The sequence below is a fragment of the Gymnoscopelus braueri genome, assembly GCF_963280865.1.
Source record: "Gymnoscopelus braueri genome assembly, chromosome: 7".
Lineage (NCBI taxonomy): Eukaryota > Metazoa > Chordata > Actinopteri > Myctophiformes > Myctophidae > Gymnoscopelus > Gymnoscopelus braueri.
The window spans coordinates 7,677,647-7,749,735 of record NC_137608.1 but is presented as its reverse complement, the minus strand read 5'-3'; the positions used below and the strand labels follow the sequence as shown (position 1 = coordinate 7,749,735).

General features: G+C 41.8%; 1 protein-coding gene across 2 annotated transcripts; it reads left to right on the top strand.

Annotated features, from left to right (window-relative positions):
• The first annotated feature begins 26,911 nt into the window (after positions 1 to 26,911).
• Positions 26,912 to 56,755, top strand: LOC308089431 (uncharacterized protein). 2 transcript variants are annotated; one of them, XM_080434144.1, is made up of 9 exons: positions 26,912 to 27,029; positions 39,648 to 39,784; positions 40,165 to 40,350; positions 41,268 to 41,439; positions 42,817 to 42,996; positions 44,003 to 44,125; positions 44,848 to 44,978; positions 45,072 to 45,102; positions 45,193 to 56,755. In XM_080434144.1, exons 2-9 carry the CDS (start codon positions 39,650 to 39,652, stop codon positions 55,845 to 55,847), a joined length of 11,613 nt encoding a protein of 3,870 aa, XP_080290270.1. In that variant the 5' UTR covers positions 26,912 to 27,029; positions 39,648 to 39,649; the 3' UTR covers positions 55,848 to 56,755. The 2 variants fall into 2 exon arrangements, with proteins under 2 accessions (XP_080290270.1, XP_080290269.1); XM_080434143.1 differs by having other exon boundaries at positions 44,845 to 44,978.
• Positions 56,756 to 72,089: the final 15,334 nt, after the last annotated feature.

Genomic DNA, 72,089 nt, shown 5'->3' with positions numbered 1-72,089 from the left:
CATCTACAAATGCACAATGCATCATTTCACGACGCTTGTTGTTATGATTATACAGTAACTTTAGAACTTGTCTTGTGATACTGCCTGGTGTGATCTTGTTGTCCGAGCTCGCCACTCAAATGAACCATCACTCACCGCCCTTAATTAGAGGTAGACTCTGATTTTCACAACACTTGTAGAACGGCTATTTCTGCTATGAATACAGATGTGACTTAAGATTTTGACTTGCTCATTGGTGCGCCTTGGACGGGAATAGTTTGAAACCCACTGCGGGGAACAAACACTCCCAATCCGAACGCTCCAAAAAAGACTCTCTCTTGACAAAGTGGATTTGCCCGGACAAATTAGATACAGACCTCTCTGTTCCCTTGGTTGTGGCATTGCTGCCGCGTGACATAATGTGATCTCTGAGGGCCGCGGTCAGGCCAGATTTTATTCTTCAGACATGTTCTCCCCTGTTTGGTGCCTGGCTTTTAAACGGAGACACGTACATTCCAGATGGAGGTGGCAGCTTCCAGAATAACACTTGTGGTGTGCCTGTAAACTTTGACATGGACCCATGTTCCAAATTAGTGCCTGCGCTAGAGAATGCTGAGGGAACCTGTAACACACGGACTGGAGACATTATTGCTTGTTCTCAGTGCTCTCAGGGTGTAGGCTACAGTAAAATTACAAGGTACAAAGAACACTGGAAAAGGGGATTGAGATGTGTGTTGAAAATTTGTGAAATTCTCCCATACAATCCTCTTATACAGTTGCCCTGTACGGAGCCAAAGTGCAATAACTAAGCAAAGAATTGAACTAATAAAATTAGCTTTAAAGTGTTTTAATTGACCAGTCAAATCGGTTATCAGTATACAAGTGATATTGGAGTAGCTGTATATCTGTTCTTGAGGTAATTGTTTATCCCTCAAAATCATGAGGGCTAATTTGACCTTTGAGACCTTTCAGGCTTAAGTGTGCGGTCACACCAAACGTTATTCTGCCCATGAGGGCGGATTCTGCCAATGCTTTTCAATGGGAACAGTGTTTCTTTTTTGTTGCAGAAATCCGCAAATGGCAACAAACCGCTCCGTTCCCATTGAAAAGCATTGACAGAATCCCTTCGGGCACGGTCACACCACACTTTTATTTTACCTATGGGGCGGAATCTGCCAATGCTTTTCAATGCAAATGCGTGGATTCGAGTGAAAGATGCGCAAGACCATGAATCCACGCATTTGCATTGACGAAGCATTGGCTGATCCCGCCCCATAGGTAAAATAAAAGTGCGGTGTGATCGTGCCCTTACCCAGTAAACAACCATCGGATTTAAAATGACCTAGCCTTAATAATCCCCTCATGAGGACTGAGGTGTCTTTCAAAAAATATTGCTAAAAGATTCACATTAACAGGACCATACTGTACAAAGTGTCATATTTGAATTTTTAAAACAGCAAAAAGTTAATCTATTTGTGTACTGTGAATCTGTAGCGTTCAGGTTTAATCTAGTAGCTTTCAGGCTTTATGTGTACTACAAACCTACAGTATTTCAACCTATAACTTTCAACCTGGCGTCCCTGTTTTGACCATGTCATATCCTAGGTGTCATGTTCAAAGAAATCTGATTTGCAAAACTAAATTCAACCAGCGTGAAAATCTGTGCACGTACACAGAGATGGCCATGAATCGCTTGAATTTAGCTCATGCAAGTCTGCTCTGGGAGTCTCATACATACACAGCTAGCAGCCAGTGGCCAGTAGGCCAGCACTCTATTCCAGGCAGTTTAGTGGACTGTTGGTGAGGTGTTGGTTGGAACCAGTGGCTGTCTGTAGCAACACAAGGCCTCCATTATGCCTGAGCGGAGAGCAGCGGCTCCACTCCGCTCCGCAGCGGAGCCCCACTCATCACTTATAAAAGCTGTCGCTTTGGAAACCTTGTAAGTCCAAAACTGTTACTTTTCAGGAAATGGGGGGAGAAAAAAAGAAAACCTCCAGTGTTCGAATGGATCCAATGTGGCAATGGTGTTGTTATTTAGTCACAAGCTCGTGTTAATTTGTTAATGTCAATTTTAATTGGTTGAATATTTATTAAAAACCGACAGATTGATTTTAATTGGATCAATTTTAATTGGTTGAATATTTATTAAAAACCGACAGGTTGAATATTTATTAAAAACCGACAGATTAACTATCACCTTCTAAAATGTTCAAAAATAGCCGATCTACAAGATCGTAGATTGGCTATTTTGTATTGTATGACGTATTGTATTGTACAAAAAAAAACATTGATTATCAAATTAACTGTCATTGTCTTTTCTTGTTTTATATTTTATAGTTGTGTATACTCTGATGTGATTATCATGGTACTAAAAATTCCAATTAAAAAACTATAAAAAATGAAATAAAATAAAATAAACATTGAAAAGTTGAAACATGGAGATACGAGCTTTCTGCCCCGTTCGTCACTTATAAAGCTGGCTTTTCACGCCACTGAAATCATGACGTCATGCCCTCGCTCTGGGACCCAACTGGGCATTGAGTCTAGGAAAATGCAGGCAGAGGAAAATCTTTGCCATGCAGAGTGTGAGAGAAGTCCACGCTTATCTAGACTGAAAAGAATGCTTAGCCCACTTAAAGTCCTACTGGGTGACTTTTTCAATGTTATTTTTGTAAATATAATCTTTCACTGGTTTATTTATTTTTTTGGAATAGCTATTCCACATAAAATACAACTTCTCTAAACACCATTTTTTTGTCATGAGTGTCAACACTCTAGGCCTCACAGTGGGGTCCTTGAGGAGTGGGTTCCAGGGGGTCCCCAGCAAAATGTGTTATTATAACATAAGAATCTGTTTAACCACTTTAACCCTGTATACGTTGGCTACGTATTTGAAAATAGCTGATCTACAAGCTCTCAACGTGTCATATCACGACGCAGCTTATAGATCTGATATATATATTTTTTTAATCTTGAAAAGATTTGAACAATTTTGAATACTTTTCCTTGGCACAAAAGTCCTTGACATGAAAAAGTTTGAGAACCACTGACGTATAGGCAACGGGAATTCATTTATTGGTTTATAGCAGGACAAGGAGTAGTAATCAACAATGCCCTCCTCATCTCTCACACGCCTAACCCTAGAATAGAGTTCCCTCAGTTTACGGCTTAGGGTTAGGATTCTAGGGTTAGAGCAGGGGTAGGCAACCTAGCTGCTGCTCTAGAGCCACATGTGGCTCTTAGGCACTCTCCCGTGGCTCCCAGTTACTTGGGCAAAGAAGTAGGCTATGTAAATGTTTTTACATTTTAATAATAATTTATTATTGTAGTAGGCATAAAGTTATTCTTACATTCCTCTATTGTAAAGAAAAAATCACACCCTGTGTGAAGTGGGCGGTGTCTTGCTAGCTAATCACAATACTGAATGGAGTCAACCAATCATGTACAAAAAATAAATACATTTATTGAAACACTCTTTATGATGGAAGAAACCATAAAAACCAATTCAAGTTATGGTTTCTTATATAGGGCTATGCACATGTGTCATGTGACACTGGCCAATCACAGTCCTGAATAGACTGTGATTGGCCAATCACGGTGCATTGTGCAAATTGTACAAATAAAATTGTACAAAATTGTACAAATATCCAAACCTCACTTATAGGGGCGGTTTCACCGCCCAAAAAGTGTCGCCTATTACACCAGATAAAAATAAGAAACAAATTATTGAAGGAAAATAAATAATTTATTAATGCTTGTTTAAAGTTTGTTTGCTTTCACCACCAACGCTGCTGGCTTATTGGTATTCCTTTGCCTACACATACGTCATGTCCTAGTATGAGCGAATAGGGGAAGGGAGTCAATGTCACGTGATGCCTTTGTTTGGCCTGGCAAAAACTCGGATGTGTCTCCAAAGAATATGATTATTGGCAGAATCGCGGAACGTTTACAATATTTCACGGTCCCATTTTCATTTTCGACAAGATCGGTAGTTGTTGCAATGAACTGCACTACAATACTTCCAGGACGAAATAAACCCACTTAATGTAACAACATGTATGTTCCGCAGTGCAATTCCAATGGTGAAAGCTGAGTTGTTTCACCCGAAAAAATATTCGGATTCGGCCACGCCCCGAAATACTAATATGTTTCTCAAAGAATACATGATCTGCTTTGAGAAATTAGCAAACAAAAGAAAAGTTATATTGAAAGACCAGAAAACACACAAATAAATAAATAAAGCAAACATATATTATTTTGCGGCTCCAGACAGATTGAAAATAATTGTGCTTTTGATTATAACTTAATAACCTACCCCTGGGTTAGAGTTAAGCTTGGGTTTAGGGGTTATAGCGTTAGTATTGAGGGAACATCGGGCTGAGGGTTGGGGTTCTAGGGTCAGGGTTATAGGCTTGGGGTTAGAAGGGGATAGCGTTAGTATTGAGGGAGGGCTGAGGGAACATACTGTAGGTACACACTCTCCCATAAATCAATAAACGTTAGCAGATATTCCGGCTTCGCGAGATAACGAGGCCCAGGACAAACACGTTCTTATCTCGCTCTTATCTCTATGGGCTGACCTTCGATCGATCAGGAACCGTTGGGAGTCGGCTTTTCCGGGCCTCAGCCGTGTGTTCTGAACTCCAGTGGTTCTCAACCTCTCGAGCGTTCGCGGCCCACCCATCTGACCACTGTTAAGTGGTCACATGGGTGGGCCGTGTGCAGTGGTGTAAAAAGTAACTAAGTACATTTACTCAAGTACTGTACTTAAGTACAATTTTGAGGTACTTTTACTTTACTGGAGTATTTCCAATTGTCTATACTTTTACTTCTACTCCACTACATCTCGAAGGCAAATATTGTTATTTTACTCCACTACAATTATTTGAAAACTTTAGCTACTAGTTACTTTGCAGTTATAAATTATTCCATTATAAAACATACATTAACCACTTTAGCCTCTTTTTATACATAGGACACTATTTTCAAACATTTTAGTACTTTTACTTTTGGTACTTTGAGTACATTTTGATACCAATACTTTTGTACTTTTACTCAAGTACATTTTTAATTCCGGACTTTTACTTGTAACAGCTGAGTACTTCTACATTGCAGTATCGATACTTTTACTTAAGTAAAACATTTGAGTACTCTTTCCACCACTGGCCGTGTGCCTTTTTTTTCACAATCAATTGTGTTCCTGCTTGGATCAATATACATGAAGTTCCTATTTGGATCAAGGTTTTAAATCAATGTTCTATTATCAATCAAATCTTAAGCGTTTTGCCAATTATATTTTGGGGCCCCACTTGTAATATCCTCAAGGCCCACTGGTGGGCCCCGGCCCACAGGTTGAGAACCACTGATCCAAACACTGATCCATGCTGTGTCTGTTTAGCGCTCTGTTCTGCAGGGGCCACCAAGTCCTTAGGGAGAGGCTGGACGGCTTATAAGGTGCCGGGACACAGAGAGACAGAGAGAGAGAGAGACAGAGACAGAGAGACGGAGAGAGAGAGAGAGGCGGGGGGGGGGGAGCGAAAGACAGGGGGGTTAGAGAGAGAGAGAGAGAGAGAGAGAGAGAGAGAGAGAGAGAGAGAGAGAGAGAGAGAGAGAGAGAGAGAGAGAGAGAGTTAGTTCTAGGTCCAGGGAGTGTAGTTGAAGAAAGGCTCTTTGTTTAGTCCGCGAGGTCCTCCTGGTTCGTCCTGGCACTGCTCGTCTGGGGGGGGGCACTCTGGATGGGACTTGGTCACCCCCCCCCACACCCCTCACCCCCCCCACACCCCTCACCCCCCCCTCCCCCATCCATGAAACCTGGCAGTGATGGTGACAGCAGTCGGTCAGGTGGAGCCAGGTCTGGAATGGAATTAGATGCAAGCTCTGTCCTTGACTCAGCTTCAGCTCTGTCACGGCGGAGGGTGTGTGTGTGTGTGTGTGTGTGTGTGTGTGTGTGTGTGTGTGTGTGTGTGTGTGTGTGTGTGTGTGTGTGTGTGTGTGTGTGTGTGTGTGTGTGTGTGTGTGTGTGTGTGTGTGTGTGTTTGTGTGTGTGTGTGTGTGTGTTTGTGTGTGTGTGTGTGTGTGTGTGTGTGTGTGTGTGTGTGTGTGTGTGTGTGTGTGTGTGTGTGTGTGTGTGTGTGTGTAGTAGAGTATAGTAGAATGTGAGAAATAGATTTGGAAGGTTAGGCCTATAATTAGGAAAAGATTACGGTTAGGATTATGTCTTTAGAGGTCAGGTTTAGGGGTTACGGTTGGAGTTATGCCTGATTTATACTTAGTTGCGCGCTGGTGTCGGACACAGCTTACAACGCATCTCAGTGCGGAAATAGCTGATCTACAAGCTCACAACCTGATGCATCTGGACGCGTTGTGCGCGTGTAGATCAGCTATTACGCTACGTTAGTTTGTCAAAGTTTGTAGCAGCTCTGTTTACTCATTGTCCTTTGTTGGATTAGCACTGGGACGATATTGGAGGACAGTAATGAAGTACATTTAACTGCTGTACTTAAGTAACTGTTTTGAGCATCTGTACTTTACTTGAGTAGGGTATTTGTATTGGATACCCCACTGCCATATGACTGACAATGTACAGGAAAAAAACAACAACAACATTACAAGTTCAAATACGGAGATAAGGTTTCTCCCCGACGATACATTACAAGGTCATGGTTCAAGGTTATTTAATTTTGTCTCTGGGACAACACAACACACCACACCACACCACACCACACCACACCACACCACACCACACCACAATACAATACAATACAATACAATACAATACAATACAATACAATACAATACAATACAATACAACACAACACAACACAACACAACACAACACAATACAATACAATATAATAACCTACAATACAAAACCAATAAAACACACAGTGACACAATATACAACACCTCACATTCATTTCGGCCTACCCTACAACATAATGTATCACCAAGGCCATAATGTATTCCTCATTACTGAAGGTGAATGATGGAGTTGTACAGTGCGGCCTTTGGTGTGGCCTTTGGCAGTGCTCTTCGCATTAGTGGCAGATTAGAGCTAGTTTTATATTGTCCAGAGGCTGCCATTGGACAAACTTCAGCTATTTGCTCTTATCCGTGAATTCGAACAGTGCTTTTGTTTGTTCCCCACCTGTGTAGTGCCCATGCAGGCTAACAGCTCTCCCACCCGGGTGTCCATTAGTTGTCTAGCACAGGTGATTTTTGGGGCTCTGAGGATTAGACCTTTTCTATTGACACCAGTGTTTTCACTTGGTAAGAGCCAGTGGTTCTCAAAGTGTGGTCCAGGGACCCCCATGGGTCCTTCAGGGGGTTCCAGGGGGTAAACGATTGATAGAACTGAATTGACAATTATGCGAGTGTGCAAGTTAGCAGGGACAAAGGACTTGAATACACGGGGGATTAGGAATTGGCATTACGACTAAAGGGGAGAAGAGAAAAAAAAGGAAACACGTGTTGTCAAAAAAGAGTATCTGCTTTAGTTGTAGTTTTAGCTGAAGTAGTAACCTAGTGGTATCTAAGCTTGGATAACCAATCTTTTTTTGATGACATACTTTAGTCCTGGGAGTGAATTGGCGCCCTTTGCCCCTTGCTAGCAATCTAATCTAATGCTCCTCCTCACCATGCTTCAGGTGAATGTATAGCAGCTCTGTTTACTCATTGTCCTTTGTTGGATTAGCACTGGGACGATATTGGAGGACAGTAATGAAGTACATTTAACTACTGTACTTAAGAAACTTTTTTGAGCATCTGTACTTTACTTGAGTATGGTATTTGTATTGGATACTCCACTGCATTTCTAAGACAAATATTGTACTTTTGACTCCACCACATTTCTAGGAAGTGAAAAAGTATGTTGTGAATTGACCACTTGAGCCCTATTTCAAATATAGTGAACATAGCTGATCTACAAGCTCACAACGCGTCACATTGCAACACGCTGTGAGCTTGTAGATAGGCTTTTTTTTCCCTGGGTGTCCCTTCCTAGAAATGTAGTGGAGTGAAATTCATAGACTTAAAAAAATAGATAAAAATAAAGTACAGATACTCCATTTGCTTAAATTAAAACCGGGAAAGCATCTGTGTCATTTTAGATTTTAGCGTTGGCTATAAAAAAAAATGCAGATATACAAGCTCACAGTGCGTCACTTTGTGCCAAGCTTGTACATCTGCTATTTTTGAAAAAAAATAAAGGCAAAATCTTGAAAGCGTTGAATAATTTTGAATTACAAAATAGTTTGAGAACTAACTGACGTAGAAGCCATTTGTAGAATCAGCCTCGGGTCTTAATGGGTTATGTTTGGTACTCGAGTAAATGCACTTAGTTACATGTCCACCGCTGACCACAACAGCAGCTGTCTGTCCATGCACACATATCGTGTTTCGGGCCATGTGCCGTCGCCGTGTGCGCTCAGCCCTGCATGCACGTCGTTAACGACCAGGATAATTAAGTAATTATTGTGATAACTTAACCGCCTGAATGCTGGGCAGTGTGCAGGGGCCTCAGCTTAATTATTAATGGTTAGATATCATGTGTCCCCAGTTATCCTCTGTTTGTCCCACCCACTGGTGGACAAAGTACTCAACCGCCAAGTATTCGAGTCAAAGTATAGATACCGCTGGTCACGTGTTACTCAACTACAAGTGAATGCTGCTCTGTCATTTGTACTTGATATGTACTTGATATCAATGCATTGCTGTATTAGACATAGAGCACCGAAGTCTGACGTAATTTACGCATAGTACCTGGGTCGCGTTTTTCCCCCCATTCTGAATTCCCATAGACATGTTTAATATCGCGTCACATAAGAACTGTGTTCCAAAAATAAACAAATGATCCCGGAGGTTTGACTTATATATATGAAAAATCAATTGACGGTGAGAAAACGCTAATGTTACTTCCGCCGAATTAATTACATTTTCGCCAGAAACAGACTGTATCAAATATGAGTGACTGACTATCATAAACGACACAGAGCCACCTCCCTGACAGTTTGTTTATTTTTGGACCATGATTCTACTATGAGACGACTCTAAGATGACCCAATGTTATTTTCCATAGAGAAATTACTTCCACGACCCAGGGGATGTCCTGAAAAACTAAATCAATAATTGTGAAAATTTACATGCGCACACCACTCACATTGTGTTGCATCACGAGTCACGACGCGTTGTGAGCTGGCAGATCTGCTATTCTTGACCTGATGAAGATGTATTGACATTGAAACGTTGTCACGTTATTTGCCTGCACCCTGTAAATAAAAAAGGCTTTAATTGTCCGAGTTTGCTCCAGTGCTCCTTCTTCTACTCAAGTAAAGTATGTACTTAAAGGGACACTTCACCCCAAAAAAACTTTGTTTCAATGGATTAGTCACCCCATGGAGACTTGAATTCATGGATATTTTTTAGTTTTTGTCTCATTCCTAAGACAATAATTTGATGACCAGCGGACCGGTAGGCATCGGTTCCGGTAGGAGACACAACGAGTCGTTGTGTCTCAAATTATTGTCTTAGGAATGAGACAAAAAAATATATATATATATCCATGAATAAAGGAGTACTGGTAGTTCACCCAAGAAATGACTTATTTTTTATCAATTACCAATGCCATGTAGCCTTGAATTCATGGATTTGTTTTTGTTTTTGTCGCATTCTTAAGCCAATAATTTGATGACAGCGTTTATTTCCGGTAGGAGACATAAAGAGTTCTACATTTCAGTATCGATACTTTTACTTAAGTAAAAACATTTAGTACTTTTTCCACCACTGTGGGTCTGTAACTCTGAGAGTATACAGATGGAACCAAAGGGGTCTGCAAAGGCCAATTACATGCATTGTCCTTCTGACGTCGGGAAAAAACAACAACTTCCTGTTCGGACAGGATTTCCGAACTATAGTTTGGGAGAGTCGGGACATCTGGGAGGTGCACTAGGGGGGTTGGCATGTCTTCACGGGGGTCCTGCATTCCAAGGAGCTCCCTCCCCGGTCAGACCCCCCCTCATGCTATCAACTGCACTCTGTGGCTCTGACCTGGTCCATTCATAGGCCTGCTCTCCCCACAGCCTGGCTGTCACTGGATACCCCACACACACACACACACACACACACACACACACACACACACACACACACACACACACACACACACACACACACACACACACACACACACACACACACACACACACACACACACACACACACACACACACACACACAGAGAGAGAGAGAGAGAGAGAGAGAGAGAGAGAGAGAGAGAGAGAGAGAGAGAGAGAGAGAGAGAGAGAGAGAGAGAGAGAGAGAGAGAGAGAGAGAGAGGGGGGGGGGGGTCTGTTTGGTCAAGTGGTGAGTACTCAGAGCAGTGTTTGGCCAGGTATGTGTATACAGTACAGGTATAGTAGTATGTGTGTGTAGGTATGTGTAAGTGTGTACATGTGTTTATATAGATGTGTGTGTATGAGTATAAATATATCCTTTTTTTTTTTTCAATTACTTTTCGTTTTTGATGAAAACATGCGCGTAAATAAGATGCAATGGTTAAATAAAATACATGTAAAACGTTATTGAAAAAACTATTTGAAGGACAATAGCAGTCTCCACAGCCAGGCACATGTGTTTTCAATGAGTCTAACAAGGTTAAAATGGCATTTGAAGTTGTAGGAAGGAGGCGTGTCTGATAAAATGAATATAAATATACTTAAATATTGAATCAAGCAACTTAAAAACTGTCTGGGGTGCACACTAAAGTCAGAGTAGACATCAAAACGACCCCACAAGTCATTTAAGGTGGAACTTTAACACTTATTTTAACAAAATAAAATCACTTTAATGTATAATGTTAATATATACTCCATATGACGGTGTCGCATACTGAAAATAGACCATATACAAGCAACAGTCTTGTTGCAAGCCGATATCTTACTACGACCAAGCATAAATCAGGCATCTTTGAAGTCGTGTGTGCATAGGCTACCTCCTCAATTCAAATCAAGTCACTTATCATAATGGGCACATCAGGAAAATATCTTATCTGGTGTCACGGGGTTAAATTTACCTCATGACGTGTGTCACATGTCCTGATCTCTCTCTACAGTAACTGTACTGTCTGGCTCCACTGCCCAGTAGTCCAGTCAAACACAAATGACACCAGTGTTGCCAGATGGGACATTTTAAATGATCCTATACCAGAGGCTTAAAATTATTGTATTTGAAAGAGGGGGTATTTGAAAGAAAACTATCGTATACACAGCGAAAAAAGATAAATCACAGGTGTATGTAAATATGTAATTTCACCAAAGAAAATAGCGTATTTACTGTAAGAAACAACCTTGTTTGAGCATCACATATGTTACGTGGAATCGGACAACTTCCTGGACCTTACACAAATAAAAGCATGAAACTGGACTGGAAAGACACGCCCAGTGTTTTTAATGCCTCCAGGTACATGATCCAGGGTCAGCTTTACTAGATTTACTGACTTATTTTGAGTAGCCAAACCGGATCCTGAATCAGCAGTCAAGGAATTGTGTAAATTCACACACTTTTTTGTGACATGAATGCATCGCTTTCCGCGATGCATTGTGAGCTTGTACATCTGCGGTGAAGAGATTTGGTGTAGAGGGAAAGGGGGGGAGGGGGTTCCAGATCCCTGGGAGACCCCGTTCAACGAAGTATATAGGGCATAGCAGATATCATCACTCATACTGTGCATAGGCTACACATAATGCTTTATAACAATAATCATAACACATCATAAAGCATTTTAAATTACATATAAGGTTAAGTGTAAATGCATTATAACCTGCTTATAACACTAATTACAGTTATACAGTTATAAGTACTCATACTGCTTAATGACAATAATCATACTACAATATCAGCATTAATGAAGTAGGCCTATTATGATCCTTGACCTGCACACTAAACAGGAAGGTTGTTGGAAGCCAACACCTGTTGGTGTATTTTGATGTCTCTAGCCTAGGGGTCTTCAACAGGGGGTCCGGGACCCCTAGGGGGTCCTCAGAAATACTGCATTTTCTTTGTGTGATAGGGACTTTATTTTTGAATTTTTACATTACATTAACCACTTGAACCCTCGCGTCCCTATTCTGGGGGGAACATTAGCCGAAAATAGCAGACATGCAAGCTCACAACACGTCGGCAAAGAGGTTGGGTGTACAGGGAAAAAAGAGCAGACCAAGAACCGAGCCAAAGGTCAAGTTTACAAAGTATTGAGGGTTTAAGTCGTAAAATGTCTGAAAATACACTTTTAACATCAATCCAACATGTAATGGGGGTCCTTGCTTAATCTCTCTCTCAGCTAACTGAGCTAAGGGGTCCTTAGCCTGAAAAACGTTGAAGACCCCTGCTCTAGCCCATTTTTTACTTATCAAACCTACCCTGAGTGCCTGGTACTGGATTTCTTGTGTCCTTTGGGTCATAATTCTTCTTTTCTCCTGTATAAATAGGCTAGCTCAAACTGACCAGTGTCTGATTGATTGATTGATTGATGTACTTTATTTAGTAAGACATGAGAACAACAGTACATGGAAGTACAAATTCACAACACAAGGTCTACCAAACTGGAAGACTCATTAAGCACTGAGCTTGTTTAAGATGAGATCCCCCATGCACACAAATCATGATGACATATAAGAGACAGACAGATATACACACTACTATACTATGTCTAGAAAGCGGACACTGACACCTGGTGGCTAAAGTGTGTACATTTTCTTTATCACTTTAAAAACACAATAAAGTTAGTGGGACATGGCGATCTGGGAACCCATTCAGTGAAAAAACACATATGGGAGGATCTGTCTTGAGAGACTAGAGATCTCGGTTCTGTTGTGACACAAGTAGAGATGGCAAGTGCATTTGCATTTACTTTATCGTGAGCTTGTAGATCTGCTATTTATGAAAGATTGACACATTTTGAACACTTTGGAAAAATACAATAAACTTTACTCACAGGTACAGGCAGCATATTGGTGGTACATGTTCCACAAAGACTGTGTTAACACAACAATACAATACAATATAGCAACAGGATGATGATGAGCATGATAATGATAATAATACAGCATGTGAAAAAAAGAAGTGAAAAAAAGAAATACAATTTTTTTGTATGTATATCTGTCTGATTGTGGTGTTTTTGTTTGTCATGTTGTTTAGTGTTTTTTGCAAAGATTGGAAACAAGCCCTCTGGCTTAATTGTGTTTCTATCCTTGGTGATGCTGTATGTCGGAAAGTGTTATTGTGTTGTTTTTATGTGATATAACCAAATAAAATCAATCGATCAATCCACACACCCAATTTGTGATTTCATCAGTTCTGTTTGTCGCAGACACAGTGAATTACACACAACCACAGCCACAAAAAGACTCACAAGTAATAGAGGCAGCTAGTGTGTGTGTGTGTGTGTGTGTGTGTGTGTGTGTGTGTGTGTGTGTGTGTGTGTGTGTGTGTGTGTGTGTGCGCGCGTGCGTGTGCGTGTGCATGTGTGTGACCTGTACACATCAAACCCTGACCTGAATAAATGTTTTTGTAAAATCATTGATCCCTGATAGATAAAACAATTTCCTTAAGACAAAATTATGTCCTTGATAGATACAAACATTTCCTTGATAGATAAGCTCTTAAATGACCTTGCTCCCAGGCTATAAGCTTGGTCTATAATTGTAGATGCCATTAATTCCTCCTCTCACTGTGTTGACTACAAGACCAGAAAGATGAAGAACGGCCCCGATTCATAAAGAGGGTTGTAAATATGGGGTAAATGAAGTTCGTAAAGGAGGTCGTATTTTTGGTACTCACAAACTGACATGCAATTCTCAAAGGGGTTCGTATATCCCTGAGACGTGCTTATGACCAGTGCGTATGCCAGGTGTGATGATTACTCTGGAAGGCTGCATCCAACAGCATCCAACTTCAACGTCACCGTGCTGAACCGTGCTAAACAGTGTTGCCATGTCCGCTTATTATAAGCGACTTTGGGCTTATTTTTCTGTAAAGTTGCTTGTAAATATTGGTAGCTGTGGGGTGCGGTTTTTTGGGCTTGTTTCTAAAGTGTAGTTGGTTATTTGGGCTTGCTTCACAATTGTTCAATTGTTTTAACCGGTGGTTCTCAAATATTTTTATGTCATGGACCCCCAAGTTAATATGTATGCTAATTTATCCCTATAAGCCCCATCTGAAAATGTTTTGTGCCAGCTGGAGGCAGATTTGTGTTGTTAGAATGTTTAAAAAATCTTCCAAATATTCCACATTTTATTACAAGATTTTTTTTTTAAATAGCAGATCTACAAGCTCATAACGGTTTAATTAAAGTGCTTATAATGGCCTAAGTGCCAGTTGCTTCTTTTGGGCTTGTTTTCCTAGACCTGGTTGCTTATTTCGCTCACAACATCTGGCAACGCTGATGAAAGTTTGAAGTTCAACTCCGCCTCGTCTAAAGATAACAGATGCAGTGTCGCATCGCCTTGACAACTTACTGTTCTGTCTGGAAGCGGATCACGTAATAAATGCTCTCATGTGTAATGAGAATAAAGAAGTTTACAAGATTTAACCCCATTACCAAATAAAAGGCTAATGGAAAGGATATTATATAAGCAAGCCTTTTCTAATGAACATTGCGCACCTTTACCGAGGTAAAAAGATGATGTTGAAAATAAATCCAGGGCATACAAGTGGAACGCTTCTATCCGATTATGGACCAGAGCTTATTGATTAAATTAGTTAATTTTGGATATCACTGTCCTACGTCGGAATGGGGAATGGATCTTCTGGACACAGCTTTCATCCACTTTAGTTTCCTCATCAGATGGTAATATTTATTAGGCTGTTGTGTGTGGCGTTCATGTGATCAATATACAGTAGCCTACAGTAGGCTTTACAAATTAATACCGCGGCACGGACACTGATGCAAGTCAGTCCCTCCACAGTTTCATTAAGGCATCATAGCCTATTTTCATTATTACGTGACACTTTGGCTGAGATGGCCCGCTGGCAAACACACTGAGGGACCTAATAATTCAGCTCTAAATGCGTCTCGATCATAGCCTAGAAAATAAATAAAAAGCGGTGGAATCTACATCATGTCTATAGGCCTATTATGCATAGTATTATGCATTATGCATTGCTACAAGCAATACATCGTTTGACATTTATTTTAAATTTGTTATATATATGTGTTGACAAATGTTGGCCACATATATATTTTATTTGAGGTTTGCCACTTTTGTAATTGATTTTGGCATGAAGAATAAAGCATTCTAAAGACATACGCACATTTCAGCCCTGGTAAGACAGCCTCGGGGCTGACCTGAGAACGTGCGCACCTGATGCACAAAACACAGACCAAAAAACTTTTATGAATCCGACTGCAGGTGTAGGAGTTGTCCTAAATGCCGGTACGTACAAAATATGGTCGTAAATCCCTTTATGAATCCGGGCCAATTGTTCTATCTTGTGTCTTTGTTCATGTGTGGGACTGCCCTACGGGAAGGTAAATGATGCCTCTGCATGGAATGAAAGAAATACATTGTTGACAGTTCTCTCTCATGATGATTATGACTAAGAATAAGAATATATTAATGTAGCCTAATTGTAATTTACTGCCTGTGTTTTGTCTTGACAGATCTGAGTGGGAGAATGTTTACGTTCCCTCGTCAGAGTGCGGACTCCTACGTCAGACTTTACCCTCAGCAGGAAAATATATTCTTCTCTGCCTCCGTCTGTTTTCGGTTCTTTGTGGATCATCTCCCACAAGATATGTTCTCTCTGTCCTGTCCCAGTTATGACAATGGCTTCCTATTATCTCTCTATGTAGATAAAACAGAACTCTGGGTTGGAAATAGCAATGTGGCTTTCAATGGGATAAAAGCAGAATTAAACGAGTGGAACTCGCTGTGTGCCACATGGGACTCTGGCACAGGACTGGTTCAGGTGTGGCTAAATGGCAAAGCAAGTGTTAGGAAGTCTCTGCATACAGGTGGATCTCTCCCTACTCCCATCATCATCCTAGGACAGGAGCAAGACTCCTTTGGTGGAGGATTTGATGCCTCTCAATCAAACCTCGGAATGATGACAGATGTGCACATGTGGGACTATGTCCTCTCTCCTGATGAGATCCACTCCTACATGCAGGTTTGATGGCTTTTTTTTGGGGTGAAGATATTTAAACATGAAACAATTGATGAGTTTGAATTGCCTGCACTTTAATGAAAGGTGATTAATGTAGTTGTTCATTCTCTCAGTCAGGTCATTTCAGGCCAGGCAACGCGCTGAACTGGGTCAGGATGGACTACGACAGACATGGTTGTGTGGTCCTGGAGAACCTGCTAACACACAACACCAGCATGGCCTCATAAAACAACCACCTTGTTCCAGAACCAACAGAGGATTCCCACCAGAATTCCACCAGGCACATGGCTGATCCATAAGGTAGTGGCTGTAACTACAGCAAAGATGTCAGTTTTAATATAATCATTTTGAAGTGCTCTCAGCAGACATGTTCTAAAAAATATTTTGATTCATGATAATATTGTTTGAAGCATCTAATCTAAAATTAATCATATTCCTCCATACATGCACGCTTTCAGAATTTGTGTATCAGTTTATATTCAAAACACAATTACTATCACACCATTCCACTGTTAATAAAATACCATGACATTTAATGACTATAAAATAATTCAAATAATTGAACAAGACTGTGTAAAACATTTGTTTTAGTTTTTTATACATTTTTGAAGTACAAATATGATTTCTAGATATGTTTGTATAAGTTTATTGTACACAAAGCTTAAAAATATGATTATTTATATGATGTGATTTTCCAAAAATCTTTTGATTTGTGCACAGCTGAGGAGTCCGATCCCTGGCTCCTCCTGGTTACGTGTCGAAGTGTCCTATCATATCATAAAAGAGCACCTGTCTGCAATCTGCAACTGGACATAGAAAAGTCTTCTAGCTAACCAAAAGAAATGACCCCCCCCCCCCCACACAGTTTTTCTGTAAATATACTTTTACTGCTCCTAGTATTGATGACTTATATGGTATGGTATGGTATGTCTTTATATGTCTTGTGATGAATTGAATGGTAGTAATCCTTTTAACATGATTGTATAACTGTACCTCAGAACTTTTGGCAAACTGTTAATAAAGTATTCAATCAATCAATCCTTGAGCAAGACACTTAACCCTAACCCTGTGTGAATAGGTGAATGTGAAATACATTGTGAAGCGCTTTTTGAGAATATAGGCTATATAATTCAGATATATACAGTCCATTAACCATCAAGAAAAAAAAACATTGAACAATTTCAGAAGTTCTGGAACGGTTTTTAATTAGTTTTGATATGATCTTGAACGGTTTTTAATTAGTTTTGATATGATCTCCTAATCTATCATGAAAAATATCCGTTCATCCATGGCACGTTTTCAGAGCCATGAATGGGGTAGTGGTGTGTGACTCTGCTGTAGGTGGAGCTGGAGGGAGAGTGTCTTCCAGTTGTCTACTCAGGTTCTTTGTATTTAGTAGTGATGGACTTGGGTTCGAGGCTGACACACACAGACACTGCTGAGAGCTGGAGATGTAACCTTCAGATTGAAGAGGAAGCATGACAGGCAACGGACCCACCACAGCTTGGCTGTAGCCTATATAGAGGCTCACTTTTGGTTTTCCAAAGAATGGTTTTTAAAGATATTTCTGCAAACGGTTATTTTCTGTGTCTTTTGGGGAGAAACTAAACTGACTCACATCTTACACTCTTTCAATGAGTTAAGTCCAGAAAGAGGCAATAATACATTGCATTTCTGCATGATCAAGGATTTACACGCAACCTTCCCGGTTATCATGGAAAAGTGCTTTAAATATGAAGTCTACTAAATGTATTATTAAACTCACGATTCCACCGGAGCAAACTGAAGATGATGGGAAATGTTGATGATAATTGAAAAATAAAAGATAAAATAAAATATAACATCATAATGTTATTGTGATCCAAATATTGTGTATTGTATCGTTTTATTTTATTTTTACTAAATACATAGATTGTTGACTTTGCTATATTATATTAATTGTATATTACATTATATATTGTAATAGTATTCATACTTATTGTATTGTGTGTGATGACTGAATGAAATAGTACTACTACTAGGACCACAATGGAAACAAGTCCCCAGGACTTTTTTGTGTTATCCTTTTTAGCTTTAATGTCTTACTGTACCACGTGCTGTTTACATTTCCGACTAATAAAGTATTCAATCAATCAATACTACTAGCCTACTAGGCTACTACTACTACTACTACTACTGTTCCCCTATAGGCTTACATTACTATCTTTTAAACCATAACGGTAGGTGACGGTCTACGTCTCCAATATTCTGATTTGCATGGTTTTCCACCAAGTGTCTAAGTAACCAAAGTGACAAAAAGCCAAAGAGAATCTTCAGACAAAATCAGAAATGGGTTATAACCAATTGTGTTCAAAGGTTGCTTGATTTAGCCGACATAGTAATTTCCCCCTCTGATTTGCTATGGGTTCTAATCACATTATGACTTGATATCCTCTAAAATAGTACTTCCTCAAGCATTTCCTCACAAATTGACGAAAGTCTAATAATGCAAGTTTTTTTAGTAGTATGTGCCTATTTACCACACACGAGAGAACACGGGGACACAATACAAAATGTATTCTGGAATAAATATGACTGAATTTGGTGTAAAGTAACTAAGTACATTTACTCAAGTACTGTACTTAAGTACAATTTTGAGGTGTTTTTACTTTACTGGAGTATTTCACATTTTTGTACTTTTACTGCTACTCCACTAGCCTACATCTCAGAGGCAAATATTGGACTTATGGAATGGGATATTCTGCATAATGAGTACTTTTACTGTTAGTACTTTAAGCATATTTTGATGCCAATACGTTTGTATGTTTGACTCAAGTAACATGTTTAATCGGTAACAGAGTATATTGTGGTATAGGTACTTTTACTTAAGTAGCTTCCTCCACCAATGGCCTTTGAACGGTTGATTATAGCTTCTTCACTGACTGTCTTGTGTACTGTGCACTGTTGGAGAAAGCTCTCCTCAGTGCAGTACATGCTGCTTTGCTGCCATCTTGTGGCACAATTGCACTGAAACACTTTCTGTTTAAAACTTCTACTTAAGGAGATAGTTAGGGAAAGTTAGATTTGTGACCAATCTGCAAAATAAATGCTTACTAACTTCACTAGCTTCACAAATGTGTTCATAAAGGTGTCTACTAACACCTCTCAATTTGTTCCAACCTAACTCCCTTGGGAAACTTTGCGGGAGCCAAACAATGTTGGGGTACCCGGATGGCCCGGCCAATAGGAACTTGTGGAATGTCTAATTATGGGTTTTTGGGGGGTCCTGAATCCATTCCAACCATCCGTTTTTAGTATAAAATGACTCCTGGCGATAAACCATAATATGCATACATCATGCAAAAATAAAATTAAGGAATCAAGAAAGTGCAGATTTTTTTTTTACTTTTTCAACTTAGAGAGAGGATCTCATAGACTAAGTATATGTTTATTGTGTGCATATCCAGAAATGATTATCTTGACATATAACTAAATCATGCATCCATTTGTCATTAGCATAAACAATGTAATAATTTTTCTGAAACCAGGAAATAGATGTATTTTTGCTAATAATTGAGATAGGTGATCTGAGAGTCTGTCTGTTTGGATGTTCATAAAATAATCTCTTCCAATAACTAAGTTATGCAACTTTTCTTTATTAGTATAATTTGCATACATTATGGGAAAAATATATTATCATGTAAAAAATATATAAAGAATTGTCACAAAATAATTGCTATGTTAATAGCAAAAACTGCATACACACATAAAATATATGAAAACAAGCATCCAGGCTGTGCAGGTCAGGAATATCCAGCCTCTTGGTGCGAGCTACCAGCACAGTAGGCTTGTGGTTAGAGTGTCCGCCCTGAGATTGGGAGGTCAGGGTTCAATCCCCTGACCAAAGACTATAAAATGGGACCAAATGCCTCCCTGCTTAGCACTCAGCTATTGCCCTATGGGCCACATGGCTCGGCAAGGCGTACTACTACTTGTGCGAGCTATGGAGATTTTGTGTATCCAAATAGTTTGAGTGGATATCCTGCCTTGAAGTGACTATGAAAACTTTGGGTTTCCCTTGAAAGAGTTGGAGGGCTTTCTTGGCGAGACATCTTTGATGCTGTTTGACAGGAACTGTGTCGCTGAAACTTTCCCCTAGGTGTGTCTTTTTCCACATGATAATTAGTTGGAGGCTTGCCACCCTGGAATCTCTTCCGTGTGGCTCCATAGCGAGAAAAACAGTCAGCTTTGATGCTGTTTGACAGGAACAGTTTTTCTGAAACTTTTCCCAATTGTGTGTCGTCTTCCACATGGTAAGTACATGGTTGGAGGCTTGCCACCCTGGAATCTCTTCTGTGTGGCCTCCTTCAGTAAAGATGCGAGATTGTAGTGGTCATATACACTATACTCTTTGGACTTGCTGTCCAGTGTGGCTGTGAAGTGGTCAGCCTACTGGGCACATGATCCATGATAGCTTTCCAATTCCCTGTACCACTGCCATTCCTTCCATGAGAGTTGCCTTCTTGGTTTACAGGGGATATCCATCACTGGTAGCATTTTGTGGTTGCTGATCAGCATCGTCAAAGTCATCACTAGTCCTCTCCTGGTTGGGCAGTTCGTTGGTTCCTTGAGGTCATGGAGCCTATTCCACTTGCTTGAAGCTGCACGCACGCCCGCACATGCACCATTCGCAGTTTTCACACCTCACTTACTAGTGATGACCCCTTGCCCGCAGGTCCCGTGGGTTGAATCGCGGAACTTCCCCTAACTAAGAGCTTTGTAAGTTGTTTGATATTACAATATTTGATATTGATTAAGTCAGACACGCCCCTGTCCTATACTATAAGCCCAGTCAACTCCAAAACGTTAAAATGTCCCCAGACAAGTTTAAACTGAAATACCCCTTTAATAACAACTGTTTAGAAAGGCAGCCATATGTGTGTGCTTATCTCTCAGTAAACACCTGCTAGCTCTGCTGACAATGGGGACATCATTGTGTGTCTGGTGTCTATGTACAGCAGCCATATTGGAAAGAAATTGGGCCTATTCCTTACTTCCTTCACAGGTGTTACCAATTATACAAATTAAGGCTCTGTTCCACTTAAATAGCACAGTGGTTCTCAAACATTTAAATTTCAAGGATCCAATGAACAACATGGAACTAAATGGATTTGCACACTCTCAGAGTTACACACCCCTAAAGGGCCATTTGGAACCCCCTCAAGGAACCATGAGGGTCCCTGGACCCCACTTTGAGACCCACTGGTGTAGCAGAGTGTTTCCAGTGAGCCAACATGCACAATATCAGCACCCTGACTCTGTTTGACCAGAATTGAACAGAGCCTTCATTGGTATCATTGGTAACACCTGTGAAGTAAGGAAGGAAGAGGACACATTTATTTCCAATATGGCTGCTGTTCATAGAAACCAGTGGTAGAACAAGTACTCAGATGTTTTGCTTAAGTAACCGTTTCAAGTAAAAGTCCTGTTTTAAAATGTTTACTTCAGTGAAAGTACAAGAGTATTGGCATCGTAATTTACTTAAAGTCCAAAAAGTACTCATTCTGCAGAATCTCCCATTTCACTAGTATTTTCAAACGTTCAGAATCTTAGAATCAGTTCAAAACGTGTCAGTTTGCAATAGGCTACAGTACGTCTTGAGCTTGTAGATCTGCTATTTTCAAATAGCCAAAGTAAAAACTAAGGATTGAGTGCAAAGCTACACTTTGTAACTTTCCTCTTCTACCCCGGATTTGAACCCGGTTTCCTGTGCAAGTGCTGACATTTTTACCATTGAGCTAATAAAGCCTGCCTGCTTGCTCAGGGGATAAATTGAATCTTGATCATCAGGTCAAACTTCGTGTCAGATCCTGCGTCTAGGTGAGACATGACATTTGACACGATTTAAATGCCTCAATAGAAGAGCAGGGAGACAAAATACAACCACCCCAACTGTATAAGTTATATTGTATTTACACACTCTACCATACAAATTGGACAAACTTCCATTTTATTAATTAAAAAAAAGTTACATAGTGCCGCTTTAATGTATGTTTTGTAAAATTCTAAATCTGCAAACTAACTTGGAACTGATGGTGTCGAATAAAATTGTAGTGACTTAAGCCCTGTTTCAAATATAATGACAATTATAAAATTCAATAATTACACCTGTTCCTGTGGGGGGATTTCAGTTTTCAGCTTCACCCAGCTGATTGCTGCTCACAGGGGAGGGGTGTATTGCTCGGGGACACCTTGACACATTGCCGGGGCCGGGAATCGAACCTGGGAGCTTCTGCTTCCCATGTGGTCTCTCTACCACTCAGACAAGTTTGTTGTGGCAGCCCAAAAACATCCCTGTCTACCAAAACAGTGAAAACACCAAAATAAAGCAGAGACAATGTGTTTCTGCAGGTAAACGCCATCACACACTACTTCAGTGGCTGATGACTTCTGGGGAAGAGGGGAAATGATTGGAAAACAAATGTATTTTTTGTTTTGTTTAATATGTAAACACTGCCTTTAAGTAGCCTACAGTACTTGAGTAAATGTACTGTACTTGGTCAGCTGTTGAATTCAAACATCACAGCTGGGCCTATGTCAAAGTGCACTTATAGTGTTAGATTTTGAATAAAATTTTCCCCCCCAAACGTTGCTTGGATGACCAAACCAACACAGTCTAATCTCCGCTCCAAATACAGCAACTTCGCCAAAAGGCCAGAGGCGTCGCTTTCGGTGCCCTCCTCTCTTTCGTTCCATTATTTCCCTGACATGCCAAACAGGTTTGCCTTTGAAGCAATGTCATTATGTAAATGTTATTCCATTGTCAATGTACTGGCACCGAGGAGCAGGAGCAGCGACTGCATCACAGTCTCAAACAAACACTCATTTTGACCCATTAAATTCCCACAGTCTCAATTAACACAAACAGTTACCGCTGGGAACCCCAGCCATACGTTTGTACTTTTACTCAAGTCAAATTTTAGATATAGGACTTTTACTTTAAATCAATTTGGTAACACTTCCTCCCATCTATAATGCTTTATAAACATAGTTATAATGCATTATAATGTGATAACAACACTTTATACTTATAGTTATAAGAACTCATAAATACTCATGCTTTATAACAGTAATCATAACACATTATAAAGTATTTTATAATGACTTATAAGGTCAAGTAAGTAACACTTAATAATTGCTGGATACTCACAGACGTTGTTTTGGCAAGGATCACACTGTATTATAATTATAGTTGTAGTACTTGCTAAGGTAGTTTTTTATGATAACTGTTATAATGCATTATAGAGTGATTAGAAGTCACTAGGTGGTCAATGGGTACTTTGAGCAAAGTAATTACATTCCTGAAAGTGTAGGCAGAAACATTTTGTTTGTTGTTGATGTTTAAAGCACCCAATGGCCACTTATAGTGACTTACTGTCAGGGGTTATCACTATGGCAACTTGTGATGGACATTTTCATTACTATTTCATTTTTGCCACAGACATGCAAAATCATCATCTTACCAAAAACACAGTGGCCTAGCCCTATAAATGTAGACTAATGTGTCATAGGGTCTATTCTAATGTGCTGCACATTTTAAAACAATAGTATGTGTGCATTAACTACTGAGCCACTTAAGGACCCCGGGGGAAAAAAACTACCATTATTTTGGATAATAATAATTGAGTCTCTTCAGTAGCCTACAGACAGTGCTTCCATTGCAAAAGGGCCACTTAGCTGCAAAGGTGCGTATTATACATCATATGACTAATATAAAGATGCTGTGTGTTTGCTGTGATAACTGTGTCTGTCTGTAGTGTTACTTGAGGACAGAAGGAGATCAAGTTCTACCAGCTAAAGTTTAACCATTGGTTTGGTTTGGCAAGGTATGGTAGCTAGTTGTGGTTGTGGATTCCATTAAGGTGATCGAGTATTCTCTGTTGATGAGAAAGTCCAAGGCATGCAAATGTAACAATGGAAAAAAGACACACACTACAAGCTACTTTTGATTTGATTTATTAGACGTAATAATTACATGTTAAATGCTTCTCACAGAAACGTCAAGGATAAAATGCCAAAGGAACACTGTAACAAGGAAACTTGAGAGACACGATGAGTGATTAATGATAGGGCATGCCAGGATTTTAATTGAATGCAGTGTCACAATAGTTTAATGCGAAGGCACCTAACTTTGATCAGAGGTGAGCTAACTTTTAGGTTGGAGGAGGTCCTAGGCTGTGGATGGAGGGTTACCATGGATTATGATTGTGGAGTGTTGTTATAGTTGTTGTTATTGTAATTATTGGACACTTTGAAACACTGTCTCTCAACTAACGACAACCAGCTTACTTTACTTGTCCAGTTCAGCCCTCCTTTGCCTTGGTAGCAAATAGCTCCTTCTGAACAGATCTGTTTTTGATCTTTTCCTACAGTTTAATTGTCTGACCACACCACATGAATCCATTGTCTTAAAAATAAAAGGTTTCTCCAACAAAGGATTAAACACACATTTTGCTATTTTCAGGGAACTAAGGTAGCTATCAAACAATGCTAAATCTTAACATATTAATGAGCATGTCATCCCGACACTTTATGAGTCACCAAAATTATTCAAACCAATTTGAATTCAAAGATTAGATTGTGAATATTTAGTATGTTTTTACTTTATCATGAAAAAAATATAACAATATATATATTTTTTTCAAAAGAAATAAAATAAACAAAAATGGGCCACGGACATATACAAGTCTTGCCGCGGACACGTTTGTCCGTGTACGGACATGTTGATGACCGCTGCTTACTGTATAATCACACTATAATGCATTATAACATTACTATAACGTATGACAATCGTGAGAATTATAACACACTATGAGTCTGGCCAAAACCAAAAAGTCTGTGAGTGTCCAGTAACTGTGAAATATTATGATACTTGACCTTATATATCATTACAAATTTACAATTATCAGAACATATAATACAAATATAATGTGGTTGCAAAGAGTGTCAGGCAGGCGGGTCCTATACGGAGAGTTGCACCATAATCCAAGGAATCCAGGGAAAGGGAACATTTTGATTGTACGGCGTACAGTTCAAAAGGTATAGGCCGAAATGTGAAGCATTTTGTTTTTGGACAAAATCTGCAGGAGTAGCAAAAAGTGTGTTTTGAAGAAAGGGAAAAATGGCGGAAACCGTGTCAAGCGGAAATGGGCGGGGTCTATATGACAAGTTGCTTCGTGAGCCAAGGAATCCATAGAGCCCTGCGTGGGAGTGTTTTCTTAATCCCACTCCCGTTGGATTTCTGACTATACCCGCCCTCCCCCACAAATACTGTTTAGTCCCACGGCGCATAGTACCGCGGGAGTCCTGCTGCTTATATATTTTCATTGAGATCCAAAAACATTACAAAACAGAATGAGATAGTGAGTGAAAAAAACAGACAAGTGGGCCCTGGAGAGAAGTGGGCCCAGGGTTGCCATGTCCGCTTATTATAAGAGACTTTGGGCTTGTTTTTCTGTAAAGTTGCTTGTAAAAAAATTGGTCTTGTTTCCCAATGTTCTGTGGGTGTGTTCCGGTTGGCGTTCCCCCCCTGTTTTTGTTCCCCCTAATGCGAATCAATTAGTCTCGCTAGTCGCACTCAAGGGGCCAGCCTGACATATTTACAATGAGGCCGATACGGAAGAGAGACAGTTCATATGAATAGCCTGTATGGCGCTGTTTTACCCCTGCAGGTGTCATAAGGAATATTCTCTCAATGTAAGCGGATGGGTTTTTGACGAACTTTAGACTAGATTTTCTTACCTTAATAAAAATTGTCATAAATACTATACGCTTCCAGTCGCTAGTTTAAAGTCTCCTTTCAATCATCATGAAATGAGTTTTGCTAAATTATGGTCCCATTTATTCTAAAATTGACGATAAAGTAGGCTATGCTCCAGGAGGACAACCTACACAACCAATAGCATTCATTCCCTGCCCGCGCTCTTGATTGACAAGCTACCCAACCAACAGCATTCTTTGGGGATTGTTTTCCGGTTCCCTGGTCACATGTCTGGTCTCAAGCAATAGCGTTTGAGTTCCGATGTGCCCAATGGTATATATTAAAGATGGCGGATTGCACGTTCCTGAACAATCGGCTTCATTTACGGTCTGTAGAAACCAATGGCGTTACAGTCTATGGTCGCACTACTTGTTAAAATACAAGATGGACATTCCAAATTATTACAAAAGAAAAAAAGAAACGATTATATCAAACTAAACACATTATAACAAGAGGAATCATCTTGGAAGTTTAGAGGTTCCGGTCGTGTGTTCCGGCCACCTGATAAATTTATTTCCGCTCCAGACCGGATTAGAAACCCGAAAATGATCCCACTTATCCCAGGCTACTGGCAGTGTGTGGGCAAATTTTCTCAATTGGTCCATGACACAGAGGTGCCTGAGATTATAGCTGTTCACAGACACACAGACAGACAGACTGACAGAGAAAACATAATCTCCGCCTCCTGGCCGTTCCGACCTGGCGGATTTAAACATGATCAGGACCACAATGGAAACAAGCTCTTTTTGTGTTATCCTTTTAACAATCATTGTAAAAATAAAAAATAAATAAAACTGTTAATACAGTAGGCTATTCAATCAATCAGAAAACATTAAAAAAAAACCTGGGGGGCGTGGTGGGGGTCCTTGCATTTCAAAAGGTTGACAATCTGTGGGTTTGGTTATATAACAACAACACAGCTGGATTGGTCCATGAGCCTCTCTACGCGGTTAAGCGGAGCATGCGCGCTGCAGCAGACTCAGCACAAAGCAACACATAACACCATGAGATATATGTTTACTCATTTTAATTAGTAAAACGACAGTGGTTTTCTATTTAGGCTAAGGGGGAATACATTCGCCATAAAAAGGTGAGTTTTTCTTTATTTCTGGTTATTTTCCACGATCCGTGGTTTATTTCTAAGCGTGGATCAGGTTGGGTTTGTTTTCATTTGCGCCTTCTGGAGATCCCAAGCAGAAAGAGTTAAGGACGCATAACACAAGGAGAAAGTACACACCGACGCGCGGATTACAGATCAGGATGAACCAATGACTATTCTTATCATTTATTGAGGTTTATTTTGAACAACAGCCTCATAAAAGCGTCCGTCCACGACGTATTGGGACGTTTGCGAGCAAATCTATAATGTTTCATATGCCTGGAACAAAATGTTCTTAACTAGTCCCGACGTTGGAACCTGGTACTTTAGTGGCTCATGTTTTGCGCGCCCATACAAAGTTCCATTATATTAATAATAATAATAAACTTTATTTGCATTGCACCAAGTGCTTTACATTAAAAAAGATATCAACAAAAGAAAAATAACACAATGTTAAGCTAGATTAAAAACAATAAGATCAAAAACATGATCAAGAACAAATTAAAAGGCACATGCCTATGGGGCATTTAAAATGCAGCATATCCAACGTTTTATAAAAGCAGAGCAATGGAATAATTATTCACTATTTTGTTCATGTTTCGCACGTTAGCTGATTGAGTAAAACTAATTCCGATCTTATAAGTGTGGCACCCAGAAAGATGTTCAATAGTCAAATAAATAAATAAAAACAATATGCATTATTTAGTAGGGATTTTGCATAATATAGCCTCCTTTGTCTACTCACGTATTGCCTTTATTGTGCATATTTTCTCTCAGTTTTGTGATATATATATAGCCTACAAGCTGAATTACATAATTGAAAACAAATCACAGCTTTAAAAGAGGTCGTGTTTTTCATTCTCATCTCATGTCACTAAACAAAAGGATGCTTTTTGCAGTCTTTTAGCAGCCTTAAGATGCCTTCAGAAGAAAAGGTGAAATTGTTGTCCTGTTATTGTGCGCTACGAGGGGCCCACTTCTCTCCAAGGCCCACTTATCTGTTTTGGTTGTGTTGTAGCCAGTGTTGCCAGTTTGTGTGAGAAAAATAAGCAACCAGGTCTAGGAAAACAAGCCCAAAAGCAGCAACTTGGGGTCTTGGGCCACATGAGCACTTTTAAACCTATGCATCGGCTATTTGAAAATGCGACGCGTTGTGAGCTTGTCGATCGGCTATTTACAAAGAAAAGTCTTGGGGGGAAAAATGAAAATTTAGGAATATATTTTCAAATCCACAAAGTCTTTTATGGTTGGGTCTTCAAATATATATTCATTTGTGGGCTTTCCTTGACATGAAAATGTTTAAGAAACACTGGTTTAAACAACATAAGGAAACAAGACCAATTTTATTTACAAGCAACTTAACAGAAAAACAAGCCCAAAGTCACTTATAATAAGCGAACATGGCAACCCTGGGGCCCACCTCTCTCCAGGGCCCACTTGATTGTTTTGGTTGTATTGTAGTGCGCGTGGATTCATCATCTCCTTGGCTTGCCTAATATAATGTATCGATCAAATCACAGATAATCCCGTTGATCCACGTTAATTGTCCCTTGCCGACGAAATTGCGATCGTGATTGTCGGCCGACAACAATTGTCGTCAAGCGACAGCATCATTGTTGCGATATATCTGTCATGTTGATATTTATTTTCTGCATTCTTCTTGGCTGCTCTCCCGCTCGCTCCCCCTTTGTGCGAGAGCGTCTACACACACGCACGCACGCGCGCACACACACACACACACACACACACACACACACACACACACACGCACACACGCACACACACACACACACACACACACACACACACACACACACACACACACACACACACACACACACACATGCACGCACGAGCATGCACAAGCGGCCCATCCCCCTTCACACACAAGGCTGACCCCCCCCCCTCTCTCCCAGGCGCTTTCCTCGAATTGAGAACTTTTTGTACCCGAGCACAAAAAGTAGCGCCAGTTTTGAGAACTTGACTTTAGAGCGGAATCACAATGATGGGGTCAGTAGTAGGCGTCGTTCAGACGTCAGTTGGACTCATCTGAGAGTTGTAAACATTAGGAGAAGAACGCGCTTGTTGCCCGCAGAGATCAATGGCATAAATGCGCACTCAGCACTTTTCTGCAGCAACCGTAGTAGATAGATTTATTCTGGGGGGAACATTCGATTAAAATGACTTTTAATTAAATTAAAAGCACTTTAAAAAAAAACTTTGTTTGGATAAGTGCTCTAGGTCTATAAATAAAGATGACCCTAACCTAAGATTATAATTATTATCAATATTATTATTTTTTAGATTTATTGAATACTTTATTAACAGTTTGCACATAGTACAGTGGTATGATTATGCAATGGTGCTAAAAGGATAACACAAAAAGCCCTGAGGGCTTGTTTCCATTGTGGTCCGATTTTTATCCACTTAACCACTTAGCTGTTGACCAATAGCCAAGGCCCCCTTATTCCCTCTACACTAAATGAGATCTACAAACTCATAACACCCCGCAAGGGTGTAAGCTTGTAGATCTGCTATATTTGCCGAATGTTAGCCCCACAATAGGGATGCTATAGGAATAGGGATTCTATAGAGTTCAAGTGGTCTATAATAATAATAATTGTATTATATTATTATTATTATTCGGCTATTATACTTATTATTGTAGGCTACTGGGTCATATGCCTTCCAGCAGTCTTTCATGCTCTGTGACTATGAGTTATGTGTAGAATGCATATAGTCAACAGTGGTGGAAAGTAACATTTAAAAGTAAATTTACTCAAGTACTGTAGTTTTTTTTTTTTAGTATGTGAGTATGTACATTTCTCAATACTTTATACTTTCACTCCACTACATCCCAGAGGCAATTATTTAACTTTTTCACTCCACTACAGTTAATTGACAGATTATTAATACTAAACACACGTGATCCACTTATAAGCTCTATTTCATAGGCTACTTCAGCTATTTGAAAATAACAATCTACCGAAGTCCACAACTCGTTGCGACACGTTGTGAGCTCGAAGACCTGCTGTTTTCAAAAATGTCTGAAAAACTTGAGTACTTTTACTTATGCACTGTAAGTATATTCTGATGCCAGTACTTTTGTACTTTTACTCAAGTAGAGTTTTAAATACAACCTTTTTGTTGTTACTGTCATGGTATAATTGCTCCTTTTACTCCTTTCCTACTCAGAGGTGTAAAGTAACTAAGTACATTTACTTAAGTACTGTACTTAAGTACAATTTTGAGGTACTTTTACTTTACTGGAGTATTTCCAATTGTCTATACTCTTACTTCTACTCCACTACATCTCAGAGGCAAATATTGTACTTTTACTCCACTACAATTATTTGAAAACTTTAGTGACTAGTTACTTTGCAGATATACATTATTACATTATAAAACATACATTAACCACTTTAGCTCTGTTTTATACCTAGGCTATTTGAAAATAGCAGATCTATAAGCTCACAACGCGTCGCATCGTGACGGGTTGTGAGCTTGTAGATCTGCTATTGTAATAGATCTGCTATTGTAACGGAGTACTTCTACATTGCAGTATTGATACTTTTACTTAAAGGGGAAATCCACCCATTTTCAATATTTAACTATGTCATTAATATAGCATAAAGGAGTTGTGTGGAAATAAGAAAAAATTTAAAAAAAAAATAACATTGCAAAAAAATTTAACATTGCAAAAAAATTAACATTGCAAATTACACCATGATGAGTCATCACAGTGTAATTTGCAATGTTAATTTTTTTGCAATGTTAATTTTTTTTGCAATGTTAAATTTTTTTTTAATTTTTTCTTATTTCCACACAACTCCTTTATGCTATATTAATGACATAGTTAAATATTGAAAATGGGTGGATTTCCCCTTTAAGTAACACATTTGAGTACTTTTCCCACCACTGAACCTACTTCTTCCAACCACTAACAGTCGACAGACTGAGTTTCCATGTCATGCTGTGTTGTGTCACATGCAAGTCGCATGTGCACATGCGACCACATGCATGTGCTGTGTGTGCACCGTTCAGAGCGGCCTGTAAACCTATACGTTCCTGTTGTCTAAATGTGTCAACCGCCGCGAGCTATTTCTGGATAGAAAGCCTGGTGTTTTTTTTTTCTTTTTGGGGGGAACATATAATTTGAACCAGTTTACAGACACACGCGTGGAGGAAAACCATTATACGTCCCTGGAATACATAATCCCTGACTGTGGGCATTCTTACTCTGTTATTCATTAGCCATTGTTCTACTACACTACACTCTCAAAGTCTGGCTCGGGGGCCGTCCGGGATCCAAATAGACCCTTACGGGTCTGTGACTCTGAGAGAGTACAAATGTCGGGTCCATTTGGTTACATTTGTACGCTCTCAGGGTTAAATTCACACTGAGGATTCGATTATTAGGGTCCCAGAGAACACGTACCAAACTGGGAGTCCTTGAAATTAATAGAATATAGAATTCTCACAATTCTTCCTTTTGGAGTTACAGACCCGCAAAAGGGTCCATTTTGACCCCCTGGCATCCCCGGACCGGACGTTGAGAACCGAACCAGCGTTTCATTGTAGGAGAAGAGGCCGCCACCCACTGCGAGAGAGAGACGCTAATGTCTTCATGCCTGTAATCTCATCTAAACCTGACGTGTCATCGAGTTCACACAGGGGATGACCACATCAAAAATAGAGCCGTAATCTGGTGGGATTAACCACTTTAACCCTGGCAGTGTCCCAATTTTGGGGAAGTCACTATAGGCAGTCACTACTTAGCTGAGTGGGACACGGAAGGTCCCCGGTTCACTTCCCGAACTCCGGCTTTTGTGTCCCTGAGCAAGGCATTTAACCCCTAACTGCTCCCGCCCTCCCAAGCACTCATCATATAGCCATCTGAGCAGCCATCAGCTGACTGAGGCTGAAACTGAATTTCCCCAGTGGCACTAACAAAGGCTTTTCCCTTTCCCTTAAATATTTAGAAAAATAGTGAAAATAGCAGATGTATAAGCACAACGAGTCGTGATCTTGTAGATCGGCTATGTTCAAATAGTTGAGGCATATAGGGCTTAATTGGTTAATGCATGTTTTGTATTTATAATCTAGATCTGCAAAGTAACTAAGCTGTCACATAGTTGTAGTGGAGTTCAAAGTACAATGTGCCTCTGAGATGTAGTGAAGTAGAACTTTGAAATATCACAAAGTAAAAATAAATGCACTCCAAAATTGTACTTAAATACAGCACTTGAGTAAATGTACTTTGTTACTTTCCACGGGGGTTAAATAGCTGCAGTTTGCTATCTCCCAGTAGTAGTTGCAGTCTAGCAGTGTGTTTCGCAACCATGCTTTCACAATGACACCTTCACTCTGTGCAAACACACCGTCTGTTTGTCTGCGACTTCGTCACGTGAGCCACTCACGCACTTCTGGGGGCCCCCGTGCCGCAGGTTGACAAACAGCGTAGTAGCTGCTGAAAGTAGGTTTGGTAAATAGGGCAGTGAGTGTATAGATGTGTGGTATTCACTACTCCCTGCCCTGGGGTTGTGCTGAGAAAAAAAAACAGAAGTTGTTTTCAAAAGAGCTCTGCACATGCATGTGCGCAAAATAAGTACACAGTGCAGTGAGTGCACGCATGTACGCACACACACAGATGCATGCACAATGTGCGTACATGCACATGCGCGTGTACACGCACGCACGCACCCACACACACACACCCACACACGCACACGCACACGCACACGCACACGCACACGCACACGCACACGCACACGCACACGCACACACTCACACACGCACACGCACACACACACACACACACACACACACACACACAGAACTGTCCCGTTCTTATTAATCCAGAGAGGTTTTTGAAAATTCATCTCCTTTTACATATTCTCTCATACACTCCCCCCCTCTCCCTCTCTCTCTACCCCCTCCTCTCTCTCTCACTCATACATAAAACAAACAGAAACCAGACACTGTGCATGGCTGCTGATGCTCAGTGACAGAGGTGTGTGTGTGTGTGTGTGTGTGTGTGTGTGTGTGTGTGTGTGTGTGTGTGTGTGTGTGTGTGTGTGTGTGTGTGTGTGTGTGTGTGTGTGTGTGTGTGTCTGTGTGCGCGCTCATGCATGCCTGCTTGCTCGCTTGCTTGCTTGCGTGTGTGCATGCTTGCATGCGTGTGAATGCAAGGCAGAGGGACACGATGGCGTGATAGGAGATGATGTTCCAGTACAGAAGTGGTCTGCATTTTATCTGGTGGCGTTATCTGATGTGTACAACGTACATACTGTATGCACTCACATTATGGACACGCATGGCCGCCGGCATATTACGCAGTGGCGGGACAGCCATGCGGGGCACCACCCTGCTAGCCGGGAGCAGTTAGAGGGGTCCAGGGGCTTGTGCAAGAGATAACAGATTGGGATCTGATGACAGTTCTAGCAGCTGCACCCTAAACAGTTGTCAACTCCGATGTATGGCAACGTATGGGGCCATGCACACACACCATGCACGCACGCACACACACATGCACCAACGCACACACCCAATACGGTTCGAGAAGTTTGCACGGTTCAAAAAAGGTTGCAGCTGCCTCAAGCAGCCACACTTAACCTTTTTCATGGATACGTAGATAGATAGATAATAGCTTGTATACGGTTTTCTTTCTTTTACAGTCTGTTGCTAAAAGTGTGAGCTCATTTGATCGCTGCTTGATGAGCTACTGTATGGCCTCACTTAGGTTCAGAATGATAATCCATAAAACAGTCCATTTGGTTCCATTCGTACCCTCTCTAAGAGTTCAATGAACACTGATGGTTTTAGAGTGCAGGTAATAGGGGTTTCCAGTGAGGAAACCAGTCCGTCAGGTCGTTGGGAGTAGGGGGAAGGGCGAGGAACTCATGGAATCTGTACCACACCAACGTGTGTGTTGGCCTCAGAATGTGTCCAGTGTCTACTACGTGTAGTAGAGTGTTAAACTAACTCTGAGAGCGTAAACTGAACATTTACTGTACGGGTTCACTTGGTTCCACACGTCACGCGTCAAACGGGTGACGAGTTGGAGACAGGATCTGACCAGGTGGGACCGTTTGACGCAAATGGGGCTACCCCTGCGTCAGACGTTGAGACGACAGGACCTGTCTTGTAGCGTTGCGTGTTGATGAGAACGGATGAATGATGATTCTCTGCCTGTCGGTATATGCAACTCGAACGGTGCTGAGTCGACTGAAGCGGATACCGCACCGCACCGCTCTGCGTGGCCACTCGCCTGGGGGGGGGGGGGGGGTGATGACTCACTCGGCTCAAGTTGCTTTTAGATGTTTTTAGCGGAAGCAACAACCTGTTACATTCTAGTGAGTGCAGGACGACCGGGAGCATTGAAAAATTTGGTGTGAGAATAAAGTTGTAGACCTTTATTAATTCTGTGATTTAAGTGTCTTAGGGACACTTTGGCACGTATGTTGGGTGAGCTGGGAGGCAAACCGGTGACATTGGCTACGACCACCCAATGTTGGTATGTGGGTGCATGTGAATGTACATTCACATGCACCCACACGTACGAGGGTATGAGTATACACATTACAGAGTACTGTAAGTACTCTGTAATGTATGTGGATGTATACAGTATGTGCAATTGTGCATACATACATGTATGTATGTATGTATGTATACATACATACATATATGTATATGTGTATAAAGGGTAACTGTGCTGACAACTGACACTGTGCGCTGGGAACAATTGTCAATGGATTCATGTGTCAGGGAGCGCAGGGGAGGGAAGAGTCATGTGTGTGTGTGTGTGTGTGTGTCCAAACACACGTGTCCTGGGCCCTCTGGGGCCCCTCCCCCCCTGGCTCAATTCGATTCAATTCAATTCAAATAAAAAGGAGCTCTATTGGCATGAGAAAACATTATGTTTGCATTGCAAATGTACAGTGTTTGTAATCTGTTGGAAGTATACTGCATGTGTCTCTGATGTCTTGGTACAGTGGGCAGGTGGTTAGAAAGTGTGGCTCGGTTTCCACCACATTGTGTGTGCAGCGGGTGCACAAGTCTAGCTCTTGGGAACCAGGTCTGCCTGTTGTGGGCCTTTCTCTGTTGCAAGGCTGTGTTCACCGAGTCTGTGCCTATATAGTCAAAGCTTTCCTTAGTTTTGGATCAGTCACCGTGCTCAGGTACTATTCTGCCACTGTGTACTCTCTATTTGGGGCCAAATAGCATTCCAGTTTGCTCTGGTTTTGGGTTGACTTTCAAAATGTCAGATAGATTTGTGTTTTGTTTTCTTATCTGCTTTAGTCCAGTGGTTTTCTTTGTGCTCGTGATTGTGCATAGAGTCCCCGAACCAGCTGGCTGAGGCCGGGGGCAACCCTGTAGGTTTTCACTGTAAGTGACGGCTGTGTTATGGAGCGTGTCTGGGTCGCTTTCTTTTATAACATTTAAATGCTTTCTTCTTCATTTTGATAATGAGTGGGTATCGTCCTAATTCTGCTCTGCATGCAGCGTTTGTTATTTTCCGTTGGGTGCGGAGAATGAATTTGCAGAGTTCTGCATGCAGAGTTTTGGTGTTTGTCCCATTTTTCTAAGTTCTTGGTTGGCAAGGGGACCCCAGACTTCGCAACCATATAGAGCCTCACAGACCTAGGGGCCCCATGGGGTCCCAGGGGCCAGAGCCAGGGGGAGGTGGTGGTTCATGGTTTACTAGATCTGGGCAGATTGACTCCTGTGGGCTTCCTGTCAGTGCTACTTGTACAGAGACTTACAGACTGCACTTATTATGTAACTCTGCCTTGCCAAGCAGGGTTTAGAAAGCTTGTTAGGGGGGTTTTACGGTTGGCTCCAACGAGGGTAGAGGCAATATTTAGCCCGCCTGTGGGGCTAGTTTGGATTTGCAGTGCTGGAAGAAGGGGGGGAAAAAACGAATTACTTAGGTAAAAGTAGCATTAACACAAATGTATAAATGGTACTCATTGTGCAGAATGTCCCATTTCACAATTTGTTTTTCAAAAGTTGACAATTCGTCGAAATAATTTAAAAATAGCAGATCAAAGCAAATATTTGCACAACCTTTCATGATTTTACAAAAATAGCAGATCTACAAGCTCATAGCGCGGCACTCGGTGCCGCGCTATGAGCTTGTATATCTGCTATTTTTTAATAGCCCAACGAAATCTAAAAGTGACACACAGATGCGTTCCCGTTCTTAAAGAGTTAAAAACAAAAGGCAAGCAGAGAATAGTTACAAATGTTGTTTACGTGTTCATGCATGGCTCCAATCAAGGTAGATGCAATATATAGCCTGCCAATGTGCCAAACACACCACCACCCCGAAAAAACACACGAAACCAAACCACAAGCTGAAGCTGGCCATGCATACCAGACAATTTGGAATACTGCGGGGAAAAATTAAAAATGGAGCAGGGTGACTCGAGTGCAGTACTTGAGTAAATGTACTTTGTTGTACTTTGTTACTTGCCACCAGTGCTGCCCGCATGTCACACCCTCACGCCGCAATGTGCTAAACAAACCAACCACCCATAAAACCCATGCAGTGAGCCAAGTCACACACATCATGCATACCAGACAATGAAGACACACCCCCTCAGGGACACACCCCCTACTTATTAGTTATTAGTATGCCATTTAAAGATTATGTATGTATATATACACACACACACACACACACACACACACACACACACACACACACACACACACACACACACACACACACACACACACACACACACACACACACACACACACACACACACAGGAAACCCTGAGTCGTCAAAATATGACTATCATAATGACTTCCACTTACAGAAATGACAGTAGAGATATCTAATGCATGTGACATCTTGTTTTAAAGGAGGGAACCATTGTGGTTTGCACACAACCTGTTGCACAAGAACACACATTCAGCGAGATCTACAAGCTAACAATGTGTCACAACACATTCTTAGCTTGTAGATCAGTTCCTTTTTGGAAAGCGACATCTTTGTACGGCGGAGTATATAAGGTCTTAACTGATAACAGATTTAGCAGTGAGAGCCTCAGCATGGGGCTGCTGACTCACTGCTTTCACTCTCTTGGCAGAACTCAGAGCAGTTTGGGGAAAGGCTGATTTTAACTTAACCACTTAAACCCCAGCACCCGTATTTTGGGGAAAGCTTTCGCAGAAAAAAACGACCGTAACGTCATTTTCAACGAAAGCTTTCCCGACAATAACAGAAAACAGAAAAGACACAGAAAATACACTAGTATCTGTCCCTGAGGGACTCCGGTCAAACATATAGGGTTTAAGTGGTGGGGTGGTTGTGGGGTGGGGTGGTTGTATTTCGTCTCCCTGCTCTTCTATTGAGACATTTAGATAGTGTCAAAGGTCATGTCGCACCTAGACACAGGGTCTGACACGAATTTTGACCTGAAGGTCAAGATTCAATGTATCCCCGGAGCAAGCAGGCAGGCTCTATTAGCTCAATGGTAAAAATGTCAGCACTTGCTTTGGAAACTGGGTTCAAATCCGGGGTAGAAGAGGAAAGTACCATAGTGCAGCTTTAAGTACAGGACTTAAATGTACTTGTACCACCAGGGACGCCGATAGGGGGGGGGCTTCGGGGCCAGCGCCCCCACGCTCAATTGGTTAATCTCAGATGTCAGGCTCAAACTTACAGTACCATTACCATTACCATTACTATAGCGGGGCGCAGATAGGTGTTAACGCGTCGTTGACACCTAGAACAATAGCCCAGACAGAGAAACAGACTTTTTTTCGGTCGCGGCTGAGGGGGCGGGGGGTCGGGGCTATTGCGGTTCGAGTTGAGCCCCCACGGCCGCGCACATAAATCGGCGTGCCTGTGTACCACCACTAGTACTTACATACTCCCAGTCAATGGCATACATGAGCTTTCACATCATGTTAGCTGCAATTTTACAGCCTCAGGTGTTTGTGTGTTAATGTCACCATGAAGTCATATTCTGGGCATAACGTGGTAGCTTAAAGATGAAGCTTGAGGGCTCAAATACATATCAGAACATATTCATGTGTCTCACACCATGTGACTGTGGCGTTCCAACAGGAGATACAGTAGATAATTTAAAAACCAGTGCTCTTCTGCCGGCTGTCTAAGCTTTTGTTGAATGAAAACACGTTGTTTTCATTCAGGTTAAAAAGTGCGCACCTCGGAGCTAGCTAGCTGTTCACAGACAGACAGACGGACAAACAGAAAGGCAGTCTGACAGGAGCGAAAACATAATCCCTCGCCTTCAGCCGTTCTGGCCTGGCGGGGATAACCTTCAAATTCAGAACCTTCAGAGTTCAAACATGGCAGGCTAGTAAGCAGCAACACGGCAACAGCTAATCAAATTAATAATAGGTGTGTTAGATTTCGAAGTGTCAGTGAGCAAGCATAGTAGTCAACAGTATTGTTTACATTCATTAATTCATTCATTCATACACACATAGGCCGACAAGTTGATGCCTTTATTTGCAGAAGCTCAGAAAACCGTAAAACAGTATTTTGGGGCAAATTCAAAACATGCAGTATTTGGTATTAGGTATTAGGTGATAAGACTTCAAATCTATATCACGATTGTTTCAAACTGCAATGCGACGCGCAAGTTTGTAGATTGGTTATTTTCACTTTGCGCCACCATTGTACTACAAAGTATAATACAAGTTGTGAAAAAAAAAACTATTATTTTCGTTGTGTTGATTCGTTGATATAACCAAATACAAATTCAAAACATTGCTCCGCGATTTCAATGTACAGTATTTCGGGTGAATCACCCAGCCCTAACCCAGTCCTAGAGAGTCAGTGGGATTAAGGGATGAAGGACAGAGAGGTGGAACACCATCTGTATATGTGCTAGCTGCCTGCCTGTTGTTCATTGACTTGTCATGTTCAATCTCTTCATCCGCCAGTGACCTACATGCAGCATTTTGTTTGCCTCTGTGAAGCTATTCTCTGCAGCAGTGCTTCCCAAACTTTTTTTTGGTTTGAGATGTGGTTCCCAACATTTTTTCATTGGAGAAAAAATGAGCGGACAAAAGCTGGGACACCCCCACATGCCGCATACACACGCTACAAGCTCACAACTCATTGCGTTGCGACGCGTTGTGAGCTTGTAGATTGGCTATTTTTCCACAAACAGACTTGATGTACATGGAAATAAGTGGTCCAACTAAGTGCAGTTTTAATGTGTCCGTTTACTAAGAATAGAGGGGTTTAAAGTAAATAATTATTGGACTATAAATCCTCCCCCTGTGATCTTTGGTGCACCCCCAAGGGGGGCCCGGACCACATGTTGGGAAACACTGCTATTTACTAAGTTTGTGCCACAACTCACCCTTTACAAAAATCTACTTTTATAACTCACCTGACATGATATGACCACTTTTTCAGAGAGTTGAGGGTTACTGAACACATTTAGTACACTGTACTGTGTGCGTGCGTGCATGCATGCGTGCGTTTGTGTTGCTAGGTTCTTGTTTCACCTGTGATCCTAGTTTACTTAGGCACTACACTGTCTCTCTGCATTTGATGTATCGCTCTGGATAAAATGCCTAAATTGTAAATTGTGTCTCCCATTTTGTTTTCGTAGGGATGGAGTTCCCTGTGGACCTTCTGGCTGACTATAGCCAGGGGGAGCAGGAGCGCTTGTCCGAGGAGTACATGAAAAGTATCCTCTGCACCAACCCAGACGCACTGCAGAAAGTCACCCTGGCTAACAGAACACAGGTACAAATTACAATTTATTGTAGAACCCATGGTAGATTTTTGCGTCCGACGCCGATCCTGATTTTGGAGAGGCTTAGACCTTTGGTTCTCAACCTGTGGGCCGGGAGGATATTTCAAGTGGACCCCCAAAAGAATTGGCAAATTAATTTTTATTCATGAAATACTGAAATGTTGGAATTGTTTTGAATTGATGAAAAGTTGTGATTTCTCAGTTTAAACCTTTTAAAATCTTTTGAAATAATATATACTGTATATACATTTTAAAATGTATTGGTCCGCGACACAAACATGGGTCCCGAACCCACTGTTTGGGACACATAGATGACAAAAAAAAAGAATCTTCATTAACGTTTTTGGGTTGTCCCCTTCCCGTCACCCAGGTGTCCATAGGTATTACCAATGTGGGTTTTGTCCCTCTTTACGGGACCAATGACAAGCAGAAGGTCCTGGCCCTCTTCTGCCCATCGGACCAGCTCACGGCGGTGGCTCTCTACCTGAGGAACCGATGGTGGACCATCGACGAAATTCTCAAGACGGGGGACACTACCAGAGACGGAATTCTGCAGGTATGGCGAGACGCTTCACCAACTTGGTGTTCCGTTTAACCCATTAAAATCCGGAAAGCGTCCGTGTCATTTTGGATTTCCGCATTGGCCATTCAAAAATAGCAGATATACAAGCTCACAGCGCGTCACTTCGTGCCGCACTGCGAGCTTGTATATTGCTATTTTCGAAAATGTCTGAAAAGTCTTGAAAGTGCGAGAACTACTGATTTAGAAGGCATTTGTAGAATCGGCCTCATTAGCCCAAAATAGCCTATCTGCAACGCGTTGAGCTTGTAGATCGGCTATTTTGGGGGGCGAAGACGGAAAAAGCAGTCCAAGTACAGAGCCAACTACTACAGGGGGTCCGCCAAATCTTTGTGTGATATGATTTATTTTTTACATTAACCAACCTTGAACCCTATATTCTGAGGGAAACATTAGCCAAAAATAGCAGATCTACAAGCTCACAACGCCTCGCAGTCGATCGGCTATTTTCGGCAAAGAGGTATTGGTGTAGAGGGAAAAAAGAGCAGACCAAGTAAAAGAAAAAAAAAAGTTTAATCTGAAACACAATTTCATACAATATAGAGGGGGTCCCTGCTTCATCTCTCTCGCAGCTAGGGGGTCCTTGGGGCCTGAAAAACCTTGAAGACCCCTGATGATTTAGAGGTTAGGCTTAGGGGCTGGGCTTGAGGCTGGAGTTATGCCTTTTTCTATACTCTATACTACGGAAAATAGCCGATCTACACACTTGTCACAGAGCTTGTTGTGAGCTTCGGATATACTTCCGATGCCGAACTTAAAATGTCGATGTCCTAACAAGTATATCAATACAATCTCTCTCTCTGTGTGTGTGTGTGTGTGTGTGTGTGTGTGTGTGTGTGTGTGTGTGTGTGTGTGTGTGTGTGTGCGCGCGCGCGCGCGCGCGCGCACTCCAGGTGCAGACAGTTGGCGAGCGCGTCGTCCTGTACACCTTGAACCGGGTGGTGTACAGAGCCCACGAGATGAGCTCCGAGGAGCTGCCGTTCCTCTGCCACGGGGAGAAGGACTACGCCAAGGTCCTCTGGAAGAACGGAGAGGCTGTGGGCTTCTACTCCGTCAAACCTCCCGGTAAAGCCCCTCCCTCATCATCCCTTTATAACACTGTTACCCAGAACACTCACTTTCACACACTTCATTCCTGCGTATGTGCAAGGTTTCACAAATCATTTTATTTTATTTTATTGAATACTTTATTAGTCAGAGATGTAAACAGCACGTGGTACAGTAAGACATTAAAGGGATAGTTCACCCAAATCTTTTTTTCTTCTATCGATTAGTCACCCATGGAGACTTGAATTCATGGATATTTTTTTGTTTTTGTCACATTTCTAAGCCAATAATTTGATGACCAGCGGACCGGTAGGCAGCGGTTCCGGTAGGAGATACAAAGGAGACTCTTTGTGTCTCCTACCGGAACCACTGCTGGTCATCAAATTATTGGCTTAGGAATTCGACAAAAACAAACAAAAAAATCCATGGGGTTACTAATCGATAGAAAAAAAAATATTTTGGGGGTGAACTATCCCTTTAAGGCTAAAAGGATAACACAAAAATCGTCCATTGTGGTCCTATGTATTCAATTCATCAACATAGCATACAAAATGTACCCAATAATACATGTCATCAACAAATACAAACACTATGTACAAAGGCGAAAAAGGAAAAGCAACGGCAGTGAATGACACCTCCTTTTGATGTGAATTTACATTTACCTCCTCTTGTGGTCTTCTGATAGACGTTTTTTTTCCCAGGCCAATTTTGAAAGAACTCTGCTCCTGTCGAGCCTCTTAGTCGTTGAAAAATCCTTGGTAAACCACGACCCCTTGTGGCTTAAATGAGTATGTTGGACCATACCTGACAACATTAGGCTGTGGAAAAGCAGGAGATTTTCTGGTTGGGGGCCTGACTTTGTATTCACTTAGTATTCACTGACTTAGGATTCACAATGGAAGCAAGCCTCAGTGGCTTTTTGTCTTATCCATTTAGTATAAGCTTTGACTGTACTACTGGTACATTAACTTAAAGGTTGGGTAAGTGATTTACTTTTGTTAAAATAAGTGTTAAATAGCTCTATATTCTGATAGTACTCATTGCTATAGAGTGTTTGTTCACTAAAAGGAGTCTCCCATGTCTCTCCAGCTCTTTATTAAACAGAAAATGCATTTTCAGTGCTCTCTCCTGATTGGCTTAAAATGTGTCACCTACCTGAAAATGTATTCTGTTTACTAAAGAGCTGGAGAGACCCTGTGACAGAGCAAACGCTCTGTCGCAATGATTACTATCAGAAAATAGTACTTTTTAACAAAAAAAAAAAAAAAAACCAAAAATATCACTTACCCTACCTTTAATTCAAAATCAACGTTAAGAAAATTAACCTCTCTTTCTTTTGAACACACTGTTCCCTGACCCTACCTACATTTTTGTTGTTGTTGTGCCTTTTTGCAGGAAGCTTATGTAGTGCACTCTCAACCCAACGCTATCAGCTTCCTGTGATGGACTCCATATTCGTCCGGAAATGTCACCGCGGAAACAGCTTCGGCGTGCAGATGCTGGAGGACTTCGTGAGCAGTTTTAAAGACGACTGCCTGGGTCTGAGATACCCCGTCTCCAAAGCCATGTTCAAAGGTACACGCTTTATACACTGAGCAAAACGACACTTTGGCAGAGGTTTGGGTTGTGTAGTTATATTGCCATGGTGTAACGCCCCAAAATTGGTGTGCTATCTTGAGCAGTCGCACCATTGATTAGAAACTGAAATCTGTACCTATACCACCGCCGTGAAGTCTAGGGGTTTGAATCCAACGTGGTGCATCCGGCTTACCTAGCGTCTATTAGGCTCTATGCACAGCAGCCATATTGGAAAGAAATTGGGCCTCTTCTTACTTCCATAACAAATGTTACCAATAATACTAATTAAGGCTCTGTTCCATTCTGGTCAAACAGAGTCAGGGGGCTGATGTTGTGCATGTTGGCTCACTGGAAACACCAGTGGGTCTCAAAGTGTGGTCCAGGTTCCTTGAGGGGGTTCCAAATGGTCCCTTACGGGTGTTTAACTCTTGAGAGTGTACAAATGGAACCGAGTGCCGCGCTACGAGCTTGTAGATCTGCTATTTTTGAAAAATCTGCAAATATTTGAATATGTATATTTTTAAAGTGAACATTTGTACAATATTTTGTTCCAGAGACATTCAGAAGCAAAGATTTGAGTTACACATTGCTTTAAAAATATATATATTCAAAGATGTTCACAAATGTTCAAGCTTTTTCAAAAATAGCAGATCTAAAAGCTCATATGAGCTTGTATATCATATCATGAGCCAAAGTATAACATAATGGTCATAGCTCAAATCTAAAATGACACAGATGCGTTCCCGGTCTTAAAGGGATAGTTCACCCAGGTAGGCAGCGGTTCTGGTAGGAGACACGAAGGAGACTCTTTGTGTCTCCTACCGGAACCGCTGCCGGTCATCAAATTATCGGCTTTGGAATACGACAAAAAAAAAAAAAAAATGTCCATGGGGTGACCAATCGATAGAAAAAAAAAGTCATTTTGGGTGTGAACTATCCCTTTAATGTGTTAAGTGGTTAAGTGTGTGCATGAAGCTTATTATTATTGGTTCTGTGTCCACAGTGTGTGAGACGTACCTGAGTCAGTACCCGGGTGACAGAGACGTGCTGTGGCAGGTGGAGGGTGTCGGCAGTCCCAGCCAGAGGACCAACATAGCCAACAAGATCCACACCATGAACATGAGCGGTAAGAAACAACGGCCCCCTCTACTGGCAACATTGCTATATACAGTATATCAAAGCTGATGAATGGGTACTTTCTCCTGATTGGCTGAAGATTGGACACCTACCTGAAAATGTATTTTCTGTTTATTAAAGAGCTGGAGAGATGCAGAGACCTCATACTGAACAAACGCCCTATAGCTATCATTTCAGAATATATAGGGCTTTAACCTTTAACCTTATAGGGCTGAAGTGGTTAATGTATGTTTTATAATAATAATAATCTAAATCTACAAAGTAAGTAAGTTGTAACAAACATTTTAAAATAATTGTAGTGGATTAGCAAGTATTGCCTCTGAGATATTGTAGAGTAGAAGTATAAGGTATAGGTATATAAACAAAAGTGAAATGCTCAAGTAAAGTAAAAGTGCCTCAACATTTTACTTAAGTACAGTACTTGAGTAAATGTACTTTACTTTACTTTCCACCACTGGTCCCTGGGCACTGTCAGAGACTGTTTAGATGATCGGGTCTTATCATCCTGGTTGCATTTACACTTTGTGCATTTTAGCAATACACCTTTACAATGTGATTATTCAGCACACACGCTAATGTCAGGTGGAAAGGTAACCAAGAAGAATTGTTTAGGCCTCACTAACATCAAATATTACTATAATGTGATTGGGGAATAGGAAAATCTTATATAATATAATATATATAATTTCCTCTTTATTTTTTTCTCAGCAGTATCCAGGAATTTATCATTTACAGAAAAGTCGATCGTGTCGAGTGAAGTGACTGAAACTGATGTGGTCATGGAGGAAATCGCCTCTCACAACAAGAACAATGAATCTGTGGAATACACAGTTCAAATCTCGGTATGTATTTTGTTTCCTGTGTTCAACGTGATCTTTCAGACAATACAATTTACATTTATGAAATAATAAATTACAATCCTTGTAACTTTTTAGGAGGAAGTGACAGTGGTTAGAGCAGCAAAAGGTAAGGTTTTCAACGTACATTTATTTTCACGTGCTTCATCGTGCAGACTTTAAGGATGAATGCTCATTATATATATTTTTTTCATTACAGTTTCAGAGATTGACGAAATTCCTGTGACAACCAGAGTTAGAAGTACTGGCTTAAAGCAACGGAAGATGAGAGAGGAAACTGAAGAAGTGTCCTCCACACCCACCCCGGACACAACTGTGCTTACACCCAGTGAAGTGCCAGAGAAAATTGAAGCCAACATGAAACAGACACTTCTAGATGAGGAACCTCAGACACTGGAGGTTACATCTGAGATCCCCAAGCTCCAGAGAGCCATGGTGGTCATTGTGGACCTGAAAGCATCTTGCCACGAGCCTCAAGTGGAGGAGATGGAAGAAATGACACATATTAAGAAAAATATTCCTGCAGAGAAGACGGATGAAGAGGTTACACCTTCAACCGTTGAAACTCGAGCTCTCCGGAGCAAAACGAAAGCTGTTGCAGAAATTCCTCAAAAACGCAGACCCTTGCGAGAAAGACCCGAGGTGGATTACGAGGAAGCCCGCGATGATGAGATTGAAACAGCAGCAGTAATTGATTCCAATAAGGACAGCGTAAGTGTGGGAGACGAGGAGGACAACATGAAAACAGTCGAAGCTGCTCCCTCAACCATAGAAGCACAAATGGATGCAGCACTGATAGAGGAAGCACTTATGGCAGAGACTGATAAAGAACTTAAAAAAATGGCTGTAGTGGACACTCATGAAAAGGAAGAAATGCAGTGTGAGGAAACTGATGAAGTATCAATCAACTTCACCTCTGAAACAGCTGTGACTACACTGAATGAAGTCCCAGAGCAAGCTGAAGTTGGGGTGAGCTCAAGTGAGGAAGCGGAAGCACCAGTTGCTGCAACAAGAACTTTGAGAGATAGGAAAAAGACAGTTGAAGCAACACCAACACGAAAATCAACAAGACAAAAACAGGTTGAAGAAAAGAAAGAAAAGGAAGTTGCTGCTATGGAAAGTAGCAATGGCAAGGAAGAACCGGTTGTCGAAAGAGTTCTAAGAAGGGGAAGGAAGTCAGCCGCAGCTGAAGCAACACCAAGCTCCAAATCCACTATAAGCAAACAGCAGGAAGAAAAGAAAGACAAGGAAAAGACGACTGTGGAAACTAACAATGACAAGGAAGAAACAGTTGTAGAAACCAGAGGTCGAAGAAGGGGAAGGCCCCCCAAGTCAGCCCCAGGCACACCCAAATGTGAGTCTAAAATACTCAGCAAACAACAAAAGGAAGCAGAGGTCGAGGAAAAAGAGCAATCTACAACAGCTGAGGACATCAAAGTACAGGAAGAAGATGCAACAGTGGAAACAATTGTGGAAATAGAGCCCAAGAGAGATAAGGAGACTGAAGCAGAAAACACTGAACAAGAATCTGGAACTCCTGAAGATGAAAGTGAAGAGCCAGAAATTGAGGCGGAGAAAGAACATACCAAAGAGAATGAAGTGGAGAAAGATAAAGGAGAGGGAGTTGAAGCAGAAACACCTGAAGTTGAACCTGCACCTGTATCTGTAGAAGAGGAAGAAGAGGTAGAAGGAGTGACACAAGAACCCCTAGTTTCTGCAGTGGAGATGGTAGAAGATGAAATCGTACCCAGTGAGGAAGCTGAAGAAGTGTCACCCACATCCAGCCCTGTCTCAGCTATGGTAACACCCAGTGAACCTGCACCTGTATCTGTAGAAGAGAAAGAACTGGTAGAAGGAGTGACACAAGAAACCCTACTTGCAAAACCTGCAACAGAGGAAAGCCAGGAGGACGTTGGGGTGGAGAGCGTAGGAGATGAAATCGTACAGAATGAAGAAGCTGAAGAAGTGTCCCCCGAACCCACCCCTGACACAGCTGTGGTTACAGCCAGTGAACTTGCACCTGCATCTGTAGAAGAGGAACAACAGGTGGGAGTAAAGCAAGAAACTCCATTGGAAGAACCTGAAACAGAGGAAAGCCAAGAGGTGTCTGCTGTGGAGAGGGTTGAAGATGAAATCGCCAACAATGACACAGATGTGGTTTCACCAATTGAAGTGTCAGGGAATATTGACGACACTTTGACACAAATACCAGATGTGTCTTCACTCGGTGAAGTCCCACAGCAGGCTGAAGTTGGGGTAAGCTCAAGTGAGGAAGCGGAAGCACCAGTTGCTACAACAAGAACTTTGAGAGATAGGAAAAAGACAGTTGAAGCAACACCAAGACGAAAATCCTCAAGAAACAAACAGGTTGAAGAAAAGGAAGTGGCTGCTATAGAAAGTAGCAATGACAAGGAAGAACCGGTTGTCGAAACCAGAGTTCTAAGAAGGGGAAGGAAGTCAGCCCCAGCTGAAGCAACACTGAGCTCGAAATCCACTAGAAGCAAACAGCAGGAGGAAAAGAAAGGTAAGGAAGAGACAGCTGTGGAAACTAACAATGACATGGTAGAACCAGTTTCAGAAACCAGAGTTCTAAGAAGGGGAAGGAAGTCAGCCCCAGTCGCACCCAGACGTGAGTCCAAAAGAGTCCACAAACAACAAAAGGAATCAGAGGTTGAGGAAAAAGAGGAATCTACAACAGCTGAGGACATCAAAGTACAGGAAGAAGATGCAACAGTGGAAACACCTGAGGAAACAAAAGAGCCCACGATGGATAAGGAGACAGAAGGAGAAAACACTGAGCAAGAATCTGGAACTCGTGAAGATGGAAGTGAAAAAAATGAAATTTTGGCGGAGAAAGAACATACCGAAGAGACTGAAGAGGAGAAAGACGAAGGGGAGGGAGTTGAAGCAGAAATACCTGAAGTCGAACCTGCACCTGTATCTGTAGAAGGGGAAGAAGAGGTAGAAGGAGTGACACAAGAACCCCCACTGGAAGAACCTGCAACAGAGGAAAGCCAGGAGGTTGCTGCAGTGGAGATGGTAGAAGATGAAATCATACCCAGTGCGGAAGCTGAAGAAGTGTCACCCACACCCAGCCCTGACTCAGCTATTGTTACACCCAGTGAAACTGCACCTGTATATGTAGAAGAGGAAGACAAGGTAGGAGTGACACAAGACACCCCACTTGCAGAACCTGCAACAGAGATGACACAAACACCTGCAGATGAAGAGCCTCAGAAAGAGGTTACATCTCAAATCCCCAAGCTCCAGAGAGCATCTGTGGTCTTATTGGACCTTAAAGCAACTTGCCATGATCCTCAAATAGAGGAGATAGAAGAAACAACACCTATTCAACAAATTGTTTCTACAGAAAAGACTGATGAAGAAGCTGCACCTTCAGTCGTAGAAGAGAAAGTGCAAATGGAAGCAGCAGTGACAGAGGAACCTATGGCAGAGACTGATGAAGATCAAACCCAAATGTCAGCTGTAGTAAAGGAAATTGTACAAAATGAGGAAACAGATGAAATGTCAACTAACCTCACCACTGACTCAGCTGTGACGACACCAACTGAAGTCCCAGAGCAGGCTAAAACTGGGGTGAGCTCAAGTGAGGAAGCGGAAACACCAGTTGCTGCAACAAGAACTTTGAGAGATAGGAAAAAATCAGTTGAAGCAACACCAAAAAGCAAATCCACAAGACACAAACAGCAGGAGGAGGATAAGGAAGAGCCCGTTGTCGAAACCAGGGTTCTAAGAAGGGGAAGGAAGTCAGCCCCAGCTGAAGCAACACCAAGCCCCAAATCCACTAGAAGCAAACAGCAGGAGGAAAAGAAAGACAAGGAAGCGACAGTTGTGGAAACTAAAAATGACAAGGAAGAACCAGTTGTAGAAACCACAGTTCAAAGAAGGGGAAGGCCCCCCAAGTCAGCCTCAGGCACACCCAAACGTGAGTCCAAAAGAGTCAGCAAACAACAAAAGGAAGCAGAGGTTGAGGAACAAGAGGAATCTACATCAGCTGAGGAAATCAAACTACAGGAAGAAGATGCAACAGTGGAAACACAAGAGCCCACGACAGATGAGGTCAAAGAAGGAGAAAACACTGAGCAAGAATCTGGAACTCCTGAAAATCAAAGTGAAGAGCCAGAAATTGAGGCAGAGAAAGAACATACAGAAGAGAATGAAGTGGAGAAAGAGAAAGGGGAGGGAGTTGAAGCAGAAACACCTGAAGTCGAACCTGCATCTGTATCTGTAGAAGGGGAAGAAGAGGTAGAAGGATTTACACAAGAACCCCCACTGGCAGAACCTGCAACAGAGGAAAGCCAGGAGGTGGCTGCAGTGCAGAGGGTTGAAGATGAAATTGCAAACAATGTTGAAACTGAAGTGTCTTCCACACCCACCCCTGACACAGCTGTGGTTACACCAAATGAAGTGCCTGAGAAGATTAAGGACTGTATGACACAAACATCTGCAGATGAAGAGCCTCAGAAAGAGGTTACATCTCAGATCCCCAAGCTCCAGAGAGCTTCTGTGGTCTTAGTGGACCTTAAAGCAACTTGCCATGATCCTCAAATAGAGGAGATAGACGAAACGACACCTATTCAACAAATTGTTTCTGCAGAAAAGACTGATGAAGAAGCTGCACCTTCAGTCGTAGAAGAGAAAGTGCAAATGGAAGCAGCAGTGACAGAGGAACCTATGGCAGAGACTGATAAAGACCAAAGCCAAATGACAGCTGCAGTAGAGACTTGTGAAAATGAAACTGTGCAAAATGAGGATGATGAATTATCAACCAACCTCACCACTGACTCAGCTGTACCGACACTAACTGAAGTCCCAGAGCAGGCTACAATTGGGGTGAGCTCAAGTGAGGAAGCGGAAACAACAGTTGCTGCAACAAGAACTTTGAGAGATAGAAAAGGATCAGTTGAAGCAACACCAAAACGTAAATCCACAAGACACAAACAGCAGGAGGATGACAAGGAAAAGCCCGTTGTCGAAGCCAAAGTTCTAAGAAGGGGAAGGAAGTCAGCCCCAGCTGAAGCAACACCAAGCCCCAAATCCACTAGAAGCAAACAGCAGGAGGAAAAGAAAGACAAGGAAGCGACAGTTGTGGAAACTAAAAATGACAAGGAAGAACCAGTTGTAGAAACCACAGTTCGAAGAAGGGGAAGGCCCCCCAAGTCAGCCTCAGGCACACCCAAACGTGAGTCCAAAAGAGTCAGCAAACAACAAAAGGAAGCAGAGGTTGAGGAACAAGAGGAATCTACATCAGCTGAGGAAATCAAACTACAGGAAGAAGATGCAACAGTGGAAACACAAGAGCCCACGACAAATGAGGTCATAGAAGGAGAAAACACTGAGCAAGAATCTGGAACTCCTGAAAATCAAAGTGAAGAGCCAGAAATTGAGGCAGATAAAGAACATACAGAAGAGAATGAAGTGGAGAAAGAGAAAGGGGAGGGAGTTGAAGCAGAAACACCTGAAGTCGAACCTGCACCTGTATCTGTAGAAGGGGAAGAAGAGGTAGAAGGAGTTACACAAGAACCCCCATTAGCAGGACCTGCAACAGAGGAAAGCCAGGAGGTTGCTGCAGTGGAGATGGTAGAAGATGAAATCGTACCCAGTGAGGAAGGTGAAGAAGTGTCACCCACACCTAGCCCTGACTCAGCTATTGTTACACCCAGTGAAACTGCACCTGTATCTGTAGAAGAGGAAGAAAAGGTAGGAGTGACACAAGACACCCCACTTGCAGAACCTGCAACAGAGATGACACAAACACCTGCAGATGAAGAGCCTCAGAAAGAGGTTACATCTCAAATCCCCAAGCTCCAGAGAGCATCTGTGGTCTTAGTGGACCTTAAAGCAACTTGCCATGATCCTCAAATAGAGGAGATAGAAGAAACAACACCTATTCAACAAATTGTTTCTGCAGAAAAGACTGATGAAGAAGCTGCACCTTCAGTCGTAGAAGAGAAAGTGCAAATGGAAGCAGCAGTGACAGAGGAACCTATGCCAGAGACTGATAAAGACCAAAACCAAATGACAGCTGCAGTAGAGACTTGTGAAAATGAAACTGTGCAAAATGAGGATGATGACGTATCAACCAACCTCACCACTGACTCAGCTGTACCGACACAAACTGAAGTCCCAGAGCAGGCTAAAATTGGGGTGAGCTCAAGTGAGGAAGCGGAAACACCAGTTGCTTCAACAAGAACTTTGAGAGATAGGAAAATATCAGTTGAAGCAACACCAAAACGCAAATCCACAAGACACAAACAGCAGGAGGAGGACAAGGAAGAGCCCGTTGTCGAAACCAGAGTTCTAAGAAGGGGAAGGAAGTCAGCCCCATCTGAAGCAACACCAAGCAAATCCACTAGAAGCAAACAGCAGGAGGAAGAGAAAGACAAGGAAGCGGCAGTTGTGGAAACCAAAAATGACAAGGAAGAAACCAGAGTGCTAAGAAGGGGAAGGAAGTCAGCCCCAGTCGCACTCAGACGTGAATCCAAAAGAGTCCACAAACAACAAAAGGAAGCAGAGGTTGAGGAACAAGAGGAATCTACAATAGCTGAGGAAATCAAACTACAGGAAGAAGATGCAACAGTGGAAGCAAAAGAGCCCATGACAGATAAGGAGACAGAAGCAGAAAACACTGAGCAAGAATCTGGAACTCCTGAAGATCAATTTGAAGAGCCAGAAATTGAGGCAGAGAAAGAACATACTGAAGAGAATGGAGTGGAGAAAGAGAAAGGGGATGGAGTTGAAGCAGAAACACCTGAAGTCGAACCTGCATCTGTATCTGTAGAAGGGGAAGAAGAGGTAGAGGGAGTGACACAAGAACCCCCACTGGCAGAACCTGTAACAGAGGAAAGCCAGGAGGTTGCTGCAGTGGAGATGGTAGAAGATGAAATCGTACCCAGTGAGGAAGCTGAAGAAGTGTCACCCACACCCAGCCCTGACTCAGCTATTGTTACACCCAGTGAAACTGCACCTGTATCTGTCGAAGAGGAAGAAAAGGTAGGAATGACACAAGAAACTCCACTGGCAGAACTTGTAGCAGAGGAAAGCCAAAAGGTGGCTGCTGTAGACAAGGTTGGAGATGAAACAAACAATGAAGAAACTGTGGAAGAGTCTTCAGCACTTATCCCTGACACAGCTGTGGTTATACCAAGTGAAGTGCCAGAAACAATTGAGGAAAGTACAACACCAACACTTGCAGATGAAGAGCCTCAGAGAGAGATTCCATCTCAGATCCCCAAGCTCCAGAGAGCCTCTGTGGTCTTAGTGGACCTGAAAACAAGTTGTCATGATCATCAAGTGGAGGAGATAGAAGAAACAACACCTATTCAACAAAATGTTTCTGCAGAAAAAACTGATGAAAAAGCTCCACCTTCAGCCATAGAAGAGGAAGTGGAAATGCAAGCAGCAGTGGCAGAGGAACCTATGGCAGAGACTGATACAGACAAAAACCAAATGACAGCTGTAGTGGAGACATCTGAAAAGGAAATTGTACAAAATGAGGAAACTGATGAAATGTCAACTAACCTCACCACTGACTCAGCTGTGACAACACCAACTGAAGTCCCAGAGCAGGCTAAAATTGGGGTGAGCTCAAGTGAGGAAGCGGAAACACCAGTTGCTTCAACCAGTACTTTGAGAGATAGGAAAAAATCAGTTGAAGCAACACCAAAACGCAAATCCACAAGACACAAACAGCAGGAGGAGGAGAAGGAAGAACCAGTTGTCGAAACCAGAGTTCTAAGAAGGGGAAGGAAGTCAGCCCCAGTCGCACCCAGACGTGAATCCAAAAGAGTCCGCAAACAACAAAAGGAAGCAGAGGATGAGGAACAAGAGGAATCTATAACAAAAGCACAGGAAGAAATTTTTACAGTGGAAACACCTGAGGAAACAGACAAGTCCAAGACAGTTAAGGAGGCAGAAGGGGAAAACATTGAACCTGAAGAATCTGGAACTCATGAAGATGAAAGTAAAGAGCCAGAGCTTGAGGTGCTGAAAGAAAACAACAAAGAGAATGAAGTGGAGACAGAGAAAGGGGAGGGTGTTGAAGCAGAAACACAAACAACAGAAGTCGAACCGGCACCTGTATCTGTAAAAGAGGAAGAAAAGGTAGAAGGAGTGACAGAAGAAACCCCACTTGCAGAACCTGCAACAGAAAAAAGCCAGGAGGTGTCCTTGGTTGAGAGGGTTGAAGATGAAATCGTACACATTGTGGAAGCTGAAGAAGTGTCAACCACACCCAACCCTGACTCAGCTATGGTTACACCCAGTGAACCTGCAACTGTATCTGTAGAAGAACAGGTAGGAGTGACACAAGAAACTCCACTGGCAGAACCTGCAACAAAGGAAAGCCAAGAGGTGACTGCTGTGGAGAGAGTTGAAGATGAAATTACAAACAATGAGGAAACCGAAGAAGTGGGTTCCACACCAGCCCCTGACACAGCTGTGGTTACACCACATGAAGTGCCAGAGAAGATTGAGGACAGTATGACACAAACACCTGCAGATGAAGAGCCTCAGAAAGAGGTTGCATGTCAAATCCCCAAGCTCTGTGAAAATGAAATTGTACAAATTGAGGAAACTAATGAAGTATCAACCAACGTCACCACTGACTGTATTTTGACTGCACTCAGTGAGGTCCCAGAGCAGGCTGAAATTGGAGTTAGCTCAAGTGAGGAAGCAGAAGTAGCTGTTGCCACAACAAGAACTATGAGAGAAAGGAAAAAGGCAGTTGAACCTGCACCAAGACGCAAATCCACAAGACAGCTGGAGGAAAATAAACATGAGGAAGAAGTGGCTGTGGAAAGTAGCAATGACGAGGAAGAACCAGTTGTCGAAACCAGAGTCCTAAGAAGGGGAAGGAAGCCAGCCCCAGTTAAATCAACACCAATCCGCAAATCCACAGGAAGCAACCCGGAAGAAAAGAAAGACGAGGACGAACAAGTTGTGGAAATTAACAACGACAAGGAAGAACCAGTTGTAGAAACCAGAGTTCTAAGAAGGGGGAGGAAGTCAGCCCCAGTTGCACCCAGACGTGAGTCCAAAAGAGTCCGCAAACAACTAAATGAAGCAGAGGATGAGGAACAAGAGGAACCAACAGCTGAGGACATCAAAGTACAGGAAGAAAATACAACAGTGGAAACACCTGCCGAAATAGAAGATTACAAGACAGATAAGGAGACAGAAGGAGAAAACATTGAACAAGAATCTGTAATTCCTGAAGATGAAAGTGAAGAGCCAGAAATTGAGGCGGAGAAAGAACATACCAAAGAGAATGAATTGGAGACAGAGAAACGGGAGGGAGTTGAACCTGAACCTACACCTGTATCTGTAGAAGAGGAAGAACAGGTAGAAGCAGTGACACAAGACCCCCCACTGGCAGAACCTGCAACAGAGGAAAGCCAGGAGGTAGCTGTGGGTGAGAGGTTAGACGATGAAATGAAACAACAGCAAGGCGAAGAGAAAGAGGAGGAGGAGCCTGTTGAAGCAGAGAGCCAAGAAGCAGAGTCTCCAGTTGTTGAAACCCGAGCACTCCGGTGCAGAACAAAAGCTGTTGCAGACTCTCCACAAATAAAGTCCAAACGACGCCGTCTTGAAGTGGAGGAAGTAGGGGAAGTAAAGCCTACAAAACGCAGATCTGTGCGGGGAAAACCTGAGGTGGATTACAATGAAAACAATGAAGATGAGGAGGCTGCACCTGTATCTGTAGAAGAGGAAGAACAGATAGAAGGAGTGACACAAGTAGCCCCACTGGCAGAACCTGCAACAGAGGAAAGCCAAGAGGTGGCTGCGGTGGAGAGGGTTGATGATGAAATCGTACAGAATGAGGAAGCTGAGGACATGTCACCCACACCCAAACTCCAGAGAACTACTGTGGTCTTAGTGGACCTGAAATCAACATGCCAGGAGCCTCACGTGGAACACATAGATGGAACAACACCTGAAACAAAACGCAGATCCATGCGGGAAAGACCCGAGGTGGATTATGAAGAAAACAGCGATGATGACATTAAAACAGTTTCGGCAGAAGCAGTAATTGATTCCAATGATGAGGAGGACAATGTCACTGAACTTACTGCAAATGAGGAAACAGAGAAACCAGTTGATGAAGACACTCCTCAAAAACGCAGATCCATGCGTCAAAAACCCGAGGTGGATTACGATGAAAACAAGGTCACTGAACTGACTGCAAGTGAGGAAACAGAGAAACCAGAGGAGGAAGAGGCAGCCAATGGAATAGATGTGACTAACAGCATATCAGGGGAAAGTGAGGAGGATAACATCATACAATTAGCATTGGAAGAAGATGAGGAAGAAGAGAAAGCAGAAACAGCAGAGGAGGAAGGAGCGGATGAACTTGCCATCTCAGAAGAATCTCTAATCGTTGGAAAGAGAATGCTAAGAGGCAAGAAGACAAGTCCTCCAGTTACACACTCGCCCAGCCCTAAGTCTCAGAAAGTTGAAACCCGAGCTCTCCGGAACAGAACAAAAGCTGATGCAGACACTCCTAAAATAAAGTCCAAACGACGCCATCTCGATGAGGAGGAAGTCGAGGAAGTCGAGCCTCCAAAACGCAGGTCCACGAGGCAAAGACCCGAGGTTGATTACAGCGAAGACGGCGATAAAACATGTCCTCCAGTTACACTCTCGTCCAGTGCCGAACCTAGAAGACAAAGCACTAAAGGGAAAAAGGCTGCTCAGGAACGCAAGGAATCCTCATCTGATGAGGAGCAAGAAAAGATCAGCCCTTCAGATAAGAAGAGAATCGTACGGAAGAGAACGAGCACTGAGCCAACGCCAGTTCGCAGATCCAAACGCGCCACCAACATTTCTGAATAGTTTGAATAACCCAAACGTGTTACAATTACTGCTAAAGGGGACCACAAACATGTTTCTATTCACGGTAATACCTGATTTATATTTGGTTGCATATTGTGCAAAAACCTGCAGGTGCACGATCCCGGCTCGTCACCAAGTATAAATCAGGTCTTAGTTTCGCAAAGAGCCATGGGTTGCATATTTATGTATATATATTTTTTTACTAGTTGAATACTTGCTATTTTTGAAAGTGTACATATTTTATTATGGCTGTGTGTGTGCTATTTTTTTTTAGATTTCCAGTTGGCATTTTGAAATGTAATTTGATCTCACTCCTGCCTTTGATTTGTAAATGGCGGCAGAGCACACACACATACACACAAATAAAAAGAAAAAAAAATCAAATTAAGAGGATTCCCATAATTAGCACAAATGTGTCCACATGACGTGGTGTTACAGTATATGCATATGTCCACTACTAGTCAATAACATTGTAGCCTGCTTTTAGCCATGTTTAGTTTAATGATTTAAGCATATTTTGAAAGTGATCCTGTATTTTTCTTCACCATGTTTATATTGTTTCTTACAAAATGATATGGTTTTAAGAAATACTTTCCCAGTGTTTCCACTTTAAACATACAGCAAATTGTGGCTGAATTTGGAACCTAAACACCTGAACCTCCCTGTGTGACTTAAAACTGTGAACTTTCTCTCAAGCTAAAAGAATATATTTCACTGAGCAATTTCCTAGTGTGAATTCATCTTCATCAACTTAAAGTTCTTAATTGTAAATTAAGAAAAAAAAAGTTAAAGTGTAAAAGCAGCTTATCTTTATTATTTTTTCACACCTCTCATTGCTTACTTTTAAAAGAAAATAACTGTGATTTGTAATTCTTTGGTGATAAATAAAGCTTTTTTTCTTAATTGTTTATTGTCAATCTATTGTCAGTTCTTGTATGGTTTGATCTTATTTAAATTACGAACTGGTTTAAAAGAAACGAAACACTAACACACTTCAATGTTTTAGATTTTTTTTTTTAAAAGCACGTTCACTAAGCTGGCATGCCATAACCATTTGAACCCTAGCATCCCTATTCTGGGGGAACGTTCGCCGGAAATAGCCCATCTGCTTGTATATCGTCTATTTTGGGAAGATATTTGTTGTAGAGGGAGGGGGGAGCGGACCACGTACAGAGGCAACTCATGTCTAGTGGTTATCATGCTTTAGAAACCATACACCTGCAATTAGCTAGATGCCCTCAAGAGGAGTTATAGAGAGCAAAAAATAAAAATAAAAAAAGCAGCACTCTCAAATCACTAATGACTTACTTACAGTAACTAAGTACATTTACTTGAGTACTGTACTTAACACTTGAGTATCTGCACTTTACTTTGTATGAACTTAATGGTATAGCTAGTTATATTAATTGATTGTTTAAATCAGTACTAAGGGTTAACAACTTAATGTAATGCCAAGACTAAACAGCCTTTTCTGGATCAATGCCATTAAAACATAAGAAAAGGAAGTAAAGCAAATAGATTCATACAATATAAAGAGATAAAATGTAAAAGAAAGCATCCTGTAAATGATCACAGGTTGTCAACGTGGGGTCCGAGGACCCCCCAAGGGTCCTTTAGGGGATTCCAGGGGGGCCAGCAAAATTACAGATCCATCCATATCCTTTACAAATGGAAACAAACGCACCGAAGGGTCCATTTGGTTGGTTATTTTTGTCATCAAATGGGGGTCTGTGGTTTAATGAATATCAAGCTGGGGGTTTGAGAATGACTGCAGTAAATGATATGTCCAGCAGGTGTCACACTTAAGCCATTTATTTTTACGCTGTGTGGCTCTGTAGGAGGCAAGTCAACTGAAGAGGGCTCTGTCTGGTGTCTCTTCTCCAGAGCTAATCTCACAAAACACTGGACCCAACAGCGTGTGTGGGTGTGCGTGTGTTTTATACCCCCTTTTATTGTAGCATTACAATTTATACAAGGAACATTACATGCACATTACCTCATCTTGTTTCTAGCACGTTTGTAGGCAAACCTATTACAGTACCGCCTCTGCTATGATCTGGAAGATGGTCTGTTGTTGTCTGTTCTTAGCAGAAGATATAAGCATTAACCACTTGAACCCTAGCGTCCCAATTCTGGGGTGAACCTATGGCGAAAAATAGCTGATCTACAACAAGTTCACATGCTTGCAGATCAGCTATTTTCAGGCAAACAGATTTGGTCTAGGGAAATACTAGCCGACCTAAGCTAGTTGGCCTTTTTTATGATCTTGTTGCAGAAACCTCTCTTTATAGGTAAGTCAGACCTAGAGCAGTCCTATCATCAGTGGTGGAATAATAATTTTGCTCCAGTAAATGTACACAATTATCAGCAACCAAATATTCTTAAAGTACCAAAAGTACTTATGCACGACATGTGCATTTAGATTATTTCCAAAGTTTTCAAAAATGTGTCCAAATTGCAGATCTACAAGCAGATCTACAAGTGAGCACCCAACGCTTGTGCTTGTAGGAACACCCCAGTGAGCCATAGTCGGCTATTAGACCTCCGTCTAAAACCGTGTTATAATTGGTCTAACAGTGAAAGTTTTTTTTTTTTGCAGTTTTTTTAAGCATCTATATATAGACGTCTATATTATAGACATCATTTCAACGGCTATAATATAGACGGTCTATAAATAGACGCTTAAAAAACAGCTAATCAACGTCTAAAAAAAATTCACTGTTAGACCAATTATAACCCGGTTTTAGCCTAGTCCTTCAGCCTAAACATAATAATTATTTACGAGACAGATGGAAATATCACAAACTACTTCTTACAAGGGCCTCATACTGAAACTCACAAAGGCGCTCCCTGCCTGGGCAAAAGCAATAATTCAAACTCTGCTGACCAACCGGAGGTTCAGAGTTCACCTCGGACAGAACACGAGCGCATGGAGAACGCAGACAAATGGTCTCCCTCAAGGCTCAGTTCTAGCTCCAACCCTGTTCAACCTCTACACAAATGACCTACCCACCACCAAATCCCGAAAATTCATCTATGCAGATGACATCTGTTTGGCATTCCAAGCACCAGACTTTGACCCACTGGAACAGGTGCTCAATGAAGACCTGGCTAAACTGGACCAGTTCTGCAAAACCTGGCGCCTAAAACCAAGCCCAGCAAAAACTGTCTCCAGTGTATTCCATCTCCACAATGCAAAAGCTGCCAGAGAACTAAACATCCACCTGAGCGGACTCAAGCTGAAGCATGCCTCTAATCCAACCTACCTTGGAGTGACCCTTTACAGGACCCTATCCTTCAAGGAACATCTAAAAGGGACGGCAGCTAAGGTGAAGTCAAGAAACAACCTGCTCTGCAAGCTCGCTGGTGCAAAATGGGGGGCGGCAGCCTGCACACTGCGCACCTCTGCACTGGCCCTTGCATATTCTGCAGCTGAATATTGTGGCCCTGTCTGGTCCAGGTCATCTCATACACACCACGTGGACACCCAGCTCAACACAACCATGAGAACCATAACCGGGACTATTCGCTCAACACCACTCCCCTGGCTCCCTGTCTTATCAAACATAGCTCCTCCACATATCCGGCGAGCAGCATTTACTCAAAGGATGCTTCAAAAGTCCAAAGACTCCCCCCATCTACCAATCCATGCAGACATCTACAACCCACCCACTGCTCGACTTCCATCCAGACGGCCAATTTGGAAGAACACCCCACCAGCTGACTTCACCATCCAATCAGCTTGGAAAAATGAATGGGAGTCCAAGGAGGTCCCAAACAAACATCTGGTGTCAGACCCCAACCAACAGGTCCCTGGCAGCAACCTCCCAAGGAGACAATGGTCGACACTCAATCGATTCAGGACTGGACATGGCCCCTGCTTGGCCAGCCTTCACAAGTGGGGCAGTAGCCCAAGCCCACTGTGTGCTTGTGGAGAGGAGCAAACTATGGAGCACATCATAGAAGTTTGTCCTCTCTAAAGACTGAAAGGAGGATTAGTCACCCTCCATACAGCAGACCAGGAGGCAACTGCTTGGCTTAAGGACTTTGCATTCGCTAAATAAATTGGTCTAACAGTGAAAGTTTTTTAAGCATCTATATATAGACGTCTATATTATAGACATCATTTCAACGGCTATAATATAGACGGTCTATAAATAGACGCTTAAAAAACAGCTAATCAACGTCTAAAAAACTTTCACTGTTAGACCAATTATAACCCGGTTTTAGCCTAGCCCTTTTAGACGTCTAATAGCCCAAAAAATGCTCAGTGGGACCCTAGCCCTTCAGCCTAAGCATAATAATTATTTACGAGACAGATGGAAATATCACAAACTACTTCTTAATGTAGACAGACCATTTTGTTACACACATTTATTTCAGATGTCACATGCTAGGATTAAAATAAAGTATATGCTGTGAAAATGAATAAACAGTCATTGAATGACAGGTATATTTGAAGTTTAAAAAAGGCAGCAGACAAGGTGCAGCAAAAGAACAGTAGATATCTAGTACATTGACCTTTATGCATATAGTCTCACATGCAGGTGAGACATAACCTAACATAACATATGAATCCAAATTACAATTCTGTTTTTCATTTGGGCTTTAATGTAAACTGAAAATCGAAAACCGAAAAACATAAATAGTGTACTATATACGTACACATTTACTGTATACTTATTTGGTTTTAACTAGCAGAAAGGGCTGATCTACAAGCTCACAACGGACCGCGCATTACGACACGTGAGCTTGTAGATCTGCTATTTCCGCTAAAATGTTTGAAAATGTTTCAACAGATTCATTTATACAGATGAAGGGAAATTATTATGCAAAATAATTCTGATTAGCTCAAATGATTGTGATTAGGTGATTATGTAATAAATGTCACAGGGCTACATGTCAGAGGAGGCACAGAATCAGATCCATCACCGCCTGGTCTGAACGCCACCAATGCAGCTTCTATTCCACAGCTACACCTTAAACACTGACCAGAAGAAAAGTTTCATCATCACCATCAACCGTCATCATTATCATGATTTTCCATGGTAACATTTATCCACATTACATTACAGTCATTTAGCAGACGCTTTTATCCAAAGCGACTTGCAATAAGTGCATTCAACATAGTTAGGGAATTAAACTACTAATCACCAGAAGCATTAAGTGCATTCTCTTCTAAAACAAGCAACCAAGAGTATACCTAGCGCTAAAGTAAAAGTGCAATATATCAGCTACCTACTTTCATAAACAGATGAGACAAAATAGGAAAATCAAATGAGCAAGAGCTAAAACAAATAAGTGTATCGAATAAACAAGATCCAATAAAACAAGAGTTCGTACAAGATCCACCTCTGTGGATCTGCGCATGCGCGTGTATGCATGTGTGTATTTATGAGTTTCTTCGCTGTGTGTCACTACATTGCCCAAAGTAGCTTACAATGTGGTGTTGTTTGAGGTGAGAATTTACAGATACTGTAAGCCTTTTCCTCAAAATCTCCAACTGTCAGTGGTAGGTTAGGTCTTCTCTCCTGCTCTATGAGTTCTCTCATGACGTTTGAGATGACTGCTCTGGCTGAACCATTTCCCACACTGGTCACAGTAGTTCTCTCCCGTATGAATTCTCTGGTGTTTTTTGAGATTACTGCTCCAGATGAACCTTATCCCACACTGGCCACAGTAGTAAGGCTTTTCTCCTGTGTGAATTCTCTGGTGATCTTTGAGATTACTCTTTCTGGTGAACCCTTTATCACACTGTTCACAGTAGTAGCCCTACTACTGTGACCCCAGTATGAGTTCTCTCGTGATATTTAAGACTACTGCTCTGGCTGAACCGTTTCCCACACTGGTCACAGCTGTAGGGCCTCTCCCCTGTATGAATTATCTGGTGATCTTTGAGATTACTGCTGTGGCTGAATCCTATTCCACACTGGTCACAGTTGTACGGCTTCTCTCCTGTGTGAATTCTCAGGTGACTTTTGAGATCACTGCTCTGGCTGATCCTCGTCCCACATTGGTCACAGTGGTAGGGCTTCTCTGTTCTCTCCTGTGTGAATTATCTGGTGCCTTTTGAGACTACTGCTCTGGCTGAACCTTGTCCCACATTGGTCACAGTGGTAGGGCTTCTGTCCTGTGTGAATGCTTTGGTGATTTTTTAGATGACTGTTTCTGCTGTAGATATGTTTCTTCAGCTGTAGTTGAGCAGGAAAGACATCTTGGATGGTGACTGAGGGGAGATTAAAAAAAAGCATTACATGTTTTGAAATAACATGAAAGCTGTGTTGTAATAATAATGATATGCACTCATGTATATAATATTCTAAATTAAAAGCATCTCACTACTTCTTTCTTTTAAAAAATCTAGTTCTAGAATGTCTTACATACAGAGCTCTTAAAAGGACATGGAGGAGAAAAAAAAAAAGTTTAATTGAGAATATTGTGCTGTTCCCTCGAGATAGTTTTGTGTTCTCTCGCAAATATGTCGAGGGTGAAAAATGATATTCTTCCACATTATTATTCCGCTGCCACGACTTCTAGGGGAAACATTGTGAATCTACATTGAACTTGGGGTTGATCTGGGGTAACCATGCTCAAGATCAAAAAGTGCGATTCTAAAACACCTCTACCATAATGTGGAATGCCCTGACATCATCCATTAAAGGATATGAATCACTGGCTTCTTTCAAAACTGTCCTGAAAAAGCATCTGTCAGAAAACTATAAGTGGAGATTTTCTCCTCTGTAACTATAGCTATGTTGATGACATGTATTAATGTGTTAATATTCTATGCTCTGTTGATTAATTGACTTTTTTGGTTTTCCTTTTAGCCCTAATGTGTTACTGTACCTACATTTTTACAGTGACATAATAAAACAGTACATACCTATTAGACTAAATGTTTACAGTGAACATAATAAAACAGTACCTATTCTGTGTAACTTGATCACTGGTTTCAACATGGTGGTCTGCATCGCTGCTACAGCTCTGTTCTTCTCACACCGATGGAACATTTTAGGATGGTTGTTGTTAGCCCTGGGCATCAAATGTTTACTGAATAGCTCTGGATCTAATGAAAACAAAAAGAGACAAATAAAATACAAATAGCCCTGAATCTATTCATTTGTCATTCCAATCATGCATTAAGCCCTCAATATTGATATGTAACAGACATGTCACTGGGCAGCTCGTGACCTATAGACTGAAGAGGAACACACATGCATACTTTCACTGCACAGCTGCTTCCAATTAACATCAAGCCAGCTTGGAAGAGTTTGTTCATGGACATTAGTGTTGTTGCATGTCATCATCCTATATATAAGAAAATGAAAAATCAGACGGATCCGTCTTGATCACTTGACAATAGAGTTAATGTGTGCTGATTTGCGTGATGTTTGGACAAAATTTGTAGGAGTTTTGCAAAAACATCGGCCTCCTGGTGGCGCTATAATAGGGCAATGTTAAAATTTGTTCCTCAACGTAGTGCAAATGTGTGTGCAAAGTTTCACCGCAATCGGAAGCTGCATTCATGATTTGCGGCATTTTGTTGAGAACGGGACACTCCTGCAAACTTTAGATGTCAATCTTAGCCAATCAGCTCCTCCACGTTGTTAACCCTTTGCTTGCTCCTACACCCCCTCAAAGACCCCTGGACTACTTTGAGAACCACTGCACTATCCTGTCTCCATGTGGAAGTCTGCAGGCCAAGATCACATTCCACCAACTCTGTGGCACCCTGCCCCATAGCACACACTTCAACTAGTGTGTGTGTGTGTGTGTGTGTGTGTGTGTGTGTGTGTGCGTGTACAGAGAGAGAGGGAGGGGGGAGGCTTTATTGTCCGAGCTGCTCCAGTGTGTTCTAAATGGTAAATGGTAGATTTATATAGCGCTTTTATCCAAAGCGTTGTACACAGGCGTGCGGGAAGTCCTTAATAACTAGGGGGGCTGTGCGGGCGCGCGATTTTTTTGCGATTTTTTGGGGGTTTTCTGTGTTTTTCCCCACACAAAAAGGCAGAAAGACAGTGTAAACACCAGGTTGAAGTTCATCCATGACCGTAACAGACTGCTATGATCCATAAAATATATATATATTATAAAAAATAAAATAAAATACAACTTTTTTTTTCTTTTTTTTTTTTTTCTTCCCATCACCAGGGGGGCTGCTCCCATCACCAGGGGGGCTGCAGCCCCCCCTTCCCGCGCCACTGGTTGTACATAGATTGTGCATTACATTCACCCATTCACACATCCATTCACACACCGATGGCGGAGGAAACCATGCAAGGCACCAACCTGCTCGTCGGGAGCAATTTGGGGTTCAGTGTCTTGCTCAAGGACACTTCAACACTAACTCTGGGGGAGCCGGGGATCGAACTGGGAACCTCACGGTTACCATCCTGCCGCTCTACCGGCCACTCTACCCCTGAGCCACTGCTGCCCCAGCAGTTATTGTTAAAAATGGAGTTTAAAGTTATAATGGGTTTGTATAGGAAGGGGGCATGTCAGATAAAATGAATATCAAATATCTAATCACTGAATCATGCAACTTAAAAACTGTCTGAGGGGCTCACAAAAGCCTGAGTAGGTGATAAAATGACCCAAAGTTTTTTTGAAAGTGAAATATTCCTTTAAGGCTAAAAGGATAACACAAATAAGTCCTGGGGACTTGTTCCAACTGTGGTCCTATGTACTGTGGACAGAACTTAGATAGGATTCACTTGTTTTCAAAGTTAGTTTGCATGCACGTACGCACGCACGCACGCACACACGCATGCACGCACGAGTGCACGCGTGCGCACACATACACACACTCCGTCGACTAGTACCAAGAACATTTCTGTATTTGACATAAAAACAGCACACACCTAGGCTATTCTGTGTAACTTTATCACAGGCTTCAGCATGGCTTGCTGGTAGATCTCTTGCTGTTCCTCCTCTGATGCAGCTGAAATGCTCTTTGACGACATTTAAAACCCAGAAATAGTTCATCTTCGATCCATTTTGATAGCTGACATTCGAGGTCCAGTTTTACCGTCTGGGATCAGTCAGTTTTTAAGTTGCTTGATTCAGTATTTAGACATTTGATAATCATTTTATCAGACATGGTGACGGCCCCTTCCTAAACCCTCTTATTCATTTTAGATGCATTGAAAACACATTGGTTCTGTTGACTGAGATTATCCTTCTAATGAGTGAATGGGCCAGGTATTTTTCAATTGCTTTTTTCATGTGTGGAGTTTGCATGTTCCCTATAGGGTAGGTACCCTCACAACAACATGCAATCCTGGTCTGTATACTGCCTCCCCCTGGTCAGCCGGGGCGCCTGATGGAGGGGAAAGGAACTGGTTGGAGGAATAGCGTGTTCCATCCATGCGCTACGCCCTACCAGGGAAACTCCCCCCTGTCAGGTGATAAGAAACGATGTAATGTTAAACACTGCTGTAACACGGATGTAGTGTTAAACACTGCTGTAACACGGATGTAGTGTTAAACACTGCTGTAACACGGATGTAGTGTTAAACACTGCTGTAACACGGATGTAGTGTTAAACACTGCTGTAACACGGATGTAGTGTTAAACACTGCTGTAACACGGATGTATAGTGTTAAACACTGCTGTAACACTGATGTAGTGTTAAACACTGCTGTAACACGGATGTAGTGTTAAACACTGCTGTAACACGGATGTAGTGTTAAACACTGCTGTAACACGGATGTAGTGTTAAACACTGCTGTAACACTGATGTACAGTAGTGTTAAACACTGCTTGTTGAAACTCTTAAAGGACTGTAGGCTGATTAGGTTCGGATATATTGGTGCCGCCTTGGCATGTCGGCAAAAACACACTGAGTCAGGATGCAGTTTACACAGTGAGGACTGTGGCTTTACTTCCAATCATAGGTAGCAGGTAATTGGCAGAGTTGTACAATGATTTGTGATTAAACGTCTGTGACGCACAGAAAGCACCTCTCTGCTAGGAGTTTGTTTGTAGAGTGATGCTAACCTCGCGTCACCAGTCTTTCCACCTCGGAGGAAAGCCTGGTATGCGTTATTAAAGACCCGTGTGATCCGGTCTAGGCCACGCCTACTGAAAAAAAGAAAGAAAAAATCTCTTTCCGGATTTTGCCCATCCGGTTTTGCGGTGCTGCTTTGTTTTGGTTCCCCAATCCCTATTTAAATGGAATAGAATTTCCCCGTGGGATAATACAGACGCTAAATAGTCTCCGGAAAGTGCACGCACATTTATATAAAAAAATAAATAGGCTAGTGACAATGGCCCCAAAACATTTAGGTACCCCTACCGGAGTTAGAACCAAACACAACATAGTTTTTCTTCATCTCTAAGGCCTCCCATACATGAAATTGTTGTGTAAAAATATTTTACTGCAAAAGTGGTGAAATTGATATATAAAGTTATACACCCCAAACAAAAAATAAAGCCTGGCCGTCTGGGGGTTGAGGCATAAAAACTCATGTAGATTCACAATGCAAGCTCTGACAGGTTTAAAACTTTGCATAAATGAAGCCAGGACATTCCTCTACATTCTAAAAAAAAGACTGAATGTCAATATCTGAATGTAAATAGGAGATACAGTCATTTGAACACATACCTACATAGGCGGAAATGTAAATCTATGTAGAATGTTCTCTTTACTTTGTGGTGACTCTGACATGGATTGTCATAGCAGGACTTATAAAATATATGCAACTTGAAATGCAGGCCTACAGTAGAACTATTAATACTTATTTGGCAAATCTGACTGAGGTAAACCAAGCTCCACCCATTTGATGATCAAAATTATCCTCATAACAGCAAGTCATTCAATTCTGTAGAGTATATCATTTAAAAATATTTGGTTACAGGTTATACTAGTATGGCTCCACCTGCTCTATCTGCATCGTATTGCCTACATGGACTTCTTCATAAACTGATAGGTAAATCATTGCAAATATTTTGGAATGTGAAAAGATGAGAAGGACCTTGCCAAATCAAGTAGCTAGCTGGAGAGTGGCCTAGCTTAAAGTTCATTTAGTGTAACAGAGCCTGTCCAGTAGCTTACATTGACAATAGCAGCACACAATAGCAGTTTCACCAGATTGGAACAGAGCCGTCACTGGTAACAATATGGTTAGTGTACATATAGCCTAAAAATAGTGTACTTACAACATAGATACTGTTCAAATTGTGCTCTTTCTCTTTTTTTGTTTTTTTTTGTTTACCAGAATGGAGTGTGATGAACAAACATGTCAATATCTGGTCACATCATTGTATCATCCTTGGTAGACATTCAGAAAAAGTTAAGAAACAAGATCCATATGTCAAAAAGCCCACAGCAGAAGGCCTTCAACAAAGCATACTAAATGTTGCTCAACAGACAGATACAGATGAGATACTTTCCTTCAAAAATAATAGTATCTTAGAGCAAACAATACCTGCATCAGGCTCATCAAGAAGACTGAGTAGGGTTAATACAACATTGTTTAACATACGGAAAGATTGTTTCATTTGTGGGAAGGCCATACAAGACAAGAACATCTGACATTAAGACTGGGACAAGTACAGTAAGAGTACCAGAGACACGGTCTGTCATGCAGCATCAGAAATGTTGATTGTACCCGGATGTCTTTGTGTATGATGCCAAACATCATAAAATCTCTAAACGAAATATAGCAGCTGCCAAACTGAAATAAAACATAAATAATCAGAACAGCAGACCAGTACCTTTGACAAAGCTTTTATTAAGCTCACTGAACCAAGCCGAGGGCCAGGGGCATTGTGCCCGTGCGCTCAGCCTATTGGGGAACCCTGCCATAAGCTAAACTACTCAGCATCAAGGATTTTATTAGGACGGACCTATTTTGGGGTGAAGTCTTTCCGGATCTGCCCATCCGGCCGCCTGATGACGCGGATGACGCGCCTGGTGACGTAGAGTTACTTCCGCTCCCGACCAGATCATAGACCCGAAAAGATATGCTGCCCAGGCTAGAGTGATGCTGAAAGCTGAGGACTAACTGGATAACACAGCTGAGTGTACCTCTGATAATTAAACTAGCAGGTGTGTCTTATTAGCTCTCTTTAAGCAGATCAGAGGCCCCAGGGCAGCCTGACATAGATCAAAGGCCCCATGCCTGCTAGCAGGGCAGCCTGACATATTTGACCTTTCAAACACTGCTGTAACACTGATGTAGTGTTAAAAACTGTGTAACACTGATGTAGTGTTCCATAATATGTGAGGCAGACCTTCATGCTGCCCTGACCCCTGAAAATAGTTTTTGCCAATACAAGTTTGGTGCAGATTAACGGTGTAATGATGTGCTTTGACAACATGTGGCCCCCCTGAGTTGTACAATGAGGCTCCTGGCAGCATTAAGCTGCCCTTGGTGTGACTATTCTCAGGAAGGACCCCTGAACAGCTGGCAGCAGTAAACTGGGTTGCACAATGTGGCCCCTGGCCAGATTGTACAACCCAGATCTCAACATAGAGGCAAGAGAGCAGAGAGATACACAGGCTGACCTGCAAACCAGAGCTCACATCCCCCTAACAAACACACACACACACACACACACACACACACACACACACACACACACACACACACACACACACACACACACACACACACACACACACGTCAAAGATAGCAGATCTACAAGCTTACCTACAAGCACCCAACGTGTCGTACTTGTAGGAACACCCATAGCCCTTCAGTCTAAGCATAATAACTCTTTACGAGACAGTGTTGTGTTCTGTTTCACTGATGGAAATATCACAGACTACTTTTCACACAATGTCACATGCTAGGATTAAAACAAAGAATATGCTGTGAAAATGAATCAACAGTCATTGAATAAAAGCATTTATTCTTGAATCATATCAGTGCATTAAATGATGTGCAATATCATAAAAACCTATGATCAAAGCAGATAGAAATATGAAATACTAACATATCGCCGCTGTCGGGTGGAAACCAATGTATCCTATGTAGTTATTATTGTTCATAATCACAACCTCTTGTTAATACTTTTCATTGGTTCAATATTTATCAAACTTACAGACACACTTAAACACTTTCACTTTCACTTAAAATGTTTCAAAATGTTTCATGCCACTGATCAAAAGACGTCATAAGCTGTATAACCATAAATTCAGACACTAAACCACTGGTGATTGGTGAACAGTAAATGATTAGTCTACGTTACTGTGGTGGTTATTAGCCTAAATAACAACTGTCCAGATCATTGTTTTTCATTTCAAGCATCACAGTTTGATATGACTTGCTATGTCTAGGACCCCAAACTACAATGTCAAATATCGTGTTCATTTAACTCTTATTTACAATGTTGTTTTCTTTAATATACTTTTACTGTTCCTAGTATTGATGATCTCTTGTGTAGTATGTCTTTATATGTCTTGATGAATTGAATACACAGGACCACAACGGAAACAAGCTTTGTGTTATTTATAGCAATATTTCATAACTGTACCTCTGTACCTTTTGCAAACTGTTAATAAAGTATTCAATCAATCAATCAATCAATCAATCAATCAATCAATCAATCAATCAATCAATCAATCAATCAATCATGTATTGGTATACAGTAATAGATTAGTAGCCTATAAACTCTCCGAGTTATAGAACCGTAAGGGTAAATTTGGACACCTGGTGGTCCCTGGTAGCCTGGTAAACCCTCCCTCCGGAAATCTCATTTGTAATTTATTTCAAATGGAAATGAGATTTTCTGGAGGGAGGGGCTTTACCAGGCTAGGTCCCTGGACCCGACGGTGAGAACCAGTGGTCTAGATCTGAGTCCTCTCCGTCAGCACTCATAAACAGACCTCATTTGTAAACTATACTAATAATTATAAAGTTACTGTATATTTAAAATGTTGTTTTAACTAGCGGAAAGGGCTGATCTACAAGCTCACAACCGGTCGCGCATTGCGACACATTGTGAGCTTGTAGATGTGCTATTTCCGCTGTTTTTGAAAATGTATGAAAATGTTTCAAAAGATACATTTATAAAGATGAATGGAAACAATTCTGACGATTATAAAAAAAATAATGTGATTATCTCAAATAATTGCGATTAGGTGATTATGTAATAATTATCACAGGTCTACATGTCAGAGGAGGTACAGAATCAGATCCATCACCGCCCGGTCTGAACGCCACCAATGCAGCTTCTATTCCACAACTACATCTTAACCACTGACTAGAAGACATTATTTTCAAAGTTTCAAATCATCACCATCATCATTTCTTTCCATGGCAACTTGTATCCACCTCTGTTGATGAAAGTTATAATATAATGATGAAAAGGTTATTTAGTGAGTATTTAGTGGTAGGGCTTCACCCCTGTATGAGTTCTCTCATGACATTTGAGACTACCCTTTGTGATGAACCCTTTATCACATTGGTCACAGTGGTAGGGCTTCACCCCAGTATGAGTTCTCTGGTGTTTTTTGAGACCACTGCTCTGGCTGAACCGTTTCCCACACTGGTCACAGTGGTACGGCTTCTCTCCAGTATGAATTAACTGGTGAAGTTTGAGATAACCCTTTGTGGTGAACCATTTATCACACTGGTCACAGTGGTAGGGCTTCACCCCTGTATGAGTTCTCTCATGACATTTGAGATGACCCTTTGTGATGAACCCTTTATCACACTGGTCACAGTGGTAGGGCTTCTCTCCTGTATGAGTTCTCTCATGACGTTTGAGATGACCCTTTGTGATGAACCCTTTATCACACTGGTCACAGTGGTAGGGCTTCTCTCCAGTATGAATTCTCTGGTGATTTTTTAGATTAGTGCTTTGGCTGAACCATATCCCACACTGGTCACAGTGGTAGGGCTTCTCTCCAGTATGAATTCTCTGGTGATTTTTTAGATTAGTGCTCCGGCTGAACCTTATCCCACACTGGTCACAGTGGTAGGGCTTCTCCCCTGTATGAATTCTCTGGTGTTTTTTTAGACTGACCCTGCGGCCGAACCGTGACCCACACTGGTCACAGTGGTAGGGCTTCTCTCCTGTATGAATTATCTGGTGACTTTTGAGACCATCCTTTGTGATGAACCCTTTATCACACCGGTCACAGTGGTACGGCTTCTCTCCTGTGTGAATTCTCTGGTGAATTTTGAGACTACTGTTTGTGCTGAACCTTATCCCACACTGGTCACAGTGGTAGGGCTTCTCCCCTGTATGAATTATTTGGTGACGTTTGAGCATACTCTCTGTGATGTACCCTTTATCACACTCATCACAGGTGTAGGGCTTCACCCCTGTATGCATTTTCTGGTGAAGTTGGAGATGACCGCTCTGCCTAAACCCTTTCCCACACTGTTCACAGTGGTAGGGCTTCTCTCCTGTATGAATTCTCTGGTGCATTTTGAGACTAGTGCTCATGCTGAACCTTATCCCACACTGGTCACAGGGGTAGGGCTTCTGTCCCGTATGAATTCTCTGGTGGTATTTAAGACTACTGCTCTGAATGAACCTTATCCCACACTGGTCACAGTGGTAGGGCTTCTCTCCTGTGTGAATTATCTGGTGACGTTTGAGACTACAGCTCTGGCTGAACCTTATCCCACACTGGTCACAGCGGTACGGCTTGTCCCTTGTATGCATTTTCTGGTGCTCTTTGAGAATATATTTTCTTTTGAACCTTGTCCCACACTGGTCACAGTGGTACTGCTTCTCTCCTGTGTGAATTCTCTGGTGGGTTTTAAGACTACTGCTCTGGCTGAACCTTATCCCACATTGGTCACAGTGGTACGGCTTCTCTCCTGTGTGAATTCTCTGGTGACGTTTGAAGTTACTGCTCTCGCTGAACCTTATCCCACATTGGTCACAGTGGTACGGCTTCTCTCCTGTATGAATTCTCTGGTGATTTTTTAGATTAGTGCTCTGGCTGAACCTTATCCCACACTGATCACAGTGGTAGGGCTTCTCTCCTGTGTGAATTTTCTGGTGACATTTGAGATGACTGCTGTGGCTGAACCTTGTCCCACACTGATCACAGCGGTAGGGCTTCTCTCCTATATTAATTCTCTGATATTTGAGACGACTGTTTCTGCTGTAGATATGTTTCTTCAGTTGTAGTTGAGCAGGAAAGATATCTTGGATGGTGACTGAGGGGAGATAAAAAAAAGCATAACATGTAAGCTGTGTTGTCACCTACTGATAATATTCTAAATTTAAAAGCATCTCACTACTTCTTTCTTAAAAAAAATCTAGTTCTAGAAT

Excerpts from the sequence above, each read along its gene's own strand:
- LOC308089431 (XM_080434143.1), top strand. The coding sequence starts at position 39,650 with ATGGAGTTCCCTGTGGACCTTCTGGCTGACTATAGCCAGGGGGAGCAG. Across the intron at positions 42,997-44,002 it reads CTCCAAAGCCATGTTCAAAG|TGTGTGAGACGTACCTGAGT; the intron begins GTACACGCTTTA and ends CTGTGTCCACAG. Across the intron at positions 44,979-45,071 it reads AATACACAGTTCAAATCTCG|GAGGAAGTGACAGTGGTTAG; the intron begins GTATGTATTTTG and ends GTAACTTTTTAG.